The sequence below is a fragment of the Henckelia pumila genome, chromosome 2 (assembly GCF_033568475.1).
Source record: "Henckelia pumila isolate YLH828 chromosome 2, ASM3356847v2, whole genome shotgun sequence".
Classification (NCBI taxonomy): domain Eukaryota; kingdom Viridiplantae; phylum Streptophyta; class Magnoliopsida; order Lamiales; family Gesneriaceae; genus Henckelia; species Henckelia pumila.
In genome coordinates this window covers 88237257-88309345 of record NC_133121.1, presented here as the reverse complement: position 1 = coordinate 88309345, position 72089 = coordinate 88237257, and the positions used below count along the sequence as shown (strand labels likewise).

General features: G+C 35.8%; 5 protein-coding genes across 9 annotated transcripts; 2 read left to right on the top strand and 3 right to left on the bottom strand.

Moving 5' to 3' along the window:
- Positions 1-8711: 8711 nt before the first annotated feature.
- LOC140877868 (uncharacterized) lies at positions 8712-10727 on the bottom strand. Its single transcript, XM_073281460.1, has 4 exons — positions 10135-10727; positions 9921-10035; positions 9596-9878; positions 8712-9031 (listed from the first exon to the last, which is right to left on the bottom strand). Exons 1-4 carry the CDS (start codon positions 10725-10727, stop codon positions 8712-8714), a joined length of 1311 nt encoding a protein of 436 aa, XP_073137561.1.
- Positions 10728-29284: 18557 nt separating this feature from the next.
- LOC140877867 (uncharacterized) lies at positions 29285-29761 on the top strand. The gene has a single exon (XM_073281459.1). The coding sequence runs from the start codon at positions 29285-29287 to the stop codon at positions 29759-29761; it is 477 nt and encodes a 158-aa protein (XP_073137560.1).
- Positions 29762-41162: 11401 nt separating this feature from the next.
- On the top strand, positions 41163-44844 carry LOC140879468 (rac-like GTP-binding protein 3). The gene is made up of 8 exons (XM_073283171.1): positions 41163-41753; positions 42235-42322; positions 42471-42580; positions 42941-43004; positions 43492-43556; positions 43640-43705; positions 44264-44358; positions 44546-44844. Exons 1-8 carry the CDS (start codon positions 41649-41651, stop codon positions 44583-44585), a joined length of 633 nt encoding a protein of 210 aa, XP_073139272.1. The 5' UTR covers positions 41163-41648; the 3' UTR covers positions 44586-44844.
- An 898-nt stretch (positions 44845-45742) lies between these two features.
- On the bottom strand, positions 45743-53718 carry LOC140879467 (uncharacterized). 5 transcript variants are annotated; one of them, XR_012149429.1, is made up of 5 exons: positions 53633-53718; positions 52972-53413; positions 48446-52813; positions 46705-46776; positions 45743-46187 (listed from the first exon to the last, which is right to left on the bottom strand). XR_012149429.1 is itself a non-coding variant. In XM_073283170.1 (3 exons), exon 3 carries the CDS (start codon positions 52763-52765, stop codon positions 48476-48478), a length of 4290 nt encoding a protein of 1429 aa, XP_073139271.1. In that variant the 5' UTR covers positions 52766-52813; positions 52972-53413; positions 53633-53718; the 3' UTR covers positions 48277-48475. The 5 variants fall into 5 exon arrangements, 1 of the variants encoding a protein (XP_073139271.1); XR_012149427.1 differs by having other exon boundaries at positions 45743-46137; XR_012149428.1 differs by having other exon boundaries at positions 45743-46137; positions 53135-53413.
- Positions 53719-54635: 917 nt separating this feature from the next.
- LOC140884829 (uncharacterized) lies at positions 54636-58748 on the bottom strand. Its single transcript, XM_073291702.1, has 4 exons — positions 58654-58748; positions 58256-58435; positions 56174-56331; positions 54636-55128 (listed from the first exon to the last, which is right to left on the bottom strand). The coding sequence occupies exons 2-4, from the start codon at positions 58410-58412 to the stop codon at positions 55021-55023; spliced, it is 423 nt and encodes a 140-aa protein (XP_073147803.1). The 5' UTR covers positions 58413-58435; positions 58654-58748; the 3' UTR covers positions 54636-55020.
- Between the last annotated feature and the right edge of the window lie 13341 nt (positions 58749-72089).

Sequence of the window (72089 nt, the reverse complement as noted above, 5' to 3'; positions counted from 1 at the left end):
ACATGCACACACAGATTAAAAATAGCTTGATAATAAAATACTTTGTGCCCTTAATTTGAATAAATGATCTCTAAAGGAAAGAAGTGAACATAATTGAAACATATGCATGGCTAAGTCGAATATTATGACCGTAATTGAATAAACTGTACTGAAACATAGTCATAAATATTTGAACTTGGATCCTTGAATTGTGACTCTGTGATTTCGATCATGATCATGGCTGTAGTGCACTACGCCGCAAGGAAGTCGGGATTTCTCCCAACCCGTCTTGCTCATACTTGGTAAGGGAAGCCAAGATTTCTCTCAGCCCGTCCAAACCAATTCTTGGTAAGGGAAGCCAAGATTTTTCCCAACCCGTTCAAACCCATAAATTTGGTAAGGAAAGCCAGAACGTCTCCCAGCCTGTCCAAACCCATACTTTTCTATAGTCACAATCATCTCACTTTATTCATAAAAATATTTTCTTTCGTTCTTGATTCATGGGCTTAGCATGCATATGAAGAAAAGATGTACTCGTAAATATTTACTCAATAATCATGCAAGAGACTCAAATACGGATGACCGGGATGGTGATTTAGGGAGCAACCAAGGATGGGGATCTAAACCATAAATTAGCACTTAGGACATCCCGAGCGGTTCGCCCGTAAGCTTATAATTTGCTCGATTATTATTTAAAAAGGATTCCGCTTGAAACCACAACTCCCTAGCATTTAAAACTAAATAAGGAAGTCATCCTCAATGCGCCCTTCTTTGCTTAACCAAGCTATAAGTTAAAATTTTCGGACAGCATGCCTAGAACTCTAAATTTCTGCACTTCATAAATCAATAGCCTAGAACTCAACAAAAACTTAACCGAATTGTTTTACGCTTGAATCAACATATTTCTAACCTCTTAGGCTAATTCCAGACCCGAGCCCTTAAACAAAATCTGATTTAACCCTGTTTCAAACATTCAATTCCGGACAGCAACTTAAACACCCAAAATTCTGCACCTCTTAGATCAAATGCTTAGAACTTAAGGAAAACTCAACCGAATTGAATTCCGCTTGAAACGTTGTTTCCCTAACATCCTAATATACCATCAGACCCGAGCCCTTCCCTAAATCCAGATTCTAACTCTGTTTTAAAATTTCATTTCCGTACAGCACCCACACAACCAGAATTATGCTCACCCAAATTTTGTCCTAACTTCTTTCCAAGACCTTTAACCATAACTCACATGATCCCAATCTCTAACCAAGTCCAAGACCATTCCATAGACTTCTCCAAGCCACTTAGACAACCCTCCCATGCCAAGTATGGCTTGAGACCAGCCCCCAAACAACTATGGGAACCGAAGTCCACATCCTCAAAAACGAATGCACCTCAACTCCAACTTACAAGTTAGCTTCTTCCCATCCTAAGTGCTAAGATGTGAGCTACATTCTCACCCATGGTAGCCCCTATTCACCATCCAAGCAACACAAATAACATCACATAATTTTCGAATGAAACAGTGCAAAAAATTCGTTTCTGAAAATTTCTAACACTTGAACATTAATGAAAACATCATTTCAAACTCGTAATCCATATCCATTCTCAACATTAAACATCAAAGATCATGCATAACTTGACTAAGATTTCAAATGCATTTTCGAAAAAAATACAGGGCAGAAATCTCAAAAGAGGCGTGAGGTACAAGCACAATTTAAACACACTACATATAAATCTACAAGGTTAAGAGAAGAATCCATATTCTTGCCTAGCTAAATGAAAAAAAAATCGAAGAAATGGGGCTTGGAGCTGGAGAAATCGAAGCAAAGCAGTGCAGTCGCTTGAGCTGGAAGGGAGCTGAAATTGAGCTCAAGAATCACCACCAACTAGCCTAGGAACGATTTGCCTGAAGAAGAAAAGAAGATGAAAGCACTAGTGAAGAAGGAGATGGAGCCGCTGCCACCATTGAAGGAGACGAGAGTTTTGTGTGAGAGTTAAGGCGTGAGTGTGTGTGTTTGTGTTGGACGTGTGTGTGTGTGTTTTAGGGTATAAATTAGGGATTAAGGTTGTATATTAAAATTGGGTGTGAGAGGGTTAATAAAATAAAAAGGAAAATACTACACACTTCTAAAAATACTACCTAAACTTAGGAACTAGGATTTAGGAATTTAGTTGCGCTAAATAAAATACAAGCTGGAATTCCTAATTTAAAATATGAAATTTTATTTTACTAGCCCCGGATTAAAATGCTATCCTAGAATTAAAAATCAATACTTTAAATATTTTGATATCGCAACGATAAATAAAATTTTTAAAAAACAGACAGAGCGATTAAAATTTTTTTTTTTTACAAACTAGACAAACGTTTAAAAGAAATTTAAATAAATACACAAGCGAAAATAAAAACCTTTAAAACAATTTGAACAATTAAAAAGGGTTTAAACAAATAAGCTAGACATTTAAAATAATTTAAAATAACTAACCGCTAAACTTAGGCTATTTAAAATAAGTAAGTTGGACACTCGAAAATATTTAAACGAATAAGCTAAACAGTTAAAAATCATTTGAACGAATAAACTAAACAATTAAAATCATTTAAATAAGCAATATTAAACTTTTTAAATATTAAAACAATTAAGTTGCACAATAAAAATCTTGACAGATAACATATAGGATCCAGATAGGTGACTAAACAGATCCCAATTATTCATTCATCAATTCCTACTTTCGTCTCTTAGGCATTATTGATTCCACCGAAAGTTTTATTAATTAGGATTTCCCAACAAATTTATCCACCTCTTCTATTCCAGACGCAACGACTAAGAAATCCATATTTACACCTCAGGTCAAATTATACCACGAACTATTATCAACTTATTGGATTAGATGGTCTCTAAGTACCAAACAATTCTTACATATCGTCTGAAAACGTATCTCAAATCCCTAGTTCAACTCGACAGCAGGTCTGAAAATCAAAAATTCCCAAATTATTATATGTACAACCTGAATTCGTATTTCAAGAGCTTAGTATACAATTGGGCACCTCGAAGAGTTTGTAATTCGATCGTAATTGCTTTCTAACTGTTCCTCCAGTACCTTAGCATTTCACTGATAAATAAATTTACAGCTCATCTAGGAAACTACCAGAATATTCCATTCGTCCTCCTGTACCCATAGTTGATGCATTAGTCTTACCGGTTGACATTCACAAAATCTTAGAACGCTAATATAAAGTACCCAAAAGTCTCTAGGGACAACTCTATTTCCTATCTAGTAACTGTTCACCCATTCAGCTTACCAAAATCATCTGTTTACTCTTAATGATCCCATTTAAAATTGAAACAACACATTCAATTAATTTACTACCTGACAGTCTACTCGCTAGAACTAGATAAAATTAGTAGTCGCCACTCCTAGGATCACAACAATAACTTAGGATTTTATCTATTACTAATACTAAATTCCAATAGTCTAAACTCTTACTATGCGGTTACGACCCAATTCCCTACACAAAGAATCGAATTGATAATTGAAACTATGATCCACTCAAATCCTCATCATGATAGATCATGAAAGGAAACAAAATACAAGTAATGCTGCTCAATACGAAATGAAACAGTGCAAGCATTACAAACAAACGAGCTGAAAATAAAAATCTAGATAAGTGAAAACAACTCACTCATAATTTAATTCTAGGGGTGAATGAATAATACTGAAGGCTCCATGAATAATGAATATGAGCCAAACAAGATACAAATCTCGTTATCATTCATCCATGAGTAATGAAATCATGCTCAAACAAGCAAAGCATAATTAAGAGCAATCGGTGTAACTTCAGTCGAGAGACGTCTACACAAGTCAATAATCAGGGAAAACAACGGTCCCAAAATAAAATCAGATGTCAGCCACACATCATGAGTAGATTACTAAAAAGAAAAAAAGTGAATCTTACTCACATCAATATGTGGCTCTAGAACCAAAGAAAAATTTCAAGAAGTGTGGAATATAAGCAGGATTTTATTAAGAAGTTCAACCAATGCCAAAGTAGCTGAATACAATGTTGACCGATGTCATACGAATTCATAAATGAACAAAGAATGTGCAAATAAATTTCAGATACTCAAAAGTATATGTTGCAATGGATACAAGCACAATTAAAGAATAAGGAAATAACTATCGGAATAATGGTTCGCAAAATTTAAAGGCTCATGGTAACCGACTCACTAATTCCACAAAAATCATACTTGTCCAAATAAACAAAGAAAACTCAACTATTTATAATAATATAAAACCAAGTTCGTATCCCAAGTCTTCACACGAGTTCGATTCATAAACTTAACTCACTAAACACACACCTAGAAATTCTCAATAAAACTATACACTTAGTTTTATTCGACTAAATTTCATCCATAAGAGAATAAATGACAACAAGGACACAACGACTAATATCTCCTGCACAAGTTTAATATTTTCCATCAAGCTCCTACAATCTCATAAAATTAACACTACCTAATAACTCAAACAACATCCACGTACTATCCAAAATTGGAAGGAATATTAGTACACCAACTCCATTTAACATGGAATCGCATGCTACAAAAATAAACAGTCAAATAATACACTTTAAATTATAAAAGAAGTTTTAAACACAAATAAACACTAACCTACCCACTTAAGTAAATTAAACATCTAGTTTTGAAAATATTTTAAAAAAAAGGTGAAATCAAAACATTTAAAGTAATAAATCAATTACGACTACCATATAAAATTCATTAAAACTTACAGACTTTGAGGCGAGATTTCTCGAGTTTCTTGCAACCGAAAGTAGGCACAACCCAAACCAGAACCATGCTCTGATACCAATTGAAACGACCATAACTCTACTTTAAATAATAATTAAATAAAATGCGGATTTTAATAAAATTTTTGGCATGACCTCTCTATACATAATCAAACCCGCCTGTCACAGGCAACAACTAAAAATACAACCAACAGTACAACAAAAAAAACTAGACCGAGAAAGAAACGAGAACCAGAGAAAAAGATCTGACAATTCAACCATCCAAAATAAATAACACTTTGATGTTTACATGCCCAAAGACGATCAATAAATCCTTGCGTTTACATTTGTCCAAACAACAAAATAAATAGCTATAAAGTGTTTAAAATAAAATTATGGGGAAGACTAGTATAGGTCGGAGGGATGTGACGTGCCCACATTGCAGTCCACTCGATAGTCTTGCCCCTCGATCTCAATGATAACTTATATCTACACCAAGTAGAAGTAGTGAACCTAGGGGCCCAACAAAAATATGGGGGAAATAACGAGTACTAAATAAATACATGCACACGCAGATTAAAAATAGCTTGATAATGAAATATTTTGTGCCCTTAATTTGAATAAATGATCTCTAAAGGAAAGAAGTGAACATAATTGAAACATATGCATGGCTAAGTCGAATATAATCACCGTAACTGAAAAAACTGTACTGAAACATAGTCATAAATATTTGAACTTAGATCCTTGAATTGTGACTCTGTGATTTCGATCATGATCATGTTTGCAATACACTATGCCGCAAGGAATTCAGGATTTCTTCCAACCCGTCTTGCCCATACTTGGTAAGGGAAGCCAAGATTTCTCTCAGCCCGTCCAAACCCATACTTGGTAAGGGAATCCATGATTTCTCCCAACCCGTCCAAACCCATAAATTTGGTAAGAGAAGCCAGAACGTCTCCCAGCCCGTCCCAACCCATACTTTTCTATAGTCACAATCATCTCACTTTATTTATAAAAATATTTTCTTTCGTTCTTGATTCATTGGCCTAGCATGCATATGAAGAATAGATGTACTCGTAAATATTTACTCAATAATCATGCAAGAGACTCAAATATGGATGACCGGGATGGTGATTTAGGGAGCAACTAAGGATGGGGATCTAAACCATAAATTAGCACTAGGACATCCCGAGCGGTTTGCCCGTAAAGCTTATAATTTGCTCGATTCTTATTCAAAAAGGATTCCGCTTGAAATCACAACTCTCTCGCACTTAAAAATAAATAATGAAGTCATCCTCAATGTGCCCTTCTTTGTTTAACCAAGCTATAAGTTAAAATTTCCGGACAGCATGCCTAGAACTCTAAAATTCTGCACTTCATAAATCAATAGCCTAGAACTCAACCAAAACTTAACCGAATTATTTCCCTCTTGAATCAACATATTCCTAACCTCTTAGGATAATTACAAACCCGAGCCCTTAAACAAAATCTGACTTTAACCCTGTTTCAAACATTCAATTCCGGACAGCAACTTAAACATCCAAAATTCTGCACCTCTTAGATCAAATGCTTAGAACTTAAGGAAAACTCAACCAAATTGAATTCCGCTTGAAACGTCGTTTTTCTAACATCCTAAGATACCACCAGCCCCGAGCCCTTCCCTAAATCCAGAATCTAACCCTGTTTTAAAATTTCATTTCCATACAGAACCCACAACCAAAATTCTGCTCACCCAAATTTTGTCCTAACTTTTTTCCAAGGCCTTTAACCATAACTCCCATGATCCCAATATATAACCAAGTCCAAGACCATTCCATAGACTTCTCCAAGCCACTAGGACAACCCTCCCATGCCAAGTATGGCTAGAGACCAGCCCCCAAACAACTATGGAAACCAAAGTTCACATCCTCAAAACCGAATGCACCTCAACTCCAACTTATAAGTTAGCTTCTTCCCATCCTAATTGCTACCATGTGAGCTACATTCTCACCCATGGTAGCCCCTATTCACCATCCAAGCAACACAAATAACATCACATAATTTTCAAATGAAACAGTGCAAAAAATCCGTTTCTGAAAATTTCTAACACTTGAACATTAATGAAAACACCATTTAAAACTCTTAATCCATATCCATTCTCAACATTAAACATCAAAGATCATGCATAAATTGACTAAGATTTCAAATTCATTTTCGAAAAAAATACAGGGCAGAAATCTCAAAAGAGGCGTGACGTACAAGCACAATTTAAACACGCTAAATATAAATCTACAAGGTGAAGAGAAGAATCCATATTCTTGACTAGCTAAATAAAAAAAAAAGAATCGAATAAATGGGGCTTGGAGTTGGAGAAATCGAATCAAAGCAGTGGAGTCGCTCGAGCTGAAAGGGAGCTGAAATTGAGCTCAAGAATCACCTCCAACTAGCCTGGGAACAATTTGCCTGAAGAAGAAAAGAAGATGGAAGCACTAGTGAAGAAGAAGATGGAGCCGCTGCCACCATTGAAGGAGTCGAGAGTTTTGTGTGAGAGTTGAGGCGTGAGTGCGTGTGTTTGTGTTGGACGTGTGTGTGTGTGTGTGTGTGTGTTTTTTTTAGGGTATAAATTAGGGATTAAGGTTGTATATTAAAATTGGTTGTGAGAGGGTTAATAAAATAAAAAGAAAAATACTACACACTTCTAAAAATACTACCTAAACTTAGGAACTAGGATTTAGGAATTTAATTGCGCTAAATAAAATACAAGTTGGAATTCCTAATTTAAAATATGAAATTGGATTTTACTAGCCCGGGATTAAAATGTTATCCTAAAATTAAAAATCAATACTTTAAATATTTTGATATCGCAACGATAAATAAAATTTTTAAACAACACACAGAGCGATTAAAATAATTTTTTTTTGACAAACTAGAAAAACGTTTAAAAGCAATTTAAATAAATACACAAGCGAAAATAAAAACCTTTAAAATAATTTGGACAATTAAAAAGGGTTTAAACAAATAAGCTAGATATTTAAAATAATTTAAAATAACTAACCGCTAAACTTAGGCTATTTAAAATAAGTAAGTTGGACACTCGAAAATATTTAAACGAATAAGCTAAACAGTTAAAAATCATTTGAACGAATAAACTAAACAATTAAAATCATTTAAATAAGCAAGATTAAAATTTTAAAATATTAAATAATTAAGTTGCACAATAAAAATTATTTTGACAGATAAACTTAAACAATTAAAAATATTAATTAAATAGTTAGTACAATAAAAATCATTTGAGCCAATAATAAAATATTTTATTAACGCATAATTCACATAAAGAATTTAAATCAATTTAAACCTAAAAATAATAATCCTAATATTTATTTAATTTTAATGCATGCGATTTAGTAGATTGGGTTTTAGGTACTACATAACCCTTAATTATGTTTAACGTATTATTATCTTAAAATGGAATCTGGGTTACTACACTAGCCATCTCCTGCAACTTCCTATTCTTTCTTTCAACTATGTCGTTTTGTTGAGAAGTTTTTGGAGCAAAGAACTCTTGTAATATGCTCTTCTTGTCGCATAAAGACGAAAATGATGAGTTCTCAAATTCTTTTCCATATCATTTCTACTGTTAAGACATGCAAGTTAGTAATCTTAGTGAACAATTTCTTAAACACATAAAAAATTTCCGACTTTTTCTAATGAATCTCACCAATGTAAATCGAGAAAAATCATCTACACATACCAAAGAATACTTCTTACCTCTATAACTTTCAACTTCCATAGGACCCATCAAATCCATGCGTAAAAGTTCAAGACACCGTGTTTTCCCATAGTGTTGTAACACGGGGTTCGACACACGGGTTTTGCTTATCTTTTTGGCATGCATCACAGATGTATGGAACTCCAGACTTTAAATTTTGTAGTCCTCTGACAGACTCATACTTACTCAAATTCTTTATAGTTTTGAAATTCACATGATCAAACTTTTGGTGCCATAGACTAAAATCATCTTTGAGTGTCTACAAGCTAATTCATCACCAAGTTGATAGCAATTATCTGCTGATCTTGACCCTATCATAACACATATGTTAGCATCATCAAAAACTTTACAAGTATTCTTATCAAACTTCACATGCAAGTCATCATCACATAATTGACTGATAGAAATTAAATTCTCATTAAGTCCTTTGACATGCAGCACATTGTGAAGTTTCAAAAATCCTTCCACGTTCAGTGTCCCCTTGCCAACAATTTTTTCTTTTGCACCGCCTCCATAGGTCACTATACCACCTATTTGTTCAACGTAGTCCATGAGGTGATCTTTCAAACATGTCATGTGACGGAAGCTTCCACTATCAAAATACCAATTCCATGTAGTGTTAGTTTTCAATGAAGTATAAACAACAACACATTAAAATCAGATTTTGGTACCCAAATTTTCTTTGTTTTAGGTCTCTTTTTGTTGGTGTTGCGCCTGGTGTTTTGCAACAAGGGGGAAAATATCAATTTAAACTCCCACAATAGATAATCATTTTTGAGTTTGCGACAAAATGGTCTGATATGACCAGGTTTGAGACAGTAATGATAGACAAAAGGACGTTTCTATTGTTTTGGCTTTGGAACAGAAACAGTTTTCTCATAAATAGGTTTCTTACTTGGGGAGCAACTGGAGGATTATTCAACGTGTTACTGCCTTCTTTCACAAACACAAGTTGTTTTGAACACCAATTTCAAACACACTATTTTTAAAGTCCAGTCCAAACTTATAATTTTTTCCTATAGTCAAAATAGAGTCAATTTTTGTTGAACTCGAAATGAATCTGGGAAGAGTTGTTTTTTCCTTTTCAATTTCACTTTTCAGCAGCCCCAATTCCAGATCTTTCTTGCTTATGAAAACTTTCAGTTTAGCCACATCCGCTTTCAATTCAACATTCTCTTTGGTGAGTGCTGTATTTAGCTTGTTCCTCTTGATCCAGTCAGTATAAAACTCCTCATAAAAGTTTTGGACACCTTTTCGAGTAAAATCTTCAGCTATATGTTCTTCATTATCACTGTTAGAAGCAACAAAACATACAGATTTTTGACCTGTGTTGTGCCCAGGTGTTGAAACATCAGAGCCAACACCAAGTGGGTTTACCTGAAAATTTTTCTTACCTCCCAGCAAAATTGTAAAAGATACCTGTTCACCCTTTTCCTGTTCTTCCTCATAATCCTCATCACTCAAGGAGACGTTCATATATTTTCGAAGTCGATTGGCACATTCATACGCATAATGTTCATATCCATAACACTCCCTGCATTGAATATTATCAAAATTTTTACTAGAGGACTGATTTTTACTTTCATACTTTTGATGAGGTCCTCGAGTAGTCACTGGTTTCTGCGGTTTTTACGACGTAGTTAGACTAGAAAATTTTGAAGGTTGTCCTCCTTTTTCACTTTTCTTCTTTTCTCTCATCACCTTAAAATAATCACCAAATTTCTTTGTGATCAAGACAGTAGAGTCATCTCCCAGGTCGGATTCACATACTTCATGCTTCATCTCAGAAAAATCACTGTAAGAATCATTAGACACTTGAAAGGCAATGGACTTACCTTTGTAATCATCTTGTTTTTCCATCTCCATCTCATATGTACGAAGAGAACTTATCAATTCATCCAATCTCATTATAGATGTATCCTTAGATTCATCTACAACACATACTTTATTGTTGAACCTCTTATAAATAGAATGAAGTACTTTACTAACAAGCCTTTCGTTGGAAATAGGATCGCCAAGAACATATGCTTCGTTAGCTAGGCTCTTCAATCTAGCATTATATTGCATGATGGTTTCATTCTCATCCATTCTCAGTTTTTCAAACTTAGAAGTCAAGAAACGCATCCTAGTTTTTTTGACACTCGCCGAACCTTCACAGTGAGTATGAAGTTTGTCCCAAGCATCCTGAGCAGAGACACAAGTAGAAATCAGATTAAACATGTTCATGTAAACAGAGGTAAAAATGACATTAATAGCTTTTGCATTATAATTAGCCGAAGCAATTTCATCAGCCGTCCATTGTGCTCTTGGTTTGGGTCCACCTAGTTCATCATCTTTTATTGGTGGTGACTAACCATCTAGAACACGTTGCCAGGCCCTGGAGTCAATGGATTGTATGTATATGCTCATCTTCAGTTTCCATGGGCCGTAATTTGTTCCATCCAAAATTGGTGGACAAATTGCAAAATTAGAGTACGGAGTATCCATAACAAACTTGCAACAATAATCAGGAGCTTACTTAGTAAAGTCAAGAGTTGGCTCCGATTCCACATAAGAGAAAACGTGTGTGCAGTTTGTTAAGTAAACAGGTAGTGTTGTCCGCGGTGTTACAACACAAGAGACAAAACAGTGGAGCGGAAATAAAAGCGTAAAGTAAATAACACAAGTAAATAATTTTTCACGAGTAAAGAATACTCGTATGGGTGCCTTAGGGCTAAATATTACTAAAAAGTGTATAAATGTCTTACAAATTAATACTAGTGATTTTACAAAAAATCAATAAATCATAAATTTCTCAACACGTTGAGAAATCAAACTTGCATCCTAAATAATCAGAGTATAAAATAAATAGATGCAACTCCCGTAAGCATAAATTGAAAAAACAAAAAAAATCTTCGAACAATACCATACACTAAGTGTTGTCCCCGATGCTTTCAACACAACGACAATACAGGGACAACAACAACGAGGTTGCAAAACCTTGCTTCAGAAATCTTCAATTCTTCAACTGGATTTCTTCAGTAGATGCTCTGAGAATTATACATCAGAAGCTCTCAATGTTTGTGCGCAGAAACTATTCTTTTATAGATTGGAATCCAAAGCTAGAAGATTTCCTTAGATAAAGTCCTACATGAATAAGAAAATAATGTTAAGTATGAATAAAACTCTATCATACATATCAAATCATCTTTTGAATATATTTAATAAACATATATTGCATATATTCCTTATCAAGATATAATTCGATCAAGGTAAATATATATCCTATGTATATTTCAAATTTCATAGAATATTTACAATAGTTTCTAACTTGTCTAGAAGGCACAATTTAATTAAATATAATTTAATCGAGGAAGAAAATTTAAGTAATTAAAATTACTTTCAAATATGATAATTAATTAAAACTATATATTGTATATATTATCATTTGAGCTAAATTATTAATTATACATATTCAACACCTTAAATAAAGTATCACTTTGACTAAGAAAGAAGTCGATTTCATTTTATTAAGATGAATTTAATATTTTTAAAGTAACATCATAAAAAAAAAACAAAAATGTTTAAACACGATCAATTCCTGATTTGAAGTTTACATATCACTTGATTTGAACCATGTATGTTAATTTCTAGCCTAAAATTTAACTTGGGAAAGCCCAATTTAAAATATATATTTAGCCCAAATATATATATATATATATATATATATATATATATATATATATAGATAGGGTATAAGGGAGGGGACAGTCTGGACTGGAAACAAGTCCGTTCTAGTCTAAAATAGTTACGAGCACGACGATAATAATTAAGATAATAAAACAGCCAAAAGTTTGGATGATTTATGAAAGTTAAAAACAATTGTTTTAATTACTTTAGGTGGTAATATAATTTTGAATTTATTTTTATAAATATATAACTGAAAATTATTAATTAACTGAATTTTTATTTAACTTCCGAAGATAAATACTAAGTTCCTCAATTGGATGAAAATTCCAATCACTTCGTAATAAATAAAACTAAAGTCATTCTCGGTAGGTCCAAAGACCCCGGCCCCCTCCTCTTTGATTAGTGTTCTACCTATTCTTTGACTAATAATAATAATAATGGAAAACTGTAAGTTTGGTTTTGTATATTTGTCACTTTGCGATTTCAGTCATCTATATTTTCATATTTCAGTTTTAGTAATGTATGTTCCAATTTTTTGCAATTTTAGTCTTTTTTTCTTCGAAAATATTTACGTGACACTATACACGTCAGCTCCACATCAGCACTGCATTGATTCCACATCAGCGCTACATCAAAAAAGGACTAAAATTACCAAAAAAAAACAAAGATGACGGATTAAAACTAAGATCTGAAAACATAGAGGATTGAAATTGCAGAGTGACAAATATACTAGTCTTTTGTTTCACGCATTGTGTTCTGAATAGTCTATTTTTATAAAAAAAAATTATATTTCAATTAAAATTTTCAAATAAAATGATTGTATTATATATTAAATACAAAAATTGGGATAAAAAATAGTTAAATGAAAAAAAAGAAGAAAAACGGAATCATAATTGAGGGAAAAAATTGAGATAGTGGAGAGAAACGGTTTGTGTGTGTGTGTGTGTTTTTTTTTTTTTTCAATTTATGTTTTATTTTTATGAACATACCAAAAGATCAAACTAAAAGTCTCTAATTACATAATAGATAATAATAATAATAATAATAATAATAATAATAATAATAATAATAATATCTCTCATGAATATATATATATATATATATATATATATATATATTTCATTCGTATTTCTTGATGCATATATATCTATGCACGCATTTATAAAATCTAATCGGCATCATAAGAGCATGTACAAGGATGTGAGGAAGTTGGTGTGGTCAAGTTGATAACTTGATCGTGTGATGATGTCAGCGTTGATAACTTCATTGTGTGTTCCTACAATGGTGTATTGATGTTGTAGTGGTGATGTTGAAATAATAATTTTTTAATCAATTAAATAATGCTTTTAAAACATAATAAAAATACACATAAATATAACAAATTAAAAATAAACATAATTAAATTAAAAACTAAATTAAAAAATGCACATAAATATAAGAAATAAAAAATAATATTTTTTTAAAACATAAAAAAAATAATTTTAAAAGCATACATAATATTCCAAAATAAAAAAAAAACATGAAAAAAAAAGACACATGAATTAAATTTGACATAAATTAATAAAAATAAATTTTCATTGATTTGAAAAATATAGTCATTGACTTTTTTAAATATTTTTATTAATTATTCTTAAATTTTTTGATTTTTTTAACAATTTATTTAATTTATTTTTAATTAAAATCATTTTTATAAATTAAAATAATAGTTGAGATCCCATTTTTTATATAAAAAAAAAAATAAGAAAAACAAAAGATTTGTGGGCCCCGCATGAAAAAAAATAAAAAAGAAAAGAAAAACAAGATTGGTGGGGTTTGACCGCGCGGAGAGTGTTCGCGGGGGCCCCACCATCTTGACTGCACGCGGAACAGTATCATTGCCCCTTGGAGGGGGCAATGATGATATGGGCCAATGAAGTTGGACTTTATCGCCCAACTTCATTGGCCCTTGTACATGCTCTAAAGTCGGGGCACCGGATGTATCAAGTATACATACAGTAAGTATAGATATAAAATTAGTTTTTTCTTTTAAAAATGTAAGTATCTACATTGCATAATAGTGTATAAACTCTTCAAAATAACTACTTTGATCATTTTAATGAATGGACAAAAATATCAATTCTTTTAATTCAATAAAAATTATTTTATTAAATTCTTTAAAAAAAACTAAATAATTTATTAATCAAATCAAATTAAATTAAATATATTTAAAAAAAATCAACATCTTTTATTTATATATATATATATATATTCTTCCCCCCTTTATGAGTGAATTGTGAATAAATCCTCAAACTCAAACTTTTCTTTCTCCCAACTCCCTCCCTTTAAGATTCTTTCTTTGCACTCCCTAGGACCACAAAACTTGATTATTTTAATAATTAATTCTTGTACTCAATATGGGTTATTTTGTGCTAAGATCTTAAGGTTTTATACTTAGATCTAAGGATCTCTGTGCTTATATCTCATGTTTTAATGTTTAATTTTGGTACAAAGAATTATGTGTAAAAATGGTATCAGAGCCTTAGGTTATTTATTCAGACTTTATATTATTCGTTAATTCATACTTTTCTTTGTTGAAGAGAAGATTTTTACAAAAGATGACTTCAAACGAAGGTTTGAATCAAGAGGATTTTATTCATATGAAATCCTATAAATAATTTAATCTATTCACAATAGATTACTTACAACAGGTTGTGATAAATGCTCTCAATTTTAAAGGGATAAAAAAAGATGATTTCTAACTCTCAGTTTTTAGAGATTACCCCAGATTCCTCTAAAATCTCCGGAGATCTTAGAGAAATTCAAAAGACGGTACAATATTACAGCAATCAGCTGTATGAAATACCTCGGAAAATTGAAGAAATCCTTAAGAAACAAGAAAAAATTCTTGGAACTCTAAAGGATCTTCAAAATAAAATCATAAATCTAGAACTCACTTCTGGTTCTAGAAAAGAAAATACAGGAGGAAGGTTACTACTCTTGTTTGGTACCGAACCTTTGTTACATCAGAAAGGTAAAACCAGAATGGTTCAAAAACCTTTAACTGATGATGAAATGATGATTAATCTTATAAAAACAGTATCAGAGAAAAACACTATCTGATGACTACTTTAGAAAGATTAAATCTCGAGGATCTACAAGATCTTGCGGATTTTTTTGCGAATCTCAAAGTAGTAGATCTAAAAATGAATTTTCCTGAGGGTGAACAACTCATAGGGAATCCCCCAAGATATGTGGTTAAAACAGAAGAACCACATAGTGAGTTTCATGTTGGAGAAAATTCACATCCAGCAGAAACCAGATCAAGAAGGAGTAAGATACCACTACATCAAACTCCTTATGAAAAAACTGTTTTAGACCCGATACATCCTTATGGGGTTATGTTAAACCTTGATGTTCTGGACTTAAAAAGCAGAAAAGATCTCATAGATGATTGGACATCAGCTATGAGAATAGCAGCATGAACATTAGATCTCAATAAAAAAGAATTCATTAAACTTCTAGAAATGAGTCTAATGGGATCTGTCAAGATCGCTTGGGAGATGACTATGCCAGAAATTAAGGAATCAATCTTAGCAGGAGAATCCCTCAGCGAGATTGGAGGAAGAATGACCACCCTATTTAAAGCACAATTCATAGGGGTAGACTATTTCAATAATCAAGATACAGAAAAAAAGAGAAGATATACTCAAGCTCTGTATAGCCTCGAGTTACATGATATCTGTTTAGTTGATGAATACATTATGTTATTCACTAAATACATATGGAATTCGGGAGTCAAGGAAAATGTAGCTATTCAGCTATTTTTCGCAAAAATTCCAAGTCCCTGGAGAGAAATGCTGATTAAAGAATACGTTCCAGGTAATCTTGATACATTGGCAAAACGCGCCTGTAGCGACCCGAACCGGATCCACTACCTAATCAGAGTTTAGGAGCATAATTAAACATGCATTAAATAAATCGTTGCGGAAGACTTAAATTAAAACAGACCGACAGAATACAATCGGATAAATAAATTCGATTATACAACCCAATCGAATAAATAACCCTAAAGGCAAAACCTACAGCTAAATCCTGCTGTCTTCACTGGTCACTGGCTACTCCAAGCTCCTGGTGCCCAACCATGCACCTACAAATGCCCCGTCGAATGGGGTGTCCAGACATACAGAAACACTGGACGTGAGCTCTAAGCTCAATACGAAAGCAATGATATATATAATATATGCAACACATAAATGACTTTAAAAATCAGGGTTAAATCACTTTCTTTGGGCGCCTGAAATACACAGTACCGGGCTAGAGAGCGACTCCGTGTGGTACTCGTATATTCCCAAGACACGAATCCTCAGAAAGAATCGCCTCGACTGATGGAAACTGTCATGACTCACATCATCCCGATGCAGTCTTCGTAAAAACATATGCATGTGCTAAAGCCGTAAAACATGGTAAAACATATAGCACATACTCATGCAACACATATAATATATATCATGCTGGCCATCTCAGTCAGTACTTACGTACCTCACTACAGGCAAATCCTAGCAGTCCCACTCTAGGTTCCAAGCCTATCATCAACTCTACAATGCAAATATCCATGCATCATTCAATAAGTTCTAAAAGCCTTAACTAAGCTATTGCGTACTCCTAAATAATTTAAGGAGACCATAGCTATACCTGCGTCCGTCGTCAGCCCACTGATGGCGACTATCCCGCAACTAGGGGCACACCCCTGCTGCAGCTCCATAGCTTCGAGCACTGCTCCGCTACACGAGCACTGCCCCGCTACTATGTCAGACACTGTCTGACTATACTAAAATATATTTTCTACTCCAACTCTAAAATAATAGTACCCAAAGCCCAAAATAGAGCTACTAGGGCGAAGGAGAGGAATTCGGAATTGGCAAGAAATGAGGAGCTCGGACCCTATATTTATAGACGTCGATCGGAAGTTCCGTTCCTTGATCGGACGTTCCGTTCCGGCAGATCGGAAGCTCCGTTCCTCGATCGGATGCTCCGTTCGCCACGTGTCAATTCGGTCCACATGCAACCACACACCTGTCACCGACAGCCATCGGAAGCTCCGTTCTTGATCGGACGCTCCGATCCTAGATCGTTGCTTCCGATCCCACTCGAGTCTTGGAACCCTCTAAACCAATTTCGAGTGTCCTGGATCCATTTTTGGGCTCCGTTAATCCTCCTAGAATTTCCTTAATCATGTTTTACTTAACCCAAACATGATTACATGATTAATTACTCATTAATCATTAATCACGGATACGGGTCACTACAGCGCCTCCTTTTTGAAAGGAAAATTGGCAGAATGGTGCCATATGGCAGCATTACAGAAGAACTACAAGAAAATAAGGGGTATAGATAAACGTACACCTTTATGTTGTAAAGAAAATGATCTTCCAATGATCATTGGAAACAGATCACAGGGATTTAAATGAAAGAAATTCAGAAATAATCCCTATAATAAAAGAATGAAAAGTTCTAGAAAACCAAGAACATTTTAGTCCAAACAAAAGGCCAGATCCTATAGATCGGGTAGAAGAAATGGACTTACAAGAACATCCCCAGCAATAGGCTCATCACAAAGCAGGGGAAGAACACCATCAAAAAGAACTTCCTGAAGAACTCATACAAGAGCAAGTGAAAGTTTCAAAGATTGCAACTGCTGGACATGTGGAGCAAGAGGAAATATATCTACAAATTTTCCAGAAAACGAGAAAAAAGGAGTTAAACTCTTTGAAGCAACACCAGATATAGATGATGTGGTCTTCTTTCAAGATCTCGTCCAAGTATATCAATTTGAGGATATCCCCTCAGATGAAAGCATATACGAAGAACATATATTGTTTAGTCAAGAAGTTTCTGAGGATGAATCAGAATCAGAATCAGAATCAGAGTAAAGAGGAAGTGTTTCGGCATGAAACACATGAAAGTTTGGCTGGGTTCTTCAGTCAAACCACGATATCTCATAATATGGTCCAAATGATTATGAGAGAAAATCCAACATTACAGAAGTACCAAGGATTTTCGGCAGGACAAGTTGAAAGAGTCTTAGGAAACCTAGGGTTAAGACAAAGAAGACATAATTTGATTTAAAAGGTATCCAGAAGGGAAATGGCGATTCCTATGGAATTGACCGGTAATTAAATTGAGATGCAGTTAATTCCCTTTAAAGAAATTCGAGAGGAATTATAGAAATTAAAAGCAGAAGTAGCAAAGACAATGTCTTGGATTCATATTGGAGCAATCCAGATTATGATCAAAGCTACTTTTAAAAAGGGGATAGATTCACATATATATATATCGTAGTATATGATAAAAGAATGGGGAATATACAAGATGCAGTTCAAGGAACTATCTCGGGAAATTTGTGTGCAGGAAAAATTATGGGAGTTATTTATCCAAGAATAGCCTACAATTTAGCAGATAGAGATTTTAGTCGAGCCTTGACGTTGCATCAAAACTTCAAGGAAAAAATACTAATGAAGGAAGGTAATAGGCCATATTCTATTACGTATCAAATTTCATATGCTCTTTCTAATACTCACCATTCTGAATTATTTATTAGAAATGAGTTCATTGAAATTCCAGAGATCTTTGGGAAAGTTGCTCAAGCAATATACCCGGAAAAGATCGAGTTTCCTTTAATTCAGGAAACAGACATTCAAATTCAAGACATACCGGTTCTATACAGAGACCTTAAAATAGAACCCCGAAGGTTATCTTTTCAAGGAGACCGAATGACAAGTAGGAGATGGGACAAATCTCCTATTCAATAAATTCCACCAGAAGAAAAGGAGTTTTCTATAATAGGAAAACTTAGATCTCCAGAAGGATGGAAAAAAGTGAAAATAGTATTCAAAATTACAAGTCATTGGAACCAGTTCCCTTGTAACTCGATTTACTATTTGGAACAACGGAAAAAAGGAACTTACCAAGGAGTGATAAATATTGGAGAATTGGAAGTTCAAATCTATGGAATTCCAGGAAAGAAGTGGATCAGCTCATTATTGGCCTAGAGTTTCTGGAGGACCATAAACCATGGAAACGCCTTGAAAAAAGAATAGAGTTCATGGAAAAAGAAAAAACTTGGAAGATTCAATAAGAATTCTACGATATGGAAAACCAAGAGAATTGGATAAGGGACAATCCCTTAATCAGAATCGAAAACTTTGTTTACAAACAGAGGAAGAAGAAACTGTTGAAATTAGTAAGTCATGAACATGATTTACTAGAACGCATTGAAGAAGTAGAAAGGAGTAACCATACTCTACCTTCTGAGGCCTTAGAAAAACTAAAGGTGAATAGTCTTAATCGGATTACTGAGTTACAACACAGTCTGTTAAAAATGGCGGGGCCATTTATTAATCCCTTTAAAAAATGACAACAAGTCCTTTCTCCATATACATTCCGATAGAGATGTTGTATGAACAATATAAGGCTGAATACTTTGCAGCTTATATTGACTCGGGAGCAGGAATTTGTACAGCAAAAAGAGGAGTCTTCCCTGAAGAATGTGAAGAAGAATTGCCAAAAATTGTTGGACGAGATTTCTCTCGAAGAATTTTAATTCTTTGCAAAGGAATAAAACAAGCAGAGATCCTTATGGTAGGAGTAGGTCAAACACCTTGGTACAAGGTAAAGACACCACCAATCTATTTCCATGATACAAGAGCTGATATCCTGTTAGTAAATAACTTCTTACAAATTTTTAAGAAGTACACACAAGACAATGAGTCAAGAAGACTTATGTTCACTACAATTTGTGATCATAAAATTATCGTTCAAGGACTCAAGATTGCTTTTTATCGACAATTGCCGATAATTTTTCGCAGCCAGCGTGGTGATAAAGGACAACTTTTTCACCCAAAAATGAAAGATCCAAGAAGGTTTGGAGAAACCATGTTGAAAATAACAACAGAACAAGAACTCCAAACAGAGGATATAGAGCTTCTCAAGGTAACTCTAAATCACAGAGATATAGAGTTAGAAAATAAAGTATCCCTTGAAGATGTCAAAAAGAGGCCCAAAGAAAGTTACAACGAGCATCCTTTGGCATGGTGGGATAGAAATCAACTCAAAGCCAGTCTTACTCTAAAGGAAGGCAAAGAGTATGAATTCGTCAGATATAAGTCTATCCCGATGAACATAACAGATCAAAGGGATATGAGAATGATTATCAAGGAATATCTGGACCTTGGTCTAATCAAAGAAGGAGTTTCACCATATAGCAGCCTAGGTTTTCTGGTCAGAAATCATGGTGAAATAAAAAGAGGGAAACCCAGGTTAGTTATTAACTACCAAGGTATTAATAAAATCCTGGAGTTTGATGGGTACTTCATACCGAGTAGAGAACACCTAATTAGTTGTGTACGAAATGCTAGAGTGTTCTCAAAATTTGACTGTAAGTCTGGATTTTACCAAATTCGAATGGAAGAAGGCAGTAAAAAATTCACAGCCTTCTCTACCACAAGGACACTATATTTGGGAAGTTATGCCTATGGGATTGGCTAATACACCCCAGATATTTCAAAGAAAGATAGATAACTTTTTCAAAGATTATTTCAACTTTATGTTTGTTTATATTGATGATATTCTTATAGCATCAAAAAACATAGACGAACACGTCAAACACTTAGAGATTTTCTCTAAAATTTGTAAACAAGAGGGACTGGTCTTATCTGAAAAGAAAGCAGTGATAGCAACAAGGAAAATTGAATTCCTTGGTATTGAGATTGATGAAACTGGAATAATTCTACAACCCCATATTGTGAAAAAGGTAAAGAATTTTTCAGATAAACTCAAAGACGTAAAACAACTCCAGAGTTTTCTTGGAGTAGTTAATTTTGCAGGGATGTTCATTAACAACCTAGCAATGTACAGAAAAGTGTTCAGTCCTTTGTTAAAAAAGGATGCTAGGTTTATATGGACCGATGACCATACTAAAGGGGTAAACCAATTAAAGAAGATATGTAAGAATCTCCCAAAAATGGCTATACCCGTAGATGAAGATGATCTGGTATTATTTATGGATGCCAGTGACGATTGGTGGGCAGCAGTCCTTACCAAGATCACTCCAGATGGAGAAATACCATGCAGATACTGTAGCGGTCTTTTTCAGAATCAGAGGCCATAAGATAACATATCAACGAAAAGGAATTTTATGCAGTTAAAAGGGCTTTCGAAAAATGACCATTATTTTTACTTACTAAAAAATTCACGCTGAAGGTTGGTAACACCCAGGTAAAATCTTTCCTAAAAAATAAGATTGAATCTAAACCTGAGAAAGCTAGGTTATTAAGATGGCAAACATTATGTCAAAATTATATTTTTTATATTGTTATTATTAAATCTCATGAAAATATTCTTGCAGATTTCTTAACAAGAGATGGAAGGCAGTGATGTAGATTCCATCATAAAAATGCGGAGGCATCTCAGGGAAAACCTTAGGTTGCTTCAAACCGATTTCAACCAGTTAGCCATTATTGCTGAAATGGCTGGCAGGTTATAACAAGCTGATCAGATCAAAGTATCTAATCGAATTACAGGATGTATGCAAGCTCAAACACAACTATGGGCTGCTATTCAAGGACCAATCGTGAAGGCTATAGAAAAATCATTGGTTTCTCATAAACAAGATATGCTAAAACCATTGGTTTTACAAAAATAAGAAATGCAACCACCGGTTGTGAAACAAGATGTTGAGGAATCTAAAACTCAAGAAACAAGTGCTAATCTATCATCAGCCTTTGATGATCTAGATGAAGCAACAATTGATGAAGATAACTCATCAATTCAACCCTCCGCCTCTAGGGTAAAAGAGGAAGAGATCAATCTTAGGCCCAACACAAACAAGGGCAAATCTAAGATCGATACTAACCCAGCTATTATTTCTCCATTTCAGGTTTATCAACAGAGGTGGGAGAAATTAAGTACAAGAAATGAAATTAACCCTAATACTTGCAGGGTTGATGTTGCAGGGATATATCCAAGATTTTGGCTAAAAAACGATGTCAATCATAAGGATGTAAAGCTCTGGTATGAATTTGGGGCTTTGGCCTCAATTTATACAACGTCACTGACCGGCTAAATCGGTGTGATATAAATTTACTGGCAAGCGTACCAGGTCAAGTAATAGTAAAGTGGACATAGAGTCCAAGTATCGATCCCACAGGGACTGCAGTCAAATCTCAAGAATTAATTATTTAGCTTAATCTAGACAAAATCATAAAGAGCAATTTGATTTAAATAAAATAAGAATTTAAAAATAAAAAATGCTTAAGAAATAAGAATTAAAATAACTGAAGATAAAAATAATTAAAACGAAACAACCAAGACACACGTAGGTACCGAACAAATCATGTAACAAGTAGTCGATTCAGGACTCGGATTTAATCTTAAATTACGGGAATTCTCCTATCTTGTTCAAAGGTCTATTTCTAGAACAATCAAACATATTCAAATATTGACGGATTAATCTTTCGTAATTCTAATCAAATTTGAATGCATTAAATATTTGTGAAAATTCAGTTTACACCCAAACCGCACACTAAAACCGAATTCTATTTCTAGTCGATTTTACAATATGTTGATTATCAAAGTGATCGAAATCAATACCTCCTCTGTCGACTTGAAATCGATTAACATGCAAGCAAACAATTGATCAGACTATTCACAAGACAAATATAAATATGACGATCAATAAAATAAAATCAAGTCTGAAAAATCCCAAAAAAACATCCAAATTTTCTACATGAATTTGTTCGGCCCAATCACTCCGTCTTGGTTGAAAACAAACTACTCAATAATTGAAATTATAATTCAATAAATAAAAATAAAGAAGAACAAAAGAAGAAAAAGTGTAAAAATCTTCTCTCAAGCTTTGAAGACGCCTCCCTTGTGTTGTCTGCGTTCGGAACCTTCGGAACCACCAAAAATATGTTATATCTTCTATATATATGGTCCGAAACTTGTACCAATTAATTTCCTTCACAAAATAGGACTTTTCGGAACAAAACTGACCCCGGAACACGCGCGCGCGCGACATAGGTCTCGCGCGCGCGCAGCAATAAAAAACAGAGATCTGAAACTCCAACTCGCGCGCGTACGAGCTTGATTCTCGAGCGCGCGCAGTACAATAATTTTGCTGCGAGCGACGATTTTCAAAAATTCATATCTCGAGATCTAGCCGTCGGATCGAGCTGAAATTTGGACAGCAGCTTCAAAACATCTTGAACTTTAATCTGAAAGGTGGAGATCAGATATGGATCTTTGTAAAATTAAATTTGATTTTTCGAACAAAGCTGCTCCGCAATTCACACTTCAAAAATACATTTTCCTACAAAATCAACCCGAGGAGTGAAATACACACACATGCACTAAAACACATGAAAACACTTAAAAATAATATAAATGCACACAAAATAGACATAAAACTATCACGAAATAATGCATACAAAATGTACTTATCAACACCCCCACACTTAAATATTGCTCGCCCTCGAGTAAGACTTGCAAAAACAATATGCACACAAAAACTTAAGTAAGGACGATTCATGAGAGTGCACAGCCTCCGAGAAGTTCAATCACAAAACCAAAAACACACACATGCTCTCAACTTTTCATAATACACTTTCGGTTTAATGTGAACGTGTGTGTGTGAAATGTCATTCCAGTTTCATGCAACTTAGACCGAATTCATCTCAAAACTGCTTAGCGACCTATGACAAATTAGTGCAAGTTTCACTCTTCAAATGCCCATTCCTTCCAACGACTTCTAGACTAAACCCACATCCCTTGAGATAATGAATTACACACCTCCGGATTTTGCACCCGATATTGCTTTAGCCCCAGTAATTATCCGCTGACTTAGCTATAACTGGCTAGGATACGAAAAATCTTTTTCTCTTCTTTTTTTTTCTTTCTTCTAATCCCCTCGTCTATAGCCCGGATGGAGCATCAACCCCATGTTACCCGCATACTTAGCTAAGGAGCAATGATTAGAATTTCAATCATTGTCCAAGCCCAGATGGAGTTGTAAATTTTTTTTTCTCAAGGTGCGCTCAAGATCATATGTGTAAACTAGAGCCTCATCAAAATTCATAGAACACAATCAAGATCCACAAACCACCTATTGTCGTGCAATGGTCAAACAGACAGAAACTTCATCAAATCTTTCGTTACACTCCACTGGTCTAACATAAGTGCTTATAAATATTCACAGTTCAACCTACAGTTTCTCATGTCCAGTCAAGAGCAAATTTTTTCAAAAATCCAATTTTTTCAAATAAACTTCATCATCATTGACTATTATGACTCATCCTACTCATGCAAGACAAAACAAACAACAAACAACAAAAATGAACGAGATGCAAACAAACACAAAACATTACTAATGCAACACAAACACAACAAACAATAAAATAAAATAAAATAGTCTACCCCCTCATACTTATCCAAAGCATTGCCCTCAATGCTTTAGAACAATGAACAGAATGCGAAACAAACACACAATGAAAACAAAAATAACACTCCCCTGGTTTCATATTCGTCCTCTTCATCTTCCTTTATAAAAGTCCAACAACAACTTCTGGTGGTGGGGCAATATACTGCACATATAAAGGTGACAGGTAAGGCATTGGATTAGCAAAAGATAATAAAAAGAAAAAAACAAAAACAAAAACAAAATAATGAAAAGAGAACACTGAGTTGCCTCCCAGTCAATGCTAAGTTTATAGTCTACAGCCCGACTATGCAGAAGCAATCATCAAAGAGCGGTTGCCGCCCATAGTAAGAATCATACGACTCTACGTATGGGTCTTGATTTTCTTCGCCCTCAAGCTTGGCGTGATATATACTTTGTAAGCTCGTCGGTCCAACAACACTTGGTCTGAAATTTTTCTTTTGGAAGGAGACTCCAAATCTTGGCTGAAGCTCATAGAGGATGGAATACTGTGAAGTTGGCGTAAATGGCAAGAAAGGATCTTCTAACGGTGTACATTGAATGACCACTGACGAGGTCAAATCTGTCTTCTTGTATGTATCCTCCTCCACTGTCATGTGTGGCTCTTCTTCACACGAAGATTCCTCAAAAATTATTTCTTCTTGCTTTGACTCAGTGACTTCACTCTCTTGGCAGATCTCAGAAATTGGTTCTATAAAATGCTCAATATGTTCATCCAAAAGACTCAAAGATTTGATGCGGCTTTCAAAGAATTGATTTGTCTCTATCTATTGTCGCACAAGATTCTCCAACTGAGCCACATGATCCTCAAAATACCCTACACACTCTTCTTGATGCTCCGGTGGTTGGTTCGAAAAATTTTTAGAGTCGATATCTGGAGGATATTGGTGACTCCAAACCTGCAGTGAAGGATCACAATGCCAATGGTAGTCGAAATCTGCCATATCATTTAACAAGTGTATCGCACTGTTTTCATCTCTGCTGAACAAGTGACTGTCAGTGGCAAAAGCTCCATAATCTACCCAACGTCTTGTTAGCTCTTCCAAACCACCATAAAAAATTTGAACTAGAGTGTAGTTCGAAAAATCATGACATCTAAACCTGTTAGCCAAATCATTGAATCTCCCCCAAGCAGCATAGAAGGGCTCCGAGTATTGTTGGCCAAACCTTGTGAACACCTGTCGATGATCCATCTCCAAGTACCTCACAAGTAAGAAAAAAAATAATTAATAATTAAAAATAAAAAAAATAATGCAAGAAAAAAATGTCTAGTCTCAAGCAAATAATCTATCCTAATATTAACTGAACAGTCCCCGGCAACGGCGCCAAAAACTTGACCAGCTAAATCGGTGTGATATAAATCTACTAGCAAGCGTACCAGGTCAAGTAATAGTAAAGTGGACAGAGAGTCCAAGTATCGATCTCACAGGGACTACAGTCAATTCTCAAGAATTAATTATTTAGCTTAATCTAGACAAAATCATAAAGAGCAATTTGATTTAAATAAAATAAGAATTTAAAAATAAAAACTGCTTAAGAAATAAGAATTAAAATAACTGAAGATAAAAATAATTAAAACGAGACAACCAAGACACACGTAGGTACCGAACAAATCATGTAACAAGTAGTCGATTCAGGACTCGGATTTAATCTTAAATTACGGGAATTCTCCTATCTTGTTCAAAGGTCTATTTCTAGAACAATCAAACCTATTCAAATATTGATGGATTAATCTTTTGTAATTCTAATCAAATTTGAATGCATTAAATATTTGTGAAAATTCAGTTTACACCCAAACCGCACACTGAAACCGAATTCTATTTCTAGTCGGTTTTACAATATGTTGATTATCAAAGTGATCGAAATCAATACCTCCTCTGTCGACTTGGAATCGATTAACATGCAAGCAAACAGTTGATCAGACTATTCACAAGACAAATATAAATATGACAATCAATAAAATAAAATCAAGTCTGAAAAATCCCAAACAAACATCCAAGTTTTCTACATGAATTTGTTCGGCCCAATCACGTCGTCTTGGTTGAAAACAAACTACTCAATAATTGAAATTATAATTCAATAAATAAAAATAAAGAAGAACAGAAGAAGAAAAAGTGTAGAAATCTTCTCCCAAGCTTTGAAGCCGCCTCCCTTGTGTTGTCTGTGTTCGGAACCTTCGGAACCACCAAAAATATGTTATATCTTCTATATATATGGTCCGAAACTTATACCAATTAATTTCCTTCACAAAATAGGACTTTTCGAAACAAAACTGACCCCAGAACACGCGCGCGCGCGGCATAGGTCTCGCGCGCGTGTAGCAATAAAAAACAGAGATCTGAAACTCTGACTCGCGCGCGCGCGAGCTTGATTCTCGCGCGCGCGCAATACAATAATTTTGCTGCGAGCGACGATTGTCAAAAGTTCATATCTCGAGATCTAGCCGTCGGATCAAGCTGAAATTTTGACAGCAGCTTCAAAACATCTTGAAATTTAATCTGAACGGTGAAGATCGGATTTGGATCTTCGAACAAAGATGCTCCGCAATTCACACTTCAAAAATACATTTTTCTACAAAATCAGCCCGAGGAGTGAAATACACACACATGCACTAAAACACATGAAAACACTTAAAAATAATATAAATGCACACAAAATAGACATAAAACTATCATAAAATAATGCATACAAAATGTACTTATCAGTCACCTAGCTTTTCGGAGATATCACAGTTACCAAAATGGATTCAGGAAGCAGTCCAAGAAACATGGGCAAATAACGACCATTTGTCCAGAGGAGATGTGCTTGAATTATATTTCTTTAGTACAGCTCCAGAACCAACAGGAAAAGGATCACACGAGCCCTTTTATTTCATCAAGCTAAGGAGACCTGACATGAATAATCAAAGATTCATCAAGGATCCAATATCTGAAGAAATACCATTAGTGTCCACTTTTGGAGAAAATGAAATTTCAACCAGAAGGGCATGGGGTATTTGGGTTTGTCTCACCGAGATGGACAAGGTCAAGTTTTCGTTCAAATTTTATCAGAATTCTGTGAACGGATCATTTCTGTTAAACACAATGACAGGAAAAACTACGGCTTTTGCGGAAGAACTCTTCGAAAAGAAGAGAAACTTTTTGTGGAATAACAAGCTGTCGGGGAGTAAAGAGACTCGCCGAAAATTTTGTAACATGGCTCATATCGGAAGATGGTCAGAGAACATCTGCCCAGAGTGTCCAAACCAGAAAGAGCCAGAATTCAGAAAAAACTTCAGACCCCGAACGGATCGAAAAGATTTTTCCTAGACAAGCAAAGGTGGACAAGGACCACAAAAGATGCCTTTTTACAGGGGCCTACTTCAAAAGCAAAAGATGCCTCAACAACAATAAAGCAGGCATGTGAGGAGAATAAAGTCAAAAGAAAGTGGCAGACATGTGATTCCTCCACTAGTAAAAGATGTCATCAATAATGGCATAAAAAATACAAGACAACTGTCTCCACTAGTAAAAGATGTCATCAATAATGACATAAAGAAATACAAGACAGCTGTGAGATTCCCTGAAGTTTCTCGGTGAAACGAGTGGAACTACAACTATAAATTCAGGCATTTGAGGAAGATGAAGACATCGATCATTCCCTTCAGTTTTCTTACAAATAAATTGTTGTAATATTTCTCTCTCTATTGTATTAAATTTTCCTTTTATGTATTTTAAGAGCAAGGCTACTATGAGTAGCTAAACAAGTTGTCTTCTCCTCTTCAAAAGAGTTGATTTATGTAATAATATTATGTCTGAATAAATTTTCTAAAGTCTCTTGTTCTTTCATGCTCATATTTGATAATTAAATTTATATATCATACGCCTTAAGGTAGAAAACGGATTAAGGCTGTACTGGGTGTCGTTGAAGGAGCTTGTGCAGAAACCATCTGTTGCGACTGCGTGGTTGGAGTGTGAGGAGCACTTCGTAAAACTCGGCAGGTATGACCCGACGACATTATGGTCAAAGAGGTATTTAAATTTGATTCACTTTACGGAAGCATGTTGAACCCTAATCTAAAGTATATCGGCTGGAAACCTTGCGCAACCAATAGTTCTTCATAACATGAACTGGTTCGATAGGTAAAACAATGTCAAGTACAAAAGATTAGTTAAATATTTTTTAAATCAAAATTGAGGACCACTAGGATGTGCAAACTAAGAAATTTGAATGTAAGGAGTTAAAGAGAAATTTATGTTTAGATTTAGGGATTTTAAAATAATTACCCCTTCTTTTATTTATATATATATATATATAGAGTTCTTTTATGGTGCCCAACACTATATGCCCACTTCATGTCCACCATGTGCAAAGATGAGTTGACCGGTACAATAGATGAATTGACTTGTACATGGTGGGCATGAAGTGAGCATATAGTGTTGAGCACCATAAAAAAACTATATATATATATATATATATATATATATATATATATATATTAAAAAACCATGCACGAATCATCGCGTGCGCGTGTATAACCATAGTTGCACATAAATAACTAGTCTCCCCAATATCTGTAGCCGTTACTACCTGCGAAACGGCCTTCACCCTTTGTATAAATGCAAATGCATTTTCTATTCAATCCATTATCATTTATCAATCAATGGAGGATCGCGACGTTTCGCGCCAAAACGCGCAGGCAATCAACGATACATCGGAGGATCTCTTCCACAAGCGTCGCCGCTGCTGCTTCTTCCTCCCGTGTTTCCATCAATCCGCCTCCCAATCCTCCGCCGTCCGATTGACGTGGTGGCAGAAGAAGGTACACACGGCTGATAATGAGAGGAAAACCTCGCTGTGGGCCCGAGGTTTGACCGCTTTGAAAAAGATCCGCGAGTGGTCGGAGATCGTGGCGGGGCCCAGGTGGAAGACCTTCATCCGACGGTTTAACCGGGGCAACGGAAGGCACGCGGATTTCCGGTACGATCCGTTGAGTTACGCCATGAATTTCGACGAGGGGAACGGACATTTCGACGAGGAAGAGGAGGACGACGGATTCCACTCCCGGAATTTCTCCGCCAGGTACGCCAAGAGTTCCGTCGACTTTGACAACGATGGGCATGGGCACACGTTAGTTTAATTTGCGCCTCTTCACCTAAATTGAGCTTTGTTGCTTAGTATTCGCTCGATTAATTGTTAATTATCGATTCGAAATATAGTCATTGTTATCATGTTTGATTTTCGTTTTTACTTGTTTGTACATATATCGGAAAGCTACGATCGAGTGTTTTGGTCGGAAAGTTGTTTCGATCTTCGATGTGATTTGAGTTTGATTTGATTATCAAACACGTAAATATCACAACAATTGCGTGCAAGTTGTTTATATCTTTATTCTTTCTTCTAACCTTGTACTAGATTTATTTAATGTTTCGTGTTGGAGAAAACAAGAGAAAATAAGTTTGTTTAATGCAACATGTAGCGATACAAGTTGATTTCTGAATCTTTCCCAAAGAAAAAAAAAAAAGAGTTGATTTCTGGACAAATTACGAAATTGTCAATACCACCGGAATATTATATTAACAAATTACCATCAAACTGCAATCACCATTTCTGTAGAATGCAACATGTTGATATCCACCAACTTTGTGACTCTAGAGGTCTGTTTTATCAGTTCAAGTAGCAATCTTCGTGTAATGATAATTTGTTCCGCATATTACATTGAAAAGGTAGCTCTAACATTTACCTCCTATCTAAATTCGGGTTTTTGAAGGCAAAATCTTTTGTAGAAATAATTACACATGAGATTAATCAAATTTTCAGAATGTTTGAGCGGTGAATCTCATCTCTTCTGGTAAGTCATGCAGTCATTAATGCTGAAACTCATCAATCCTTGACATTTTCTTGCTTCAAAGCACAAGTTTACAAGTTCAAGCATTCCCTGCTTATCCTTGAGATCTTCAACAAAGATACGGTCCTCAAACTTGGTCCTTTCCCAGTCTCTTTCTTTGTGATTGTGATCGTCGGAGACGTTGTCATCACTGCCAGTAGACAGTATATAACAGCCGAACTTACTACACAGGATAAAGATTCAAACTTGTGATCACAGTAAACAAACTATGTGATGGGATCAAGAATTTTGATTGCTCTTGCTTCTTCTTTAGAGTCTCCAGAAAGTTGGATGTACTTGTGCTTCAAGGATATCAATATCATACTATTTCATACTCGGCCAACGGCAACAGGTCAAGATGATTTGAGACTAAGTTTGCATTGAAGAGATGGTTTTGTTGCCAGGGTTGTCAAGACGAGAGGCTATTCACTGGTCGGTTCGATTTTCTAGTAAAACTCCTAGGCTTCTTTTAAATCGAGGTTTTTGTCCTGCCTGTATGGGCACTGCTCTGAACGATTCACCCTCGGCCATGTGTATATAGGTTTCAAGTTCTTGTTTCTTTTTTTAAAAAAAATCACTTAAAAGCTTAAACTCGCCTGACAACAGGTGAATGGTTCAGGACAATACCCACACGAAGATGCCCAAATTGTGAGGGCGTTTGAGAGGTGCAGTGATCATTCTTGAAATGCTTGAAAACATGACCTGACTTGACAAATACAATGACTCAGGTCCACAAAACATGATCATTCGGCATGACACCTCGTTTTCTTGGAAAATAACTTGGGCTACCTTACAGGTTGTACGTCTTGAAATAGTTAAGTCCCCCTTTCATACGTTGTTCTTCGATCATCCATCATTTCAGTGTGCGAAAATGACAAATAACTCATTGCAGAAAAAAGGCAATGTAGAAAATCACACTAGACAAAACTTTAGGCCCCTTTTTATGTTTATTAAAATTTTTGTTTACTTCGCTCATGATGTGCTCCCTGGTTGTACCGTTCAAAAGGTGGAGGAAGGTTATTTAATTTGTGTAGAAAATCACAGGATAAATTCGTTATACCTAAGCTATGTCTTCAGACATCGCATCTAATTTGGCAAATTTTTGTTTACCCTATCATTTCATCAACCATGGTTTTTAAAAAAGAGTTTTGATTTCAACGGTGATATACTATTTCGACATAATAATTTACAACAAAGTTATATTGTGGGAGAATTATTATTATTATTATTATTATTATTATTATTATTATTATTATTACATATTCCGTTTTTTCTCTGACAACTTTTAGGGATTGTTTGAAAAAAAGTTATGTTTTTATAGAAGTGATTAGATTTATAAATTATAAAAAAAGTGAAGAAAAATCAAAAGTTGGTAGTGTTTGAAAATAAAAGTGAAAAACTAAAAATCAAAGTTGGATAGTTTTTGATAAATTAGTTATTAGAGTAATTTTAGCATTGATTTTTTTTTACTAGAATCACTTTCGGATAATCATATAATCATCATATGATTAACTTTAAGATTTCAATTAAGTTAAGCAACTAACACATTAAGTCAAAATCTAACAATCACTTTTTTTTAGTGATTACAAACACTCCATTAAGCTGACCATGTGTGAATCAAAATTCCATGGAGGGCATGTGTGATATGTCGAAAAATTACTCTAAGCATCTTATTGTTTCTTCTATTTTCTTTGTTTTCTATCAAGAGTGTATAGCACAATAACAGATTGTAGATATTCTCATATTCAATCCGATTCTTTTCGTTCCTTTTACCCCTTTTTTTTTTAATTATCTAGTTCTTTATTTCAAAAAAAAAATTATCTATTTCTTTGTTTGCACACTATGGGCGAGCCCTTTCGAAATCATGTCGCTTTATCTTTACTCGTTCCTTTAGCCAACCCATATTAGTCCTTTAATCATTTAAAATTATATTCTAATCCCATTGCTTTAGAATATCTTTCCACCCAAATTTTTCGACTCATAAATAATAAAGATCTAATAAACAATGCAAGCCTTTTTAAAAAATTTTAAAAAATAAAGAAGAAAAGAATGATATACTATCAAGATATAATATATCGAAACTTCAAAAATAAGATTGCAATGCTGAAATTGACGGTACCGTGGAAATAAGTCGAGATTCAATTAACGGAAAAAACAAATTCAAGAAACCTAAATTTGCATTAGATGATTAACATTTTAATTCATTAATATTTTAAACATTGATCTTAGGTATAAAAAATTCCAAAATCTTCAACTTCTAATGTAAGTGATGATTAAGTTATTTTAGAAATACTTTAGTTCAAGCACTTAAAAAAACGTGACATGATTATTTCCTACCTTATGCTTAAAGTTTAATAAAAAAGGTTATCAATTAATTAAAGAAACTAAATCGTGCGATAGAGATGTCAAAATGTGTTAGATCCGCCGGGTTGGCCCGCCCCGCCATATAAAATTAGTGTGTTGGGTTGGAGATTTCTCAATCCGCCTAAAAATTGGGTCGGCCCGCACCGCCTCGCCTAAAAGTGGGTTGTGGTGGATCGCGGGTTGGCCCGCAAAAATCCGTCAATTTACATGTGAACCCGCTGGATTGGCCCGCCCCGCCACCTAAATAGGTGGGTTGGGTTGATGTTTTTACAACCCGCCTAAAAGGTGGGCCGGCCCGCCTAATAGTGGGTTGCGACGGGTTGTGAGCCGGCCCACTTCGCTAGCCCGTTTTGACACCTCTACGTGCGAATGCATTATTTTAATGAAGTACTCCTTAAATATGCTAACCAATAGGGTGTTTGGTTAAATTTGTTTTAAATATCTTATAAGATCTTATAAATAAATATAAAAATTTTTAGAAGTTTATAAGCTGTGAAATATTATTTTAAAAATAATTTATTAAGATATGTTTTTTTCAAAACTTGTTAGACTTATACATTATCAAACACCTCTTTTTTGTATTTTCTAATTAGTTCTATAATTTTTCTTTTTACTAAACATATTTTTAAGAAAAAATAAGTTTTTTGATTCATTAATTTGTCCATGTTTTGATTTTGGTCCATTAACTTTTTCAATATGGGTTTTGGTATACTAACTTTGCATTTTCAGTGTTTTTTGGTTCAACTGCATACGTATCAACTTTTGATTGGTCCAAAATGATGACGTGAACCAATCAAAAGCTGACACGTATGCAGTCGGACCAAAAAATACTGAAAATGCAAAATTAGTATACTAAAACTCATATCGAAAAAGTTAATGGACCAAAACCCAAAAAGAATAAAGTTACTAAACAAAAAAATTTATTTTTCCTATTTCTAAAGCTTATACGCTCTCAAATAGCTCAGTTGGACTTGCCCCCGGCCATTAACAAGAAGACAATAGCCATATCTTTTTATAACTATATGTTTGACAAATTATCTAATCAGATCATTTGTATTATCACCCTCCTAAACCAACCTAAAAGTTAGTAAACTAAATTGACAGTATTTAAAATATTTAATTACATGTGAATTGTGATGTCACCAATAATATTATAAAAAATGGTCCCTAATTATATATTTGCAGCTGCAGTCTACGGGTCAATTGTTGCTTTATTAATTAAACATCAAGCATCTTTGTTCTTGCATGGTCCTGTGGCTGTGAGGGACAAGCCAAAATATATAGTCACCAATATAAGCAACACAGACTGTGACATTCCTCCCATAATACACGTCTTCAAACCGAATGATTAAGATAAATGCTATTTATATTCTTAGTTATTTTATTTAAACACTCAATTTACTATTATAAACAGCAAATTAATCTGTCCATTTGTGATACTGAATACTCTCTCTGTTCCATCCAATTATAAACGATTCATTTTTTTTTTTTTTGTCAATTTTCCGAAATATACAGTCCTGTTTCTACATATAAAACATTTTTCTTTTTTACTAATATATACCTAACTATTAACTAATTTGGAAAATATACCATCATTTTCAAATTAATGAAAGAAGAATAAAATAGAAAATTTGTTTTTCTAACTATTTTCTTAATTTGCTTGAAAAAAACAAACAAATAAAGTTACTTTTACGTCTGTTTCAAGCGATGAATAGCTCTTGCTCCATTGAATAGTTATTGAAAATGATGTAACCAAAATTTTATCTCGGGTTCGGTCTGATAGAACGGATCTCCAATCTTCCAATACACGGATCGGATAAATAGGGCTCTGCACAGACAAAAACAGGGTTAGGGGGCTCCGAAGGTTTGTTCGACGTGACCCTCCGATGCCTAAGTCAGTGCTCAGATTTTGAAGATGAAGAGCGTAATAAAGTTATAGAGCAAGAGAATATGAGTGGGTGAATGCGTGAGTAAAAGTGAATGTGTAAGTAGTTATTGAGACATGAGGGGTAAGTTACCTAGCAATGATATAACCTTGTTGGGGGAGGACTTTACTCAAGGTAGGAGACTATTGTCGGTAGGACTCAATCACCATGGTGGCTAGGACTCTTGAACCGGCCTAGTGATCTTGATCCAATTCCGAGTTTATCGGAATATCCCTTTATCTTTTAGAGATTCACAAGTGTTTTCATTATTCGAGAGTCTTGATTGGGGCTTCCACTATTGGTCCCGGGTCGGCCTTTTTCTCTACCCTGACAGGGCTCGGCACTTTGGGCCTAGCTGCATGGGTTTCAACAATGAACTTATCTTTTCGGCTCTGTGTATTGTTTGAGTCTTCATCGGGCTTGGGCTTTAATATAATAGGGGAAAGACGCGTTCGGACCGCCACGTACAATATTGTCGACGGTGACTTTTGCTAACGTCCTTGGGGTTTGTCTTCTATGCAATCACTTGCAGGATTGCAATTCTTATAGTCCTTTGGAGTAGTATTTTCGATGCAATCCCTTGAGTTAGTGTATTCCACGTAACGTCTTAAGTTGATGCATTGGCGAATTTTTATAGTCATCATGACTTGATGATTTTTTTATAGTCACTACGACTTGATAAATTATTTATAGTCTCTATGATTTTTTGGATTTTTTTATAGTCGTTATGACTTTTTAAAATTGTTTATAGTCTCTATGACTCTTTGTTGCACTCTAGGAGAAATAACATAGTGCTTAACATTGAGTACTTAGGAGTGGATCAAGTTCCCAAGATTTTATCTCATGAAAAAGTCCTGAACCCACTATATTAGGTGCTGAGTATCCCAGGACTTTATTTTTGTCATCTTGACCTCTTATAACATCGTGACTTAGGTAGTCCTACAGGACTGGTTAGGCATCTGATGGGTGGATAGCCTTTAATGATTGCATGGGTCGTAACATATGAGTTAATAATTTGTTGATGGAGTTGTGTTTCTGCCTATATAAGTGAATAAAAAAGTAAGCAAATAAACATAAGTTTATTATTAAACTTAAAAATAAAAGAGAAATAAAAAAAAAAAGTTTTTGATCTACAGAGCAAATAAAGTAGCAGCATGCAATTTATTTTAGTCTGCAGGTGTTTCCCTCTGAGTGTAGAGTTTCTTTAGATTGACATGACTCTCAGTCTTGCATTATATTCCATCGTATGTTTCTTCTCGCTTTTTTCCCGAGGAGCGCAGCTCATCAGCTTCCTCGATGCAGGAGCTCGGGGATTTTCCTACTATAGATTCTTTGAACCTTCCAGGGCACAAGTTTTGATGCATTATTCCAGGTAACAAATCATGGTTCACGTGTAGGACTTCGTGAACTGCGTGAGTAAATCGTCGAACATATTCTCTCAAGCTTTCTCTTTCTTTCTGAACGATTGTGAATAGATATGCTGTTGTTTTCGAGTATTTCTTGTTAATCGAAAATTGTTGTATGAAGCGCTGAGTGAGTTTCTCCAAGTTGGGGATGGATCCAGATGGTAGTTTATTGAACCATGAGAGTGCTTGCCTTGATAAGGTTATTCGAAATACTTTACATTATGCAACGTCTATTATGTCATACAAATCTGCTTTCGCATAAAACTTGTCAATACGATCTTGAGGGTCACTGGTTCCATCAAACTCAGGCAGGCTGGGGATTTTGACTCCCGTATGTAGTGCTTTGGATAGAACGACGCCGGTGAAGGGGTTCCGACACGCAGATAGAATTGCTGATGAATTTTCTCCGTCGATATCCTTGTGAGACCCATATCCTAGGGTTGGATTGGTAGTTTTGTCTTCCTCGGAGTGGTCGTGAACAGTGTGGCTACTCTATTCGCCTTCTTTGCGAGTCGTATTTTTCTTAGTTCTTTCGGGATCTTTGTCATTTGTATTTATGCGGTTTTCTTTGGGTCTTTTTTTTCTGGATCTTAGGATGAGGTGCCTTCACTAGAGCCCTCTCGCCGGTGATTCGGCATTGACGAGATGCCACAAACTGAGCAACTGCTTCAGTTGCTATGCGTGTGGTTGTTTCTTCCATTAAGGTCGTTAATGTTTTTTGGGTTAGACTAAATACAAGCGGTGATTCGGAGATTGGGGGGTGGGCCTCCATTGCGATTATTTTTTTGAGATTTTTGTGAAGGAATATGCATTCTCAATGACGTAGTGAACAATTTTTCACAGACGGCGCCAAACTGATGTAGCCAAAATTCGATATTACTCTATTGGAGAAAATCTGGATAATCCGTAGAGATCTGGATGACTGGAATAGTACTCGAACAAGTCTAGACAAACTTTGTGGGTTGTTGTCTGCATCACAAAGCAAAGTGAGTGGCGCCGAGGGTTTTCTGGTGAAGATACTCCGACGTTGAAGTCAGTATTTGCTCATTAAAAGGTCTAGAGAACTAGAACATGTGACTATAGATAATGTATCTTAATGATGAGGTGATTTGAACTATTTATAGATCTTCGGAGAGTTTCATGGGCTTGATCCTCTTACGGGATTTTTGGAATTTATGGGCATTGATAATTTATGTAATATAATATAAGAAACATAAATGCAAATAAAAACGTGATTGGCTTTCGGTACATTGAATTAATTTCCGTGGTTCGAAAAGAAGAAATAATAGGGTCCCGAGAGGGTAAATAAATTTACATACAAACTGTTTTAGAATTGTAGTATAAAAAAAAATTTAGTATATTAAATGTGAGTCGTCACTTTCAATAAATTACAGAAACATAGAGACAATATGGTCGATACAAAGTCTATATTATTTTTCTATATACACACACATATATATAGGTGACGTTAATTACATAGAGGCAGTCCTACCTTAAATTTTTACACATAACTATTATTAATAATAAAATAAAATAAAATAAAATAAAATATCCTGCAAACATCTCCATCATTAATCAACGATACACATTCGAAGAGTGAAAAAAATTATTTTTCCTCTTTGTTATTATATTTATTTTTTTCGTTTTTTGTAGGTATTAATCCAACCTAATTTCATCAATTAATGGAATTAAAAATAAATATTTGAATAATAGTTTAATTTCATATATTGAAGGAGATATATTTTGTATCTTGTTTAATATAGCATTATATATTAATTATTTTCAGAAAATTTCAGCCATAAGAAATATTTTAAGTTAAATATTAAATTTAAAAATATATTATTTATATTCGTTATTATATTTTTATTTTTTGTTATGGATAATCATCCATAACAAAAATTTCTGAATTTGCTTATGCTTTCGCCTTTACGTTTGTGATATCTAGCTATTTGTCATTCCACGATAAAATTTGTAGATTCACTCATGTGTGTGTATCAGTGTTTTAAACAGCGATAGACGTTAGGTGGACGTTCTTCCATCGCCTAGATTCTAGACGCTTAGAGTGCCTAAGCGACGCCCAGTCGGTTTTTTTTAGCCTAAATATCTAATTATTCTTGTTCATCTTAATATGTATCCAATAATCCATCTTGAGTTCAAATTAAAATCCATGATATATTTCTCCGTTTCATTCGGTACAAATCGATGTGTTAATATGCCAAATAATCTTTAAAAAATGTTAATTTTTTTAAAACAAGTGAAAAATATATTATATATTAATCTAAGAGACCACTAGACGGATATTGAGTCATCTAAGCACTGATTAGGTGGCTGGTTTAGAACGAAGTTTCCAGCTCGGGACCTCAAACTTAAAAATAATAAAAGAAACAAACAAAACCCCCCCAAAAAAAAAAAAAACACAAGATAGATTCAAAGTTCTGCACAGTTCAAGCTCTTACCTCTTATTTTTAGGAAATTGGAATCGGATTTTAACATGTCCTTTGTTTTTTTATTTTTGATATAAAGTTTCGAGTTTAGTACATATAAAAATCATCGTGGTTGGGTGCATTAGCAATTCACTCATCATATAAACTAGTTACACTGTGTTATTTGATCATTAAGTTTGTTTTTATGTAAAACTATAAACAGAAAACATATGATTATAGTGTTCACGGATCGGTTAACCGCCCGAACTGAACCGAAATCGAAAATTCGGTTTGAACCGAAAATCGAACCGAAAATTTGGTTTGATTTTCGGTTTTTGGTTTTTTGGATTTTTGGTTTTTCGGTTCGGTTCAGTTTTTTCTCCTGGTTAACTGAACCAAACCAAAAAACCGTTTTTTTTCTTTTTATTTTTTAAATCATTTTTGCATTTTTTAAATCATTTTTTTTATTTTTTAAATCATTTTTTAATATTTTATTAATAAAATAAATAATAATAAATGTAAATAACTAACAAAAATAATAAAAAAATTGAATTTCAGTTAAAAAACTTAAAACCGAAAATCGAACCGAATTTTTGGTTTTTAACTGAACCGAACTGTTAAATTCGGTTCGGTTTTCGATTTCGGATTTCAGGTGAATTTCGGTTAAGTTAACCAAAATTTCGATTCGGTTCAGATTAAATGAACAACCCCCTAGATTATACAATGTTCTATAATTTTTTGGATCATTTGTGACATTCTAAAAGGAGAGTGTGAGATGTGAGATAGTTTCACGATGTCTATATCTATAAATGAATCAACATGATCCATATTGTTTTGTGAAAAACAATATTTTTGACAATAAATTAATAATGTATTTATAGGTTGGTCGAAGTAGATATCCATCTGATCACAATTTTAACGCGTGAGACGTCTCACAAGAGTTTTTGTATTAAAACAATAATGAGACAGTTATGTTAAAGTTAATCTAATTTGTATGTGAGTAAGTCTCTTATGAGACCGGTCACCACTACCCATATTTACAATGAAAAATAATATTTTTGAAAGATTTTTTCACAGGTGACCCAAATAAAATATTCGCCTCACAAAACTGACTCGTGAGACGTCTTACCCATATTTACAATGAAAAATAATATTTTTGAAAGATTTTTTCACAGGTGACCCAAATAAAATATTCGTCTCACAAAACTGACTCGTGAGACGTCTTACATGAGTTTTTGTGTTTGTATAGATAATATGTGGAATACTGAATTTTAGAAAGTAGATGAGATGAGGTAGTTTTGGGTAAGTTATAATTTACTAAAACAAGTTTTTATGGTATTTTTATTGAATTGAAAAAAGAGTTTTTGTCTAAGTTGATATGAGTATTTTTCTAAAATTTAGATAGTATCACATAGTGGGACTATTAACGACCTCATGTTTTATATATACTAGTAATCGGGAGCACGCGTTGCGTGCTTATGCAATATGTTTTTTAAAAAATAAATAAAAAATAGAGATCAATTTTGAAAAATATTTTTTTGTAAATAAATTAATTAATTTTATAAACGTGATATTTTTTTAAATAAGTAGTTATAAAAAAAAATGATATTTTGATAATTAAATATATATTAAAGAGTAAAATAAACAGAAGTTGGTCATATCAACTCCTTAACTTTAATAGAATAAAATAGATTAGTCATTGTGCATACGCCTTGTGTATATACAAAATGTAAAAGATTGAAGACAAAAACTCCTATGAGACGGTCTTACGAGTCAATTTTGTGAGACGAGTATCCTATTTGGGTCATCCATGAAAAAATATCATTTTTTATGTCAAAAATATTACTTATTATTGTAAATATGGGTAAGATTGATCCGTGGATAAAGATCTCTGAGACCGTTTCACAAAATACCTACTCGAAGAATTATTTTTTTTTTCCTTAAAGTAGAGAGTTGAATGATATATGGATTATGTCACAATGGAATGAATTGACACGTTGGGGAAAAAATTAAAAGTAAATTAAAGTTTAAAGTTTTTTTTTTAAAAAAGAAAAAGTAAATCAAAATTAAAACAAAAATAAACAAAACAAATTATGGATATTTTTGGAATATTAAAAAAAATCACCAAATAGTTAATATTAACTTCTTTTTATTATTTTTTAAAAAAACTTCTTTTTATTAATAGCATGGATATTAGCGATACTATACAATACACGTATTGCGTGCTTTATAATAACTTTTTACGTATAATATATTTTTAGTTGTAATTTACATTTTGACAATATCTTATTTTCGACGGTGTTTTTATGAAGGCTTTCAACTTACTTTAATTTTTATTTAAAAAAATTCTGTAAGTTGTTCGGGTATTTATCTAAACAAAATGTATTTAATTAATTAGAAAAATCTATTTCTTAATTTTCTGAGTAGTATTTGAAATTTTTTCGAAGAAAGTGTAGATCCTCAGCTCTATAATTTGATTTCATTATTAATTAACATTTAAAAAGCGCCGAATTTCTTTTCGGATTCAATGGGAGATGTCTATGTAAAGTTGGGCATGGGTTTTGTTTTGTAACTATCATCTGAAATTCAATGTTTTTTACGCTAAAGTTTGAAATAGTAAATAATATTCTTACATTTCTTCATCATAATCTGTAAAATGTTTGCTGAAACTTTAAACAAGTATCGAACCTGAGACTTTTGAAATTCATTAGTGGATAAATTTGTCCAAAATCCCATAATTTAAATCAAATCTTGAAAATGGGAAATCTTTAATTGTCACAGATGAAAGCATAAAGTTTTCCAACAACTCTGCCATAAAAAGAATTTTTATGAGTAAGAATCATGTGAGCTATGCACAGTTCCTCTCTCCCCCTCCCTCTCTCGATCTTTAAAGCCCATAAAAAATTAACCTGATTTCCCAACCAAACAGTTGGCTCACAAAGTTTTTTTCTTTTACTGTTTTTTAGTCAAGTTTGTTTTTCTTTACTCTTCAATAATATTGTGTGTGCTACTGTGATCTACAATGGCTGCAAATGCTTCAAGATTCATCAAGTGTGTGACTGTGGGTGATGGCGCTGTAGGCAAGACCTGTATGCTTATTTGCTACACCAGCAACAAGTTCCCCACTGTCAGTTTACTTTTTCTGTTTTTTTTTTAATTTTTTGGGGAGAAAAATCTGAACTTCGTGCTGTGATATGTATTGTTGGATTATATTTTATCAATTTATTATGGTTTAGAGATGGAAATTTGAGGGGAAAAGGAGTCTAATGATTAACTTTATGTTTTTTGTGTGTTGTTAAGGCCTGCAAGGCTTCTGGGCTTGCAGCTTTTCTCTGTATCTTGCTATTTTTTGGCTAAAAGCGGTATCTTGATTTCATATGCTTCTGGGTTTTTTGTTTATAGTCTCTTTCTTGAACTTTGTGATTTGGGCTTACATGTCGGACTATTATATTTTGAAAATCTCAAGTCTCTTGGAAAAATATGTAAAAGTTGAAATTTCTCGTCATCTGATGGAGAAACCTAACGAAAATTTGCTATTTCTTTCAATAATGTTTCTTTAAATTTTTTCGGCCTATCTTTAAAGTTTTTGTTTCTTTAATGGTAACTAGGACTACATCCCAACTGTGTTTGATAACTTTAGCGCAAATGTGGTGGTTGAAGCAACTACAGTCAACTTGGGCCTTTGGGACACAGCCGGTAAGCTTATGCTTAGAAGTCAAATTAGCTGGCTTCTCATAAATCATGGTTATGTGACAAGATTCTTTGTAATTTCCTGTCCTGGAAAATGGTATGAAGTGGACGATTAAGTTTGCTGTGTTCTATTTCTTGACTATCATGTTTGTAGGTCAAGAAGATTACAATAGATTGAGGCCATTGAGTTACCGAGGAGCGGATGTATTCGTGTTGGCGTTTTCATTAGTTAGCCGTGCTAGCTATGAGAACATAGTCAAGAAGGTGAGAGCTGCTGTCTTAAAGTAATGTGATTGTTTATAATTCTCGTGGTTTTAGGTAGACTCCTTTAAAGAATAGGATACAAAGTGAATGTAGTTGGGAGATTGGTTGGATTTTTTAAAAATTTTGTTCTAGAATTTATGTATCGACCCCAAATATGATTTAGTCACCCCTTCTCACCGATCTCGCCACATCCCAGTCATTGAAATTTCTGGATCCACTTTTAGGTGCAGTGAGGGCCCTACAAATTTTTTTAGAGATTAGAGAAGATGGATCTCTAGGACTTAGATCATGGAGTTGAGTCACAATGAGTCCATGAGTGCATGTAGATGCATATGATCTTCAATGGTATTTTGTTGGCAGTGGATCCCTGAGCTTCAGCATTTCGCTCCTGGAATTCCTGTGGTACTAGTCGGCACCAAACTCGGTATGTTGCACTATATTAGTAGCTTCTTTCACTAAAACTGTGGTAATTATGTGTTTTTCGTCATTCTTTGATATCATTTAGATGCTCTGTTCACTGGTATTATCTTTCATATGATCTTATTTTGCCAAAATAAGGATATATCACACACATTCTTGATTTATGTGGAGAAAATGTAGCTTTAGTTATAAATGACGCTGTCAAAATATTTGATCTTTATGCTGAGGAAATCAGTGACAAAATCTTGCTATAAGGAGTTAGCGAAAGGCAAGTATATTTATAGAAAATATCAATCATCAAAGATTTTCCTTTATTTTGCGTTGAGAACTTCATCATCCGTTGTTCTTATTTGCAAAATTTCATGAATATTTTAAAATAAATGATGGATACCTTTTCAACAAACTTGTGATAACAAAAAGGGAATACTTATACTTCTTAGCTCCAGTTGTTATGCATCAGGACGTAACATCTGTTTTTGTATGATCAATAGATCTTCGTGAGGATAAGCTCTACTTAGCCAATCATCCTGGATTAGTTCCTGTTACCACCGCGCAGGTATATATGTTTTGACATGATCTGATGATCATCAGATACTAATTTTCTCCCGTTCTATTTACATCTTTTGCATCCATTATCAGGGGGAAGAGCTGCGTAAACAGATTGGTGCCTCTTACTACATTGAATGCAGCTCTAAAACTCAACAGGTGCGTGGTGGCAGACTGTATCATTTTGCAACAATTGGTTAATGTGTTCATAAGTGGAATCTGGGAAAATAATTTTAGCCGTTTGTCTTGTACCTGTTGACTGAATTCAGGCATGTCTATATCCCCAAAACTGATGTTAGTTAGGTTGAAAGCCTCTTCCTTCATTTATCAATGGGGTGGCTTGAAACGAAACGTTACATGGAGATGTGGAAGTGTGTTGAATTGCAAGTCTGCCCTCTAATTCAATATTTGTATACATAGGATAATCGTTGTACCAAAAGTTATAACTCAAAAGTTTTTAAATTACAGATATGTCTGAAAGTCTTATTATGTGTGGTTGCACGAAATAGTAGGGGAAACTGTGCTACCCGACAATGTTTAGATACATACATACATTTGATGAGGTAGCAATGGATTCCTAGTTCTTTTGTATGTGTATGCACCATTTCTTTTTATCTCTTACATGAGCAAATTCCATGCATATATTTTATGTTTTCATGCTATCAATTTCCCAAGATTTTCAATGCAATGACTTCTGATTTTGAAACCAACATGCAGAATGTGAAAGCCGTGTTCGATGCTGCTATTAAGGTCGTAATCAAGCCACCACAAAAGCAAAAGGAGAAGAAAAGGCCGCGTAGAAGATGTAGCAGGTCACAACTGCCTCCATTAGCAACTAACTCGCATCTATCCGTATCTTCCCAAGAAATGATTGATTTATGTCATGAAAGTCCATCAAACCACACAATATTACAAGAGATTCAAATTTACATTCCATGTTTCAAGTATTCTGTTTATTCGTCCGTGACTTACGCGAACTTTTACACATTTTATTTGCAGGACTGGCTTCTTCTGTGGACGATGTGTTTGTTCGGAATGAATCAATGGAGTTGCAGGCTTCATTCACCACACTGTATGAAGTTTGATTTGAGTTATGTTCTTCTGGCTGGTGTATAAACTAATTCTGGGTGCAAATAGTATTTATAGCGTAGTACAGGGACTAAATTGGAAAGACTTGAATGGGCGATCTAATCCTAGATTCTGAGCATTTGATTTGGTGATGATCCTTATTCCTTTGTGCTCCCAGTTTTTATTTTTGGATAAAGCTTATACATCGTTTCTTTTCTTGTATTGATTTATATCAAAGTTGAATTGAATCTAGGGGAACATGTCCAATTGAACCTACGCGAATGTGTGTAATTTTAATATCGCGTACTTCTATGTGATGTAGATTTGAACACATCTTTTGTTTGATGTGTGCTTTTATAATTACGTAAAAGAAGGCATGAAAAAATCATTTTTTTGGTTCATAAATTGTCATAATTCATTAATATATGAAAAGTTGAGAAGATCATATAACTGATCTTATAATCTGACTTAATTTTCATTTTGATATTCACTTTTGTTAAAATTGGAGTTTAATGCACATAATATATAACTTCAATAAATTTAGTCATTTAGTTCTTCAATATCAATGTTGGATACTAGTAGAATCTGTCATTACATCGGCAATGATAAGTGCCGCATCAGAACTCAAATGAGGAAGAGATGAAGTTTCGAAAGAAACAAAAATTTTGGTACCAAAAACTAAACAAACCCAACTTAAATTCCTCTACCCAACCTCATGATGCAGTACAAACAGGGGTAGATGGGATATTCCATCTTAAATTTGACAATTTTTCCATCAAATTCTAAGTTTGCTTGGGTTTGAGCTCAGGCCGGTTTCAGTTTATTTTCGATATAAACCATCGTCAAAGTTGCATATTTTGGACAACACCATGATGTCGAAAAACCATGGTTAGCAGTGTGCAGGTCATTAATCAAGCCCGAATTGCTAGGTTTTGAATTGAAATCAAACAAATTTTTTTTTTTTTTTTGTCTTTTGCCAAGTTAGGAATTTCTTGGTATGGTAAACTGTTTAGGATTGGATTTCTACCTTCATGATTTAATCATTATGCGCAAATCTAGCATCAACCAAGCAAAAGCAGTAACAATATCGACAAAAAATAGGAAATAGAAACAATGTTTAAATACATGTATATATTATCATTACTGCATCCATCACATGATCAACAAATATATGTACATTATAACATCAACCGATGAGTACATGTCGAATAACAGCGATTCTACAAATGTAAATTGAGCATATGAAAATACTCGGGGTAAGATCGAAAACCAAATTACAATACTACAACAAAGGCAATGGAAACTAAAGGACACCAACCAAATAAGCTTTAGTACCAAAAAAAGGTTAAAACCTACTCATAAATTTGTAAATGGAAAAAATAAAGATGAGAAAGGGTTAATTAGAGTCAAACACGAATGATTCTGCTTGGCATCGAACAATAATTTTCTACGACCCCGCCGCCTCAGGAATGGTTAACCAGGAAGGTTGTATGCACATCTACCTTTCTCCTAAATTTCCCATCCTATGGAAGGTAAACCAGAAAATTGATTGTTCAGGAATCAGCTTCAAACACTAGGAAAAGTAAAACGAACAAGAGGCTAATTAGTATAAACGACAGACGACTGTTATACTATCACCAAAAAGATGCAAAGAGTGACTTTCAAGTTACAGCAGAAACATTTTCTGAAGGGGTCCTATGAGGATCACCACTACGGATGATGAAATTTGACCAAGTGAACAAAGGGAGTCACATTACAGCTTGAAATTGTACAATGCAAACGGAAAAATAGTAGAAAGATGCATAAAAATTAGTGCTGTGTGCAGCGAAATAATTAACTACGGTTAAATAACAAATACAATAATTCCTATTTGCATCACTTGAAGCCAAACTTACTGGCCCACATATAACGTAAAAAATGCTTCTGTTACATTCACCTGTTCCATGTAATCTTTAAATGCTTATGAGACCATAAAACAAACAGGCTGCCACTTATTCCTACCAGGACGTTGAGCTGTTATAGAGGGACTACTAATTATATTTTATACTTATATAACTAAATAGAATACATCTTGTAAGAAAGACACTCACCCCAAAGTTAAAATGGAGGGCTGGTGAGAATCTACACCCCTATGACACCAATACGTAATCATCCCCAAACACCTGTCATTGACATCGGTGCAAATACAAGTCAAATCATAAGTTATCAATAATCATAAAAAAATTCTGAAAACTACATTTTTCTGTTTCCAACAACAGTCTTGTTTTCATACTAAAACAACAACAATTTGCCCATATATCCCAGTCACATTTTACACTGCTCGTTTGAGAGATGAACCAATTGACAAATATAAAATCTGTGAATATTTATAAAAGTATTTGTATCATTCAATGTCGATTCTATATAAGAAGTTATACGAAGCCTGAATCATGGAAAATCAAAGGTATCAGGCTGAAAGGGGCATCCATATACATATCTTACAGACAAATTAATAAATATAATGAGTTTTCCCCTTATAATTCGTGAATTGCTGCATAGTTAATGAGCCACAGTAACAGAACACAGGCCATCTGTCAGAAACATGAAGCATCTAGACTGCATTCAAGATGGGAAAATAATTAGGCATCTATCAGAATAGCCATCTATCATACGCTTTAGGGATGTGTTTGCCATGAGGATAGGGTATCATAAGATCCCTTGTCACCCCCCATAATCATTTGTTTGTTTCCACTTGTGCAATATTGATTCAAATCTACAAGCCCTCCACTACATCCTATTCTAGGCTAATAGATTATCGCACACTTAAATGTGACTTACCAGTTAAACAATAGTAGAACATATAAGCTTGCAAATAACAGTAAAAACCCTAACATTATTTGTTGAGCTTCCAACACACAGATGTCCAGTAAACAATCCATGGAGTAGGAAAATCGCTAATTGCATAGAACTATAGAAGGCTAGAATGGAGAGAGAGGGAGAGATAGAGTAGAAGACCAGGTATGAAGAATTCAAAGCATATGTGAATGTGGCTAGTTCCATGGAACAAGGACAAAAGAAAACAAAAAAACATAACATTTAATAAAAAAAAAGAAGAGGATTGATGAATAGAACTAAAATGTGTACGTCTTTATATTAATTTTTTGTAACAACACACATACAGAACATGATAACTGATGACCGCAAATAACATTACTATTAGGAAAAACAAAAACCAGCTTAGGTAACTGGACATACACTAATGCAGGGTCATCTTTACCAGACACTTGGCACAAATTCAGTAAAAAATTGCCAAAGCTCGACACCATTCAAAAGAAAAAACAAAATCTCTCATCTGGCAAGCATCCTTAGTCGCTGACAGAGAAAATCATACCATTCAAGAGCTGGGCCAATTCCATGTATTGGTTGCTTCTAACAAAACAAGTTTTAAAAAAAGTGACGGGTTACATTACCCTATAAACCCTTGTTTCATGCAATCACATACCAAGTACTTTAAGATGAAAAGATAACTGACATTTAGCATTTCAAGCATCACAACTCAAAATGAACTTGTGAATTTATTGTGGCCAACCACGCTCATAGGGCTCATGACAGGCCTGGGTTTAAGATACATTCTGTGTATGAGTGGGTAATTTTTTTTTTTTAAAAAAAAAATTCTTACAACAGAAACAATCTCGTGATTCAAATATATTTGGATCGTGTGAAGAGTCTCCATTTGAATAGCATACAAAATGAAGTAGGTGTATTACTACAGAGAACAAATATTGTACAAATCAAATTTTTTTCCCTAAACATATTCTAAATTTTATTCTGCAATGCATGAAAAAAACTTACAGGACTTCAGGGACTGGTACATTCACATTCCTACTGCCACGAAAACTGCTTGTATCTAAAACTCTCATTGTCCCACCCGCCTTCGGGTTCCTTCCTCTTCGAAATACCACCTGGAACTGGATACATCCGGCCTTGCTCCTCTACTACAACTTGTGTGCTGGCAACAGGATGTTGTGCGAATGAATCCTCCCTGACTTCTTCCATGGTTCCGGGGCCTGCATTGAGATCCAGACCCTGTCTGCCCCACTTTCTGTTGTTCTCCAACATGCCATTGCTGCTACCATCTGGAGGGTTAACCACGTAAGGTCTTTGAAATTGGGATGCCACAGGACCAACCTGTCCCAGAAACTGTGAATTTACAGGAGGTGCAAACAACCTAGGACCAGATGAGGAATCTGCATATGAATTTGTCCCAACTGAGAAGGTGGCTGAAGGCAGAGGAAAAGTAGTCCCAAAGGGAAAGACGGAAAACTGGAAAGGGCTAGATGAGAAAGTAACTGCAGGAGATGATGACAAAACCGATCCTCGATAAACATCAGAAGTAAACGGGGTGACACCGATAGGACCAAATGCCCTCTGAGGTGCACCAGGTGGAAAAACTGGAAAAGGTGGGTCAGCTCGATCGGGTAATATCGTAGGAATTGTCACTGTTGAGTAAGTATTTCCAGGTGGAAACCAAGACGAGTAACTTCCCACTCCAGGACTGTTCATTCTAAGTCCTGGAGGATGCGATTGAGATGGTATAACGCCCTTGACTTGCTTCCTGATCGAGAACTGCTCAGCACTAGCATTATCGACAATTGGCCCATCATTGAGATCAAAATCCCTCCGACCATCACCAGTAGGTAAACCACCTAAAGGTTTAATGCGTGCAATGGAACCCTCTACTTTCTGATAGTTGCTGGTGGAGCAATAAGCATTTTCAGTTGAATCATCAACCCTATTCAAATCTAGATCAAGCCCTCCAGAGCCAGGGACAAGCACAGAACTCAGGGAGTCGTTCAACGAAGTAGCAAGATTACTGACAAAACCAGTTGTTGAACCAACAGCCATAGCAGAATCTCGAGAAGCTATTTCCTCGAGAACTCTCTCATCCGCTACATTAAGATCAAAATCCAAGGGTATGCGACCCTGTTTGCTTATTGAAGCATCAGAACATGCATTACTCATTGAACCAAATGCTGTTTCAAAAAATTTTCTGGGTTCAGCAGGCCGAAATGCACTAGTTGCAGCAGATCCCTTCCACCCAAGTTCCCCCTTACTTCTCACTAAGTCATCTGGAGGAACAAAGGGACCTTTGGCGGCGGCGGCAACAGTAATGGAAGCAGAGTTACAGGCCGAGACAGAATTTACAGAAAACGGTACTGAGTTAATAATATGGACATTCGTTGAACCAGATGATACTAAACTGACGGGCTCCCCGTATTTGCCATCGTCGGCACTAAAACCTTCATTTAAATCAAACTTTATTTTTGAGTCTGTATGTGTCTGTCCTGCAGCAGAGGAACAAGCCTCTACAACAATAGAATCACGATTCTGAACCCCATCTGTTTGAATGCTAGAAGACTTGGGACCTTTAAATTCGATCTTTTGCGGAGCTTCATGATCCACACTGCACCCTCTCACAGAAGGCAATGAATGATCTAACATCTTCTTGCTTTCAACATTTGTGCCTTTCTGATTCTTTAAATCATCAGATCCAGAACATGAAGTAGCCAAGCTATGCCTTTCAATATCTGCATTTCTGACCACTTCCTCACTGAAGTTCGGCATTTCAGACTTGATTATGAAATCCTTAGAATCCTTTTCAACTGATTTTCCAAAGTTGACTTCATCACCACCTTTTAACGCTGAGTTCTCAGCACATGCAGTTTGTTGTTGCTTTTCACTATTCTCTCTTTCTGCAAATCCAGAAACAATAATAGCACTCAATTTCTGTTGTGAATTATTTCCTGTGTTTGATCCTTCACTAAAATCCTTTTTGTTGTCACCTTCACACAATTGTTTTGACCCAGCAACTTCAGTCATTGAACTACCCTCATCCATAAGAGTACCCCCCTTTTCCTCCATCACTGTGGCCTTAATTTCATGGGTTTTACGATTTAAAATACCATTAGAACCAATAGTTCTGGAAGTGTCTTCATGAATATCTTCATCGAACTTGTCATCCATAACATTCTCGGTGGAAATAGTATCTGCCTTTACATTAGACTTCTCAACAGTGTCCAACTTACGGTAAATATTTTTTCGCGAATCCAAGATAGAAGAATTCAAGTGTTTGTTACCCTCTCTGGTATGTACATCTTCCGGAGTATGGGATGGAGGACATTCATTGTCACCAGTAAACTTAACTGATACTTTCTTAGGCACATGCAATCCATCTTCAGACACTAAACTACCCTCTAAAGCAGACTGTTCCTTATTATCAGCATCAATGCAATACTTACCTGGAACTGCTGACATGTAATTTTCAGGGGAAGGCTTGGATTTTTCCTCATCTGCACCACAGTTCTCTTCAACAGCTGGAGTGCTTATTTCCGCAGAATCAGTAGGTGAAGCCAAGTCAGATCTTGACATTTCTCCTGCAGCCACACTAGCAAGCAAGTTCATTCCAACATCATCTTCGAGCGACAAAGATGAATTTGCTCTAGAATATTTAGCACAGCTCTCAATTAGAGCATTCATAGGGCTGAAAGAAGATACTTGGGACCTTGACGTCTTCAGCTGATTTTTTGGGAGTCCTTCACTTAATCTCCTGGAGTCATCAGTGGTTACACTTTGCTCTTCCTCAGGAAGAGCTACAGGAGAACCGGCATCCTCCCCTGACCCAGTCAACAAATCTTTTGAGTCGTCGTTTCGCCACAAATCAGTCTTGTCCATTGAAGTGTGCTCAAACTGCTCATGCTTGTCTAAAAGTGCTGGAGAAGAAGCTCGGCTGCTCATTAAGCCGGGATCTTCCAGAGACTCTCCACTGACACCATGGGCAGGACTTCGTACCTGATTTGATATTGTAACAATTAGCTTATGACTGCTACCTTCAGTTACGGGTCCTTCAAGAGCCCTTCCAAATGTTGAAGACGGTTGAGACTTCTCCAAAACCGTAGTCTTTTGTGCTAATGAACCTCTGCCAGAGCTAGTTTCTTTCTGAATTCCAGTTACAGGTACCCCATGAATTCCACTATTCTTTCGAGTACGAATAGTGCTGGTTGATATCTTGTTAACAGTAAGTAAACCTGCAGAAGAGCTCCTCCCGTCTTCCTTCCCTGAAAAAGACTGACAGCAATTATTAGATTGATTAGAACTACTACTCCTGTCCTCCCTGATTAGAGGGACATCAGGAGTCCCTCCAGAAGAAACTCTAGGCTGGCTCTCCTTGCCAGCTGCAGGTGATGAAGAAGATTTCAAAGGTCCAGGGGATGACGTTGTAGATTTTATGTTACTATCCCCATGTGAAGGCCTTGTAGAAGTGGTTTTCAATGCATAATTCTGGGCAGCTGAGCTTTTCAAGGCGACGTCAGAGCCACTTGGAGTTTTGCTACCACCATGTGAGGCCTCTGGAAGGCGTGATTTAGAAGGCCAGCCAGATATAGCTTGGGCTGAACCAGACTTTGTGTCAATACTATTCATTTCCGCTTCAACGCGTTTTTTCCAAGTATCAACCAAACTTCGTGCCTTTCTCTGGATTTCCAAGTTTTTATGTGACCGTAAATGATTCACAGATCTACCAATGTTGCACGTTTGAAGGGCGTGAAGGTCCACAGGTAACTTATCCAGCGCACGAAGCAAAACCAAAACAAATTCTTCCACAGATTTATCACTGTCCTTTAAATTATTACCATCGCCAATCTTCCCTTTATGGATTTCCTGTAGCCATTCATCCAACACTGGCAAACCCCTGAGCTGCACAAATCGATTAAGGCACTCAACTGTGTCTGTAGCAGCCATTACACCGGCAAGCATGGATCGACTAAGCAAATCCCTGTTTCTCTCCATCCTGTCTGATTGCATTAGCTGGATAAGTTTCTCAACCCCATCCACATCTGTGACCCCTCCTTTATCTGTTATTCGCGTTATCTCAGCTTTCAAATTAATTCCAGGTTTGAATTGAACATAATCCTCATCATTGGCCCTAGAAGAACGTTCTCTTTTCGCAGAATCAGCACCATGATCAGCTCTGTCCCTCTTCTTTCCCTTGACTTGAGCAGGAAAAGTTGTCCCACTATTTTGACCACTGTCACAACCAGGCTTCAGTTGTACAGTCGAAGATGGAGTATTAACTTGCTTCGGAGATCGATCATCAGGCTGCAATGTTGCATGCATTTCTGTCTTAATTTGGTATCAAAGCTTGTCTATTACTTCTTGTTGATCCTGTTAAGAAATAAAAAGATCATAAAACCTCTGACGCATAATCGGAAAGTTTACCTTAAATAACATTAAACAATAAATCATGGAAGGATTACCTCTAATGAAAATAATGACACGAAATTCATAAAAACACAAAAATAGATACCCATTCAATGAAATACCTTAAATAAAAATAAATAAATAAAAACCAAAAGTCGTTCTGGTTGTGGTAGAAGAAAACACGAGAAGAATGCCCAGTAGCAGCCAGGGGTAGGACCGAGAAAAACCCCCCTCCCAATTCTAGCAGTTCCGATGAAACCTATGATGCATAATTGAACATTTTACCTTTATCCCAATTTTCCTCAACCCAACACACCAACATCGTCCAGAAAAACTTTCACCTTCCAGCTATAAATCCCCCTTTCCTCGAAACCCCCACTTCAATAACTCAAATTTCCATTTCCTCAAGTCGCCCAATAAAATTCCCGGACAACCAAGACAAACGCCGAAATAGCACAATCCAACCACGGGAAAAACCCTAGATCGTCCAATTACGCAGAAACCCTAATCCACCCTGCCTTTATTTCTTTTTTTTCGACAGCTTGGATTCTCCGATCGAAAAACCTGAAAAAATCCAGTTTCAAAACTTTCAGATCGAAAAATTAAACCCAATCAATCAAAAACCACCAAAACCCAAAAGCGATAACAATCCACACACGCGACAATCAGATGATAATTAACATCCCAAAATAAAAAATCAACACACACAAAAAACTCACACACGTGCGCAAAACCTGACAAAGCACAACAGCGAGAGAGAAATAGAAATAGAAATAGAGGGACCTGCGGAATTTTTCGATTCAGAGAGAGACAGACAGCGAGGAACTTTAGAGAGAGAAAACGAAGGTGAAAAAAGACAAAGCCTGTTCGTCTAGAGAGACATTTATTAAAATAAAAAATTAAAATTAAAATTAAATAAATAAATAATAAAATAAAAACAAAACAAAACCATTTAATTTAATTAATAATGAAAACGACGTCGTCAGACGGCAAAAGTAAAGATGTGTTGTACTTGATACTGGGGAAAAGGAAGCGGGCAGTCCGGGCAGATCGGGCAGCCCAGAGATGAGATGATGATAGTGTCACCCGTAAAGGTACGCGGGTATTTGGGGCGTCATACAATTCGTGGCTTTCCTGCAATCAGTTGACCCGACTCTTTTGACTTTTTCTACCTTTTTCAATTCGAAAACGATTGATTTAATACTTCAATCATTTCATCCAAACTCACATAAATTGTTAGCTAATTTAGGTAGCTTATCAATTTTGTCTATTGTCATATTTATGTGCTTCCTAATTGTTGCTCCTAATTTAAAGGTAAGTGATTTAAATTTGAACGATAATGACATCTTAATCTGTATTTTTAAATGTTTTCAAAGGACAATCAAAATAACGAATGTTATAATATGCTAAAACAATGTTTGGTGTGGATGCGACCATCCGTTCATCTAATATTTGACTCAAGTCATATAAACAACTAGACTTGTTTAATTGACGAAACCGTACCCAATACATATGATAATCACCGAAGAGTAGATTGCTTTTTCATATCATCTGTATGAACTTTTTTACCACCGAAAATACCTTCAGTCGGTTGACAAATAGAGCTTCAAATAGTTTCCTTATCAATAGAAAATCGAAGTTGATATAGTTTTGGAATGCTTCTAAGTGCTTTCTAGAATCATTCCATTCCAAAACACTACCTAAATATGTCATGTTTAAACTTTAAAAAAAAAAGTGTTATTTTTAATTAAAAAACTATAGTTTAAAATATCTATCTCCCAATCTCTTATCATCCAATCATCAACTCAAATACGATTTGATAACATATATTGTATGGATACATATTTAACAAAAGCCATGGAATCGAAAAAACAGAAAATACAACCACTACGAAGTAAAATTGGTTCAGAAAGAAAGCCTGTAACACAAGCGCATTTTAACACTTCGGGGAGATACACATGGGCCCAAGGCTCAATACAAATTGTGTCAAAAATACTGGAAGATGAGACCAAGATCTACAACTACATGGCAACATAGTAGAAATTTTGGTCCGTAACCACGGGTTCAGAATTTGGACACAAAATGGCTGCCAAAAACAAGAAAGGGGAATATGGAAGGATGCAACTCATCCAGGTTCAGCCGACCCTAATAGTGAAGACCGGAGTAAAAATTTATAATGAGTTGATCATCCTTTTCATCTCTGCCGACCTCCTAGCATCTGCTTCATCAATAGCTCTCTCGGTCAGCACATGTTTAATTCGGCACATTGACTTTCTTACCTGTTCATTCATAACAAGGGAGGGATAAGTAATAGAAGAAGACCGTGATTCAGTGGGTGCAATCGGGCTGCAAGTATATATCACATGGCCATCCAAGCGGTTATTTATTGAAATTTGGGATTGTCATGAGAAACTGGGACATAAGCTATTGGAATGATGCAAGAAACTCAGTGTACTCTGATAATTCGGCAGACAATACAAAATGTTGGCCAGGATGTGTCACTCGCAGAAGAGCAAGGACACTACACTACATCAAGATAATATCAGTTATGTATAGGTGCATAGTATGAAGAATATGAAGATAGACGCTATGCATCACATGTAATATTCCTTTGCAGTGACTGCCACCACCTGCAGAACTAAGTTGAAAATATTTGTTCTAATAGGATTTTGAATTAGTTGACATACCAATTTCTACCTACGGCCTTAAGAAAATTTCAAAACTATGGTAGATCTGCTATGTTAATGTTTCCCATTGACAGATTAACACAGGAATAAAAGGGAAACCAAAAATGGATCTACCATTGGTGTATACTTCTCACCAAAGTGGACAGTTGTCTGTAAACCTTTTATCCCCAATAAAACCCATAACCGCCAATTTAAGGCAGGCCCAATTCTCTATATAATAGCTAAAACACAGGTGCTAGTAGGGGACTAAGGTAGCGTTTGCAACCTCTAAAAATAAGAGATTCTTTTAACAAATTTCCATAATCACTTATTTTTAGAGGTTACAAACACTACCTAAGCCATATCTAGATAGTACAAGTCTAAGAGGCTAATTATGCCAGGAGAGTCATTACCGAGCCCAATTTTTTAGGCAATTATTCAGCACACACGCACGTTTAGGGAAGAGTCTTTCTCAAACACATACAGCAAAGCTGTACTAGTGACTGGTAGAAAGAACATGAAGCTAGGTACCAGCAGCGATCAGATGCACACACAGAAGAATCCTTACCATGATCAGAAGACATAGGAACAAGATGCGATGGATAAGTTGAGAATCAACACAATAAATTACTTTGTCAAATCAGAAGTAAAGTTACACCTTTGGGATACGTTCTGGATTGGGAAATCGCAGGTTTTGAGCATGAAGCATCTGCCGCTGAGTCATCAACATATTCTTTTCCTTCAGAAGCACATACCAGAGCTTGTTGAGGTCATCCCAAGACTTGAGACGCAGTTCAGAAGCCTTCCAACTCCTACCTGAAAAATTAAAACTCTCTGTCAGAATGATAAATAACAACATCAACACACCAAAAGCAAGTATAACTCTTCCAATGAAGATTTATCAGGTATATACAGAAGAATTTATCTCAATCAATCTGCTGATGGAGTTGAATATATCAAATTTTATGAATGGCGACTATCTAAACATTTTCAGAACACAAACATTAAACATGTACTGGTGTATGTCTCAAAGTTATTGCAGCCATACATGGTATCTGGTCTTATGAAATCAGTCGCCCACTCAGATGAATATGCACTAATTAATGAGAACACTTTATTGAACATCTTTTGTACATTTCACACATAAATAAGCTCGGAATGCAATCTATCAAGGAGAAAATGAAGCAGTTAATGATGAATCTTAGCACTGTGACAATGGCCAGATGAAAGGCACATTAATCAGTCAAGAGCCATAACTACCAACCACATAATAATACGAGGAAAAAACTTTCAGTAGAACAGTTGAATTTCTTCCCTTGAAGTTAGGAAAGGCCATGATCAATGATATTACTACAACATTGAACATAGGATACAAAAGCAAGAAAAGGTGGTTATAAATAGGTATTGAAAACATGATCTTATTCTTCACTTTCCAAGTGAGAAAATAGAAACAGCTGGATTATCGAGCAACATTGGTCTAACACAATTATCAAAGTTCGGAGTACTTGAAAAAGAGAAACAAAATCAGGCAACAGACTCCGAAGATATAGAATGCAATCTGATAGTTGGTGTTTACTGGTGTTAAAGTCTGCTGCTAAAGTGTTATGTTATCACATGAAGTGAGTGAAAATCAGTTGAACATCAAACTTTCAACTGTAACTTCTCACAGTTACATCCCCAGATTCCAAGTCAATTCAAGTATACTGTGGTTCAAATAGGATTTTTGTTGGGTTATTGAGAGGTTCATGACACTGACAGGGGCTTACGACATGATGGTTATCACAAATTTTCTCTCTGACAACCTTCACTACTGGGCCTAGGTCCAGGGAGCAAAGAGCTGCCGAGCCGCTAAGAAGTCTTTGTTTAAGAGCTATGGACTATCAAGTCAGGGAATGAAAGCCCCACAGGTCTGTATCCCAGGAGTACATTCACTCTTTGGTAAGCTTAAGCGCCGAAATTTCTGAGTTCAGAAAGCAGAATAAGCGGCAATCAACTCAGGAACTAAGGACAGGACTCTACCCTATTCTCGAAACCTCTGCCGAGCTCTACCCTAAAAAACAGAGTAAACGGCGATCAACACAGGACCTGAGGACAGCACCCTACCCTATTCTTGAACCTTCTTCCGAGCTCTACCCTGCCTGCATTTCCTTTTTGAAGGGGCCACACATGTTATCCATACATTTCTTCTCTAGCAACAGCATGATCCCTTTGATGAGCTCATCTTGATTTAAGGACCAGATCTGTCGACAAAATCTTTTTTATTTATGCAGTTGAAACCCTTGGCAAGAAACCACTCACTAACGATAAGGGTGCTCTTCCTTCAAATAAGAGAATCAAATATCTACCAAATTACCCCGTGCCAAAAGTTTTATGTCTTTCACAGAACAAGTTTTCAGGCACCAGTTATATGTCTTACTACACCTAAGAAAACAGATCAATCATATTAAGACGTTCAAAATCTGCAGTTCGATCCTTACCTCCTGCACTGCAAAAAGAACGAATGAGACGGAATAAGGTAAAGAATGGAATGGCGGTGAGGAATCAAAGGGTCCTTAATCCATGACCTTAACACTATCATTGTTCTTCCATTTAAAAGAACCTGAATTCTCCAATACATCACTAAAATCTTCAGGCATCAGGAAAAATGCATCCCAGGCCCAAGCATCCAAAACTAAAATAATATCAACCAAGAAAAACAAAAACAACATTACCAATCAGTGGACAGAGACAGTAGTTTTACCACAGACAACCGGTTTATCATCCTCCGGGTTCCTATCAACCTCGAAAAACTCCTCAAGTGGGTTATGCGAAAACTTGGAAGAAGCAGCAGCAGCAGCTGAAGCCTCAGATTTGGCAGCAGCATATAGCGTCCTCCCAAATATCCTTGTCAAAAACATTACTTTCAAAATGATATAACTTTCTGCAAGAAGCAAGATAAAATATGAATAATGAACACCAAACAACCGCAAATTAAAAAAAACAATTTCTTAAAAATGCGAAGATCACAAAATTCCCAAATAAATTCAGCTCCATGGGTACAATCTCAAACTGGGTACTATTTATTCCTATCATTTGCCACTAACACCACGCATAACAAAAAAATTACCGGCGATTCAGTGAATTAAACAGAAAGCTTACCCCAGGTATCAAGCCAATGAGTGGCGTCTCGAGAGAGGAGCAGCGACGCAGGCTTAAAGGAGAAGTTTTATGGAAGTTCTGCAAGCCCGCTTTTTGCAAACACAATTTTACATCCTTGTCAGCCCAATAAAATATTTTTAAAGCCCAGCTACATTTACATGTTGGGCTGGGCTGATGTGATGATACTCCTCCGTCTAAATTCTCAACCCTTCGAAAAATTTATTATATACTAGCGACAGAAGCACGCACAGTTGCGTGTGCGATATAATACATGAATATTTTATGCGTTTTTATTCATAAAATAATATATTATTAGTAATTGAAAATTAATTATTGGGAAGATAATAAAAATTTAATATGCTAATGTAATCAAATTGATATTTGAGATATATACGTTTGAAATTATATAATCATAGAAGCAAAAATGATACAATTATTTGAAAAAAAAAATATGGAAGATGTTAGTGGGAAAAAAAAGTTGAGAAAAATGTGGACAAAAAAGGATAGAATTGGAATATGATTTTTGGTGTGTCATAAGTAGTTACTATAAGACACTCAACCTTTATATAATAGTATAGATAGTATAGATTTGGTGTGTCATGAGTAGTTACTATAAGACACTCAACCTTTATATAATAGTATAGATAGTATAGATATTAGTTTTCATGTGGAAAAAAAAAATTACAATTTTGGTAATATCATTTATATCGTTAAATTTTAATATTATCCATGTATATTTCAAAATTTGGTACTTAAAATCACTTTCTCATGTGACTATGTGAGTTCCTGAAGTGAAACTAAACACGTCACTACCATGTCAATGTTACATAAATATTGACTAAATTTTTTTAAAAAAAATTCATAAAGATTTTGAACTAAAATTTAAATTTGACAAAACGTAAAAATAAAACTGAAAAATAAAAAGAAAAAACAGATATACAATAGCAAAATTGTAACTTTTTCTAATTTTAACTTTATTTCTTATTATTTCCAAGACATAGCTGCCCATTTTTTTTCTCATTTGGTGCAGTCCTCGCCCTCCCCAAAGCTAAGACTTCCAACTTTTGCTTAAAAAAATAAATAAATAAAAACACAAAGGAATTATTAGTAAAGGTTAAATTGGTTTAAGTTTCTTAATATATTTACTTAGATGAATGATATATATATATATATAATATATATATATATCTGTGTGTGTGACCCCGTTTGGTACAGAGATGAGGTAACTCTTAGATTAGAATGTTGATTGATAAGAAAAGATAAGTATGCATTTGATAGTTTTTTTTTTTTTATGTTTGAAATGATTTTTAAAAGTGGGATAAGTTAGTACAAATAATTTATATTCACCAAAATACCCTTTTCTTTCTTAATTATTAGTCAAGTGGACCAATTTCTTTCCACCCATGTGATTTTCATTATTTATAGTGAAGGGGTAGTTTTGTAAATTACTTTTGTAATCCATGTGAACAAATATAATCAAAGGTAGATTGTGTTGATGGGTTGTCCATGGGCTTGTCCAACTTTTGTCAATCCATATCATAGTTCATGTTCAAAAATCAATTCAAACCTGGGCTTAGTTACCAATCCAGCAGATATCATGTCTATCAAACGAGTAATATTTGATTGAGATACATAATAAATTTGGGAATCGTGACATGGATAAATTCTTTTATTTTTAATAATCGTGATTTATCCAATTTCTTTTAAAACATTTTGAACTTGATTTTGAACGGTGAAAATCGGATTTAGATCTCTCTATCTTCAAAAATGAATTTTTGACCATAGCTGCTCCGTAATTCATGCTTGTGGCTCTTCTCTTGCTCAAAAAATCATGATTTCTTCAATATTTCTACAAAAATCAACCAAAAGAGTGAAATGCACACACATACAATAAATAATGAATAAAAATTATAAAAAAATATGAATGCATGCAAAATAAACATAAAAATAACACAAAATAATGCACACAAAATGCACTTATCAACTCTCTCATACTTAATCTTCCTCGCCCTCGAGCAAGACAAACAATGCAACAATAACACTACAAAAACAACAAAAATAAAGTAGGAAAAATTCATGAGAATTTGCCTCAGAGAAGTCACATGCCAAATTAAAAACCACAAACTCCCTCAACTCTTCACGATACACCTTTGATTTAACGTGAACGTGTGTGTGTGTGTAATATTATTTCAGTTACATGCAACTTAAAAAAAATCCATTTTAAGACTGCTTAGCGACCTATGACATATCAGTGCAAGTTTCTAAATCAAGTGTATCTTCCTCCCAACAACCTCTAGCACAAACACACCTCCCTTGAGAATAAATACGCACCGTCGGATTTTGCACCCGACATTTTTAAGCCCCAATAATTACCTGCAAACTTAGCTATAACTTTGATAGGATTAGAATTTCAATCCCCTCATCTATAGCCCGGATGGAGCTACAATCCCATGAAACCCGCAAACTTAGCTATGGAAAAGTGATTAGGATTTCAATCACTATCCAAGACCGGATGGAATTGTTATTAAAAATTCATGCTATTTTTAAGAGAACACCCCCATTTTATCCGCAGACTTAGCCATAGACTAGATAATTAGGATTTCAATTCCTAGTCCACAACCCGGATGGAGGTGATTTTTTCATAAAGTTTGTGAATTTTAATTTTTCAAAAATTTAGGTGCGCTCAAGATCATAAGTGCAATGCTATACAATCATTGAAACTCAAAGAACACAATCAGGATCAACAAACACTTATTGCCGTGCAATGGTCAAACAAGCACAACATCATCAATTATATCGCTACAATTCACCAGTCTAACATAAGTGCTTAAAATAATATTTACGGTTCAACCTACGGTTTCTCATGTCAAGTCAAGGGCAAAAACAAAAAAAAAATTCACAAAAATCATGACTTCATATCATCATTGGCTCCCATTCATTATCCTACTTAATACACATGCACACAACTATGAAAACGTTACGAATGCAACACAAACACGACAAACAACCACGAAAATGACAAAGATGCAAACAGACATGAAACAAGACAGATGCAACACAACACAAAACATTAAAAACTAGTTTATCCCCCCATACTTATCCAAAGCATTACCCTCAATGCTTTAGAAATAATGAACAATATGCAAAAACGAACAAGCACATAATGAAAACAAAAATAACACTCCCCTGGTCATAAAAATCCTCTTCATCTTCCTCGGCAGCATCTTTTGGGGTGACAGCAGTAAACTGGGTGTAGCGGGTGCAACCTATTGGACATGTAAAAAATATGGATAAGGCGTAGGAGCAGCAAAAATTAATAGAAATTGCATAAAAATAAATAAACAAAAAAAAAAGAAAAAGAAAACACTGGGTTGCCTCCCAGTCAGCGCTAAAGTTATAGTCTATAGCCCGACTATACAGTAGCAATCATCAAAGAGCGATTGCCGCCCATAGTGAGAATCATATGATTTTATGTATGGGTCTTGATTTCCTACGCCCTCAAGCTTGACGTGATATTGAAATTGAAAGTTCGTCACTCCAACAACACTCGACATGAACTGATATTCATCTTCATCATCAAAATTTACTTTTGGCTCATCATCGCATGCGAGCTGTTGGGTAAACCTTGTGAAAATCCGTCGATTAACCATCTCCAAGTACCTCACAAGGTAAAATAAATAATTAAATAAACAAAAGGAAATTAATAATAATAATAAAAAAATAAAAAAAATTCTAGACTCAAGCAAATAATCGTTCCTAATATTAACCAAACAGTCCCCGGCAACGGCGCCAAAAACTTGACCGCTTAATTTGGTATCAACTAGCAAGTGCACTAGGTCAAGTAATAGTAAAGTAGACAAAGAGTCCAAGTATCGATCCCACAGGGACTATTGTCAATTCTCAAGAATTAATTATTTAGCTTAATCTAGACAGAATAATAAAACGAGCACTAAAAATTAAATAAAAATTTAATTACTAAAATAAAATAAGAATTAAAATAGAAGAAGAATAAATTCAATTAAATAGAGACAACCAAGACACACACAGGTACCAAACAAATCATGCAAACAAGTGGCAAATCCAGAATCCAGATTTAATCTTAAATCACGGCGAATTATCCTATCTTGTTTAGCAGTCTATTTCTAGAACATGTTAAACCTATTCAAGTTATGACGGATTAATTTTCATAATTCTAATCAAACATGAATGCATTCAATATTTGTGATAATTCAGTTTTCACCTAAAACCGCATACTGAAACCGAATACTATTTCTAGTCGATTTACCCATATGTCAATTATTGGAGCGATCGAAATCAATTCCTCCTCTGTCGACTTGGAATCAATTAACAAGCAAGTAAATAATTGACCAGGTTATTCACAAGACATAATTTAAATCCAACAATCAATAATATTAACAAAAATCCAAAAATCCTAAATAAACATCCAAATATTCAACATAAAATTGTCTGGCCCAATCTCGCGGTCTTGATTGAAGAAAAACTACTCAAATAACGAAAACAATATTCAACAAAATTTTAATAATCTAAAGAAGAAAGGAAGAAAAACTCGAATGAAGCGTTCTTCAATCTTCAAGCCTCTGCCCTAGCCGCCTCACGATCTCTGCGTGCAATTGTAACCCTTTAATCACGTTCTAAACTCTCTTATTTATATGTATTTGAAAGCCCATAAAATAAAGCCAGGAAAGTTAAGAATTTTAATTTCCAAAATTTTATTTTTCTGATTCTGCGACATGCACGGACCCTGGATAAGGGTCCGTGCCCACCTCCGGGTGCCCTCTGCCTCAAATTATTTTTTTCCTCGCGACATGTCCGGACCCCGTGCCACCTCCGTGCATATATATGTTACAGCGCGTCTTGAAAAAATCATATCTTGAGTTCTAGCCGTCGGATTGAGCCGAAATTTGGACAGCAGCTTTAAAACATCTTGAACTTGATTTTGAACGGTGAAAATCGGATTTAATCTCTCTATCTTAAAAAATGAATTTTTGACCATAGCTGCTCTGTAACACCCGGTATTTTAAATACATAAATCTGCATGCATAATTAGGATATTTAATTATTTAAATTTTAGATTTATTGGTTAAATAATTATGTGAATTATTTGTGCATGATTTAATTTATTTTTAAGCATTTAACCCATAATTAGTGATTTTTATGATTTTTAGTATTTTAATTATTTTATCGCGTAGACGGGACCGTGGACGGACGAGATGACAACTTTCTAGCCAATTAATTTCATGAGCCTTTTTAGAGCCCTAAAATATTATTTTGAGTTTTATTATCTCAAAATTTTTAGTATTTAATTTTATATAATTTTAGGAGTCCATTTTTATTCAAAATAAGCCAAAATATTGACTTTTTAGTATTTTTAAAATTTCCTAAATTTATAATTTCGGGATTTTGAATATGATTAACTTAAATTATCAGATTTTAGTTTTTATTTAGAGTTTTAAAATTTTAGGTTTTATATTTAAAACTTTTAATTATCCTAAAACCTATTTTAATAAAAAAAAATAAAACTCTAACCTAATCTACCCCAAACCCTTAACCGATTACCCTAGTAGCCGCCTCCCTCCCCTCTCCATCATCTTCTTCATCGGCTTCCCACAAGAAAGAACACCATAGCCTCGGTTTTTGAAGGTCCAAGTCGATTGTCATCGCCCCCCGTCGTCCCGGAATCGTCTCACGCTCGTTTTCTCTTCGTTTTTACGGTGAAAGGCATGATTTCTTCTCTATTTTTCGTACAATATCAGTGTTATAGTGTGTGTGTGTGTATGCATCGATTTTTTTTATTTATGTTTCTTTAAGAAATTCTATCGGTTTTGAGGTATGCATATGGTGCTTGAAATTGTTGATCATGTTCACGTTTTTTTTTTACAAGCCATGGATCGTTCTAGCTGCTGGTCAAGGTTGGTAGGATGTCTAAGGTGGGTCTAGGCTCAAGTGGCTCGAGGGGCTCGAGCCAAATGAGCCTAGAATCAAGCCAAGAGGCGATCGGCTCCATGGGGTGCGCAGCTAGGGTTTCGAGGAAGAGGGCTCGGCCTTGGCGGTTCAGGCTGCATGGGGCTAGGGTCTTGGCTAGGTTAGGACCGCCCAGACGTGGGCTACGTCTGGGCGGTGGGGCTCCGGCCAGGGGTGGCCGGAGCAGGGCGGCAGCAGCCCTATAAGGGCTGCTGCACGCGGCGGCCGAGGAGGAGAGGAGAGGTGAGTTCGGGTTTAGGGTTAGGGCTGGGTCCGGGTCGGGTTCTTGGGTCCGGGTCAAGTCAGTGGGTCGTGGGTCGGGTTAAGTGAGTCCGGGTCCGGGTTTGGTGGGCCGGGCTCGAGTCTTTTTATTTTTAACATATTTTATGAATTAATTGGTTTTTGGGCCAATTAATTAGAAATAAAATTATTTGGACTCCCGAATAATTTTATTTGGGCTTTTAAAATTTTAATTAAGTTAGTCCATTAATTTTATGGGCTTTTGAGCCCATAAAAGTTATTGGGCCAGTCTTTGGGCTTTTGGGCCCATTGGGCCAGTTTAAGTTGTTATTGGGCCTAGAATGTTTTATGGGCTTTAAATTATTTTAATTGGGCTTAAAACAATTTTATTGGGCTTAAGTATGTTAATGGGCCAGATTTAAGTAAATGGGCTTGAGTGTTAGGGCCAGCAGTCCAGGACCATCCATGAGAAAATTTCATGTGTCCTGATTATATATTTAATTATTTTTATGCATTGAAGTTATTTTAATATTTATATGTTAGTAAGAAATTTAAATTAAATATATATGAAGGACACACATTTTCTTTAAGTGCATGCATTCATGAAATAATTTTATGCATAATTAAATGTTTAAGGTTGAGCAATAATAAAATATTTTATGTTGGAAGTTGAAGTAGTGTGACAATTTAAGGGGGATTCGTCCCCATATGTGAACTATTGAAGGGCAGTTTACTGCCAATTTAAGAGGTGATTCGTCACCGCCACGTACGTTGGTTTCCACGCTGATCAGTATTTAATGTATGATTTAAGGTTACACTACGGATACAACCATGCGATATTAGAAAATAAATTGCTCAACAATGTTTATGTATTATGTTATTTAAGTTAAGTTATGTTATGTTATGAAATTTTCAAGCATGCTCATTCATGTATATGTATGTATTAGTATTTAATTGTTTTAAATTATTTTAAACCCTTGTTATGTTAGCATGTTGGGCCTCTAGGCTCACTACACTGGTATGGTGCAGGTGAGTACGTTGAGGATGAGATTGTACCCACCGGAGGCGAGGATGTATGAGCGGGCATGCAGTGACCCCGTGACCGTGATAGATGTCTGAGTCACATGCATGTTTTTGATTATGTCAGTACGTTACACATTTTATATTATTTTTCAGTGGCTGTGAGTTTTGAATATTTTATTGAATATTGTCAGTGCATGCAAATTTTAATCATTTTATTTATGCAGTATTTTTAATTAAATATTTGACTCAGATATTTATTTTATTTTAAAGAATGCATTTTTATTTAAGTATTTTATTGTTTATTTATTTATTTTTAAATCTTTTTATTCTGTGCATATATGTATGGGCATATATGTACATATTTTATTTAGTAAGTATAAAAAAAAAATTTTCCGCATATTTATTTATTAATTATAGAGTTAGGGTCGTTTCAGTTGGTATCAAAGCACGGTCCTCGGAGGGGTCATTACTGCTATGCGAGCTCAGAAATCCACGCTACCGGTCTGTAAGTTTTAAGTGTTTATAGCATGATTTAATTTTTAGAATTTAAGTTAGCATTAATTTTAAACAACTTAGTTATGCATGGCGATTTACGTAAAGAAATATGTGGTGGTGCAGAATGCCTCCTAGACCGATGAACAGACGTGGGGGATCTCCACCTACACCTCCACCTCCACCTCCACCTCCGCAGAACCCTCTAGCAGCATTGGAGCAGGCCAATGCGAATATGATGGCAGGGATTACTGCTCTGTTAGAGCAGCAGGCTACTCGTCCCAGGTTGTCCCATGAGGAGGACGTTGCTGAGAGGTTCCAGAAGAAGGGACCCAAGGATTTTGTTGGTACCACCGATCCTTTGGTGGCGGAGGGATGGATTCGCTCTCTGGAGTCCATCTTTGCTTATATGGGGATCACAGACACCGACAGGGTGAACTATGCGACGTACATGCTGAGGGGTGATGCAGCGCTCTGGTGGGAGGGTGCAGCCAGGGGAGTTGACCTTCCTACACTGACATGGGCAGAGTTTAGGCGTATCTTCTACGCCAAGTACTTCACTGAGGATGTGCGCAGTCGCATGATCCGTGAGTTTATGAGTCTCCGTCAGGGGGACAAGACAGTGGTTGAGTATGTGAGACAGTTCGAGAGGGGCTGTCACTTTGTGCCTCTGATTTCAGATAGTCCACCAGAGAAGTTGAGGCAGTTTGTGGAAGGTTTGAAGGCGGATATCAAGCATGATGTTCGCATGGCAGACGTCCTTACTTATGAGTCTGCAGTCAGTAGAGCCTTGCGTTCCGAGGAGGGTCGGACAGAGATTCAGAGGGAGCAGCAGGGGAAGAGGCAGTTTCAGACTGGGTACCAGCGACCATCTTCGCAGTCTCCTACGAAGAAGCAGTATACAGGGCCGTCTAAGGGCCCGAATCAGCAGCAGAGGCCACAGCAGCAGCAGAGGGGCGGGGCCCCTAATGCCATAGCTTATCCTACTTGCCCGAAGTGCCAGAAGATGCATTCGGGACCTTGTCTATTGGGAGCAGGAGTTTGCTACCACTGTAGGGAGCCAGGGCATCAGATAGCTAACTGCCCGAGGAAGAAGAACACCGCTGGTAGGGTGTTTGTGATGCAGGCCGAGGAGGTAGATCCAGACACCTCCTTGATCACCGGTATATCTTATCCCTAGCATTTTAATAATTTTCCTTTGGTTAAAAATTTAGTCTTTAATTTGGAATTATTGTTATTTGGGTTATTTAACTGCATGTTAGAATAGGAAGCATGTTTTACTTGTGATTAGGATTAAGAATTAGTAATGACTCGTTGGGGAAAAATTTAGTAGTGGTATGAAACTGTTGGAAATTTTCTGCGTGCAGGGAGAATTCTAGTTGGAGGCAACTCCACGTTTGCGTTGCTATATTCAGGGGCTACGCACTCGTTTATCTCCCTGGAGTTTATCAGGCGGGTAGGCATCACACCTGATAGTAGTGACAGTGGGTATGATGTTACTATGCCGTCAGGGCAGATTATTTCTACCTCGAAGGTTATTCGAGGACTGGAGTTGGAGCTGCAGGGACACTCCATTCGAGCAGATGTAGTAGTTTTGCCATTGAGTGGATTCGATTTGATTTTGGGCATGGACTGGTTGACAGTCAATGGAGCTTCGATTGATTTTCGTCGGAGATCAGTGTCAGTGAGACCTACAGTAGGCGACCCGTTCACTTTTCATGCATCTCAGAGCAGTGATATTCCTCAGGTGATATCTCTTATTCAAGCGAGGAAGTTGTTGAGACGGGGTTGCCAGGGGTTTCTAGCGAGTATTGTCACGACTTCAGAGCCATCTAGCAGATCATTATCAGAGATAGAGGTGGTTCGTGACTTTCCGGATGTCTTTTCGGAGGATGTTGCAGGAATTCCACCAGTGAGAGATGTGGAGTTCAGCATCGACTTAGTGCCAGACACCGTGCCTATCTCTAAGGCACCGTACAGACTTGCTCCTACCGAGATGAAAGAGTTGAAGGAGCAGATTCAGGAGTTGTTAGAGAAAGGCTTTGTTCGTCCTAGCTTTTCTCCGTGGGGAGCTCCGGTGTTATTTGTGAAGAAGAAGGATGGCAGTATGAGACTGTGCATCGATTACCGGGAGCTCAACAGGGTCACAGTGAAGAACAAGTATCCACTGCCGAGGATAGAGGATTTATTTGACCAGTTGCAGGGAGCTTCAGTGTTCTCCAAGATCGATCTGCGATCTGGTTATCATCAGTTGCATGTTAGAGATACAGATGTGTCCAAGACTGCTTTCAGGACACGATATGGGCATTACGAGTTCTTAGTGATGCCATTTGGGATGACCAATGCTCCAGCGGTTTTCATGGATCTCATGAACCGAGTCTTTCAGCCGTATCTAGATCAGTTCATCATAGTCTTTATTGATGATATTTTGATCTATTCTAGGAGCATCGAGGAGCATAGACAGCATCTTCAGACAGCCTTGCAGACTTTGAGGGAGCATCGGTTGTATGCCAAGTTCAGCAAGTGCGAGTTTTGGCTTGAGCAGGTGGCATTTCTTGGCCACATTATTTCGAGAGATGGGATTGCAGTTGATCAGTCTAAGGTTGAGGCAGTGCAGAATTGGGGTATTCCGAAGAATGCTTCAGAGATTCGCAGTTTCTTGGGTTTGGCAGGATATTATAGGAAGTTCATCAAGGGTTTTTCCTCTATTGCAGTACCCTTGACTTCCTTGCTCAAGAAGAATGCGAAGTTTATCTGGAGTTCAGACTGTCAGAGGAGCTTCGATCAGCTGAAGGAAGCACTCACTACTGCACCAGTGTTAGCGATGACAGTACCACACGAGGAGTTAGTGGTGTACACCGATGCGTCTAAACTGGGTTTAGGCGCAGTACTTATGCAGTGTGGTAAGGTTATTGCGTATGCGTCGAGGCAGCTGAAGATTCATGAGCAGAATTATCCGACGCATGACTTGGATTTAGCAGCAGTGGTTTTCGCTTTGAAAATCTGGAGGCACTATCTGTATGGAGAGAAGTGCAAGATTTTCACAGACCACAAGAGTCTCAAGTACTTCTTCACACAGAAGGAGTTGAACATGAGACATCGCAGATGGTTGGAGTTGGTGAAGGACTATGACTGTGACATTAGCTACCATCCGGGTAAAGCTAATGTAGTGGCCGATGCTTTGAGTAGGAAGTCGTCAGTGGTATCATGTTTGACCGTACAGTTACCACTACAGAGCGAGATTCAAAGATTTGGCTTGGAGTGTTATCCGAGTGGACATGCACCGAGCTTGTCAGTATTGATGGTGCAGCCAGTTCTGCGAGATCGGATTAGAGAGGCACAGTCTACTGATGAGGAGTTGCAGCGATGGAGACAGAGAGATGAGGCTAGAGGTAATCTCTTGTATACAGTGGAGGATGGTATCGTTCAGTACCGTGGTAGGATGTGGGTACCGAACGTCGATCAGTTGAGAGCTGAGATTTTAGCAGAGGCTCACACATCTCCGTACTCCATTCACCCCGGAAGTACGAAGATGTACAAAGATTTGCAGCTATTGTATTGGTGGCCCGAGATGAAGAGTGACATCGGGAGAGTGGTGTCAGAGTGCTTGACTTGTCAGCAAGTCAAGGCAGAGCATCAGCGTCCAGCAGGACTTCTTAGACCTCTTCCTATTCCGGAATGGAAATGGGAGAATATTACGATGGGAGTGCCAGAGGTTGCACAGCGATTTGGGTGATTGTGGATAGACTCACCAAGTCAGCTCATTTCTTGCCGGTGAGGACTACTTATACTTTGACACAGTATGCAGAGCTTTACATCAGAGAGATTGTTAGACTGCATGGCATACCAGTGTCTATTGTGTCAGACAGAGATCCGAGATTCACATCTGCGTTTTGGAAGAGTCTGCACACAGCTTTGGGGACGAGGCTTTTGTTCAGTACATCATTTCATCCCCAGACAGATGGCCAGTCTGAGAGGGTGATCCAGGTTCTCGAGGATCTTCTGAGAGCTTGTGTCATTGATTTTCGGGGCTCTTGGGAGACTAGACTGCCATTAGTGGATTTTACCTATAACAACAGTTTTCAGTCGTCTATAGGTATGGCTCCTTATGCAGCATTGTATGGGAGGAGATGCAGATCTCCTGTGCATTGGGATGAGGTTGGTGAGCGGATTTTGCTGGGTCCTGAGATTGTGCAGCAGACAGCTGACATAGTGACTCAGATTCGAGATCGGATGAGGACAGCTCAGAGTCGGCAGAAGAGTTATGCAGATGCCAGACGACGAGATTTGGAGTTCGCTGTAGGTGATCACGTATTCCTGAAGGTGTCACCTATGAAGGGAGTAGTGCGTTTTGGCCGGAGAGGCAAGCTTAATCCGAGGTATATAGGGCCATTCGAGATCTTGGAGAGAGTTGGCATGTTGGCCTACCGTTTAGCTCTACCTCCAGGGCTAGCGGCAGTGCACAACGTTTTCCATGTATCCATGCTTCGGAGATATGTCTCCAACCCGTCGCATGTGTTGGATTTCGAGCCCTTACAGTTGCCACCAGATCTAGTGTATGAGGAGAGGCCAGTGCGGATCTTGGCAAGGGAGGAGCGGAGGCTTAGGACGCGGGTCATACCGATGGTCAGAGTCCAGTGGCTGAATCACTCAGAGGAGGAAGCTACTTGGGAGACCGAGGCAGACATGAGGACTCGCTACCCGGAGTTGTTCGGGTAAGTACTTTAATTTCGAGGACGAAATTCAATTTAAGGGGGGAGAATTGTAACACCCGGTATTTTAAATACGTAAATCTGCATGCATAATTAGGATATTTAATTATTTAAATTTTAGATTTATGGGTTAAATAATTATGTGAATTATTTGTGCATGATTTAATTTATTTTTAAGCATTTAACCCATAATTAGTGATTTTTATGATTTTTAGTATTTTAATTATTTTATCGCGTAGACGGGACCGTGGATGGACAAGATGACAACTTTCTAGCCAATTAATTTCATGAGCCTTTTTAGAGCCCTAAAATATTATTTTGAGTTTTATTATCTCAAAATTTTTAGTATTTAATTTTATATAATTTTAGGAGTCCATTTTTATTCAAAATAAGCCAAAATATTGACTTTTTAGTATTTTTAAAATTTCCTAAATTTATAATTTCGGGATTTTGAATATGATTAACTTAAATTATCAGATTTTAGTTTTTATTTAGAGTTTTAAAATTTTAGGTTTTATATTTAAAACTTTTAATTATCCTAAAACCTATTTTAATAAAAAAAAATAAAACTCTAACCTAATCTACCCCAAACCCTTAACCGATTACCCTAGTAGCCGCCTCCCTCCCCTCTCCATCATCTTCTTCATCGGCTTCCCACAAGAAAGAACACCATAGCCTCGGTTTTTGAAGGTCCAAGTCGATTGTCATCGCCCCCGTCGTCCCGGAATCGTCTCACGCTCGTTTTCTCTTCGTTTTTACGGTGAAAGGCATGATTTCTTCTCTATTTTTCGTACAATATCAGTGTTATAGTGTGTGTGTGTGTATGCATCGATTTTTTTTATTTATGTTTCTTTAAGAAATTCTATCGGTTTTGAGGTATGCATATGGTGCTTGAAATTGTTGATCATGTTCACGTTTTTTTTTTACAAGCCATGGATCGTTCTAGCTGCTGGTCAAGGTTGGTAGGATGTCTAAGGTGGGTCTAGG

Bases quoted from the DNA above. Each gene is read 5' to 3' on its own strand.
- LOC140877868 (XM_073281460.1), bottom strand. From the start codon at position 10,727: ATGAACATGTTTAATCTGATTTCTACTTGTGTCTCTGCTCAGGATGCT. The intron at 10,036-10,134 runs GTAAAAACCGCA...TATTCAATGCAG, and splicing joins TTTTCTAGTCTAACTACGTC to GGAGTGTTATGGATATGAAC. The intron at 9,879-9,920 runs GTATCTTTTACA...AAAAATTTTCAG, and splicing joins AACAGGAAAAGGGTGAACAG to GTAAACCCACTTGGTGTTGG.
- LOC140877867 (XM_073281459.1), top strand. From the start codon at position 29,285: ATGGAGGATCGCGACGTTTCGCGCCAAAACGCGCAGGCAATCAACGAT.
- LOC140879467 (XM_073283170.1), bottom strand. From the start codon at position 52,765: ATGCATGCAACATTGCAGCCTGATGATCGATCTCCGAAGCAAGTTAAT.
- LOC140879468 (XM_073283171.1), top strand. From the start codon at position 41,649: ATGGCTGCAAATGCTTCAAGATTCATCAAGTGTGTGACTGTGGGTGAT. The intron at 41,754-42,234 runs GTCAGTTTACTT...AATGGTAACTAG, and splicing joins CCAGCAACAAGTTCCCCACT to GACTACATCCCAACTGTGTT. The intron at 42,581-42,940 runs GTGAGAGCTGCT...TTTTGTTGGCAG, and splicing joins ATGAGAACATAGTCAAGAAG to TGGATCCCTGAGCTTCAGCA.
- LOC140884829 (XM_073291702.1), bottom strand. From the start codon at position 58,412: ATGTTTTTGACAAGGATATTTGGGAGGACGCTATATGCTGCTGCCAAA. The intron at 56,332-58,255 runs GTAAAACTACTG...TTAATTTTTCAG, and splicing joins TGATAAACCGGTTGTCTGTG to GTAGGAGTTGGAAGGCTTCT. The intron at 55,129-56,173 runs GTGTAACTTTAC...ATGAATGAACAG, and splicing joins ATCCAGAACGTATCCCAAAG to GTAAGAAAGTCAATGTGCCG.